We start from the raw sequence: 72,089 nt of genomic DNA, 5'->3' as shown, positions 1-72,089 counted from the left end.
TAAGAGATTAAGCCAAGGGTTGCAGGTTGCCCACCCTCACTCTAAATAATTTAATTAATTAATTAATTAATTAACACCAATATTTTGTAAGCCTCACCTTGGCTTTCTCTACAAAGTCAACTTTTGGCTGTTTTGCTATTAAAATAGCATGTATAATTTCAGTTGTAACTCTATCTTAAAGGAAATGCAGTTTTCTGATGTGTATATAATTAGAAAGGATATATACACTGATCTTTTGGGTGTGAAATAGTTCACTGTTTCTTAGAAGACAAAGGTAACTTGGATAAGGACCTGTCATTTAAAATGGTGAAATGATGAGAAGGCAAGTTATTCTTCGGTCCAATAGGAGTCAGTGGGTGTCGGAATTCAGCAGAAGACAAGGTCCATATCTATTGCTGCCATGGTGATCTAGAATGTCTAATAAAACAAAGGCATAGCAAAATACTTGTAGAAATAAGGCAATTAATATCATTTATCTTATCAATGTAACTGAATATGTTTATTGTGATACATTTCACCCTCCACCCCTAATTTGTCATTCTGTTCTCAGGAACTAGCACAACATTCTGATTTTTCCAACCTGGTCTCATTCTGTGGGGGGCAAACTTTATTAAATGCTGGAGCTGTTACAGACTCCGGAACGCTTACACAAAATTTTATTTAATTTCGTTTACTCTCAAAGCAGAGTGATGAAGTTTGATAGGTAGGACTGAATGAGTTGGATATTGGGGCAATCAAAATATCAAAGTATCTGACCAACACCCAAATATGATATAATAGTATTTTATTGCTAGATGAATGATACATACTATATATATAGAAGCATACAAAATATGAAATGTGAGTTAACTATTCCTTCTTATCCCCATTGATTCATACGTCACCATACTTTCAATAATTAGTCCAAAATGAAGGTGAAACAAGTTAGAGAAAACCCTAGCTCTCCATGGTTGCAGGTGGAGTCTTGTCTCTTGTGTTGTATAGCTCTCAAAATGGTTATTTCTATTGTATCTAGCCGTCTCATGTTCTCAGCTGGCTTGTCATCTTCTAAGGTCCATTATCTCAGCTGTCTCATCTATCTTCAGGGATAATGTCAATGTATTTGCATTCTGGGCAAAAAATTCATGTTGTGTCCATGCAGCCTTCTGAGTTCTTACTGGTTCCCTTTTCTATTCAGTAAGCTGGTCAGCAGATTTCCAGAAACCTGGTGCTGATGTTGATGGATTCTTGTTTTGAGAACACTATTTTCTATGTATCAGAATCCATTGACATCTAGGATGAGATTTTGTTATAAGAATCTTGCTAGTTATCTCACAATACTGTATGTCCTTACCAACATTCTGGGTGGCACTAGCTTTTTCACAATAATCTGGGACCTTGTCATGTTGTTGACAGTCCATTAGCTTTCCAGCTATATTGACATTTCTTACTCACCCTGAAAACCTTGTTTTTGTCATTCACAGCTACCATTCACAGTCTTTCCCAAGCTGTGCTCAGTCTTCTTCAGCCATTTCAAAATTTCTACTTGTTCCTTCAGAAAAATAAGTCAAATTATTATTTAGGAAAAACAAAAAACTTTCCTATTGATTAGATCAAACTTTCCACTCAGTTATTGAAGGCTTGTTTTCATTCCTAGCCCAAAACCATGAGACGAGAAAGATTGGAGTGGGGGGAAATTCTATCAACAATGTTCCAGTTGAGGTTTGCAGGGGAAATGACTCAGTGCCTCCTTGCATATGGTTTCATCTAGCCCAGTTCTTGGCCAGGAAAGAAGCACAGGGTTGGCTTAGCTCATGAGAGACTTACGAACTACTGACCTGGCTGCATTGGTCTGTGCTATTTTTTCTGGGGCAGAAGGGTATGTGAATGAGATGGGGTAGATAGAACATTAGACAGGACAAAGAAGAAGCAAGGAGATGTACAACTACAGATCATCCCAAATAGCAGGGAAAAGGACAAGGGAAGCACAAGTGGCAGATGTTAGAGTATCTTACTTCACTCATTCCTAATGCACTGTGTTTGGGAGCCCAGAGGCAAAGCAGCTGGAGACCAGAGTCGCTTTTGGTATGAACATTGTTTTGAAAACAAGGTCTAAAGGTGATCCGAGGATTGGAGCACTAGGTTCCAAAAGTAGGATTTCTGCAAGTCTAGCAACTGAAGAACAGATTTTTGCCCCAGCCATCAATCTGTCCTAGCTGTGGTCATCACCAAGACTTCTTTATGTTACAAAATTCCAACTGATAATTTAACTCAGAAGCCTCCACAACTGAGTCACCAAGCAGCATGCTGTTTAGCTGAGATTTTAATAATGAAAACATCTTTCTAGGCTGCTTTTAAGAGCAGAAACTCTTCCTCTATGGCAGCCCATGTGGAATTCAGTAACTGACCTGCATGGATCCAGAAAAAGAAGAAGGGGTTGACAGGTTTCTGGCAGGTCACAATATTTGGCCTGGTGTGTCCCAAGTTGTGTAGGCCTTTCTTTCCTGGTGTAGCCTAGGGTCCCCTAGTGCATGAAATAATTTTTATTTAATTCATTCAGGACTCATTCAGTGCATATCCCGTAGCCAAATCTCCATTCTGCAAACACAGTAGGTGTGTTTGACTTTTGAAAATATTGTTCTAGTGTTATAGCACCCTGTGCCCAAATTAATAAGTCAAGAGGGAGAAAAATAAAAATAAAATAAGATAAAATATAAACAAAGTAAAAAAAACCCCCGCAGACACAAGTATCTAGAGTTCAGTCAGCTCTGTCAATTGTGTTTTAGAATGCAATTCACAGATCAGGTGATATTTCCTCAGTAGCTAATGGTCAGGGGATGTGAGAGTGGAAGTGAGGCATGGTTGATATTACTTTAGAGAGCCTTAAAATGGAATTGGCTGGCACTTTGGCCAGCCATACTGTGGTTTCCCAACCTCAGACTGTGCTGGTGGGGTGCACTCGCTTTCTCTCCAATAGGTTTCTTTGGCTCAGGCTGGCTCCATTACTGTTTTGCCTTAGGAAGCAGATTGCAGGCTGCTCTTCCAAGTCATCCCCCCAAAGCAGTCCTTAAACAGATTTCTGATTGAAATACTCCCTTTCAATTGTTGTGGAGATTCATCAGAAACAGCACGGGCACCTTGCAGGTGAAGTTGCCTGCACAAAGATGTGCCACTGTTTTCTTCTGCCATCTGCACAGCTTTTGTGTGACGGTGTGCCTTTTCTGGTGACCTCTCCTCTTCCTTCTTCTCTCTTGATCCATGAAAGATAAATGGCAAACATAAGTCTCCTTGTGGAACTACAATTTGCTCATGAAGACAAAGAGTGTTTCTTCCTCTGTCCTGATGCATTTGTGGCCTTTTGCACTTTTGCCTGCAACATGGGGCACAGCTAATTTTCACCATAAGATTGATTTCCCAACATCTGCAGTTTCTACTTACATTTGCATATTTTAGAGCTTCCCCCTGCTTTTTATTGCCTGTAATCTACATGGTTTATGTATTATTTTTGTAGATAAAATACTTTCTCTTTTAAAATGGGAGCTGCTTTACAGCAGAATTCAGCATTAGAAAGATTGGCTTCCCCACTCCAAACAAAAACAACCTGAAAATAAGAAGCGTTTCCCTTCTTTTAGAGCAGCTGCAACATATTCTTCCTTAAGCACGTTGGTTGGAAAAGCAGTCCCTACGGGCTGAAACTTGGTTGCCAGGCTCTATGGAGGCTTGCCTTGAGCAACTAGGGCCAGACTCCAAACCTGTGAATCTGTGTTATTTGTTTAATGACATTGCCTACTTTACTATTACCCCATAGGCCGTTACCAATTCCAAAAGGCTATGAAATAAAACAATTTTAAAATACAAGACAAAGCTTCAAAGCTTATGTAGAGAGGTCTACCGCTTTCCAACTTTGCTGAACAGTATGGAAAAAGGTGAAGTCGATTTTTTGGGAGGCATTTTTCCCAGTGGATCCTGATTTTTGGTAAATCCCCTCCCATTTAGATCAATTATTTGGATCCCAGTCAGAGACATTTTGGAGAAAAAGAAAGCTTTGGAACAGTTTAAATCTCTTCTCATCCCTCCAATGCAGTATTTCTCAAGCTTGGCAACTTTAAACTATGTGGACTTCAACTCCCTGAATTCCTCAGCCAACACATGCTGGCTGGGGAATTCTGGGAGTTGAGGTCCACACAGCTTAAAGTTGCCAAGCTTGAGAAACACTGCTCCAATGTAATGATCCATTTGAAAACTTCTTGTTTCCAGAAACCATGCTGGGATACTGCCTTGTTGGCAGAGCTGCTGTCTGCTGATGAAGTCATGCCCTTCTCATTCTCTCTCCATGGGTCTACAGCAGAGATTAAAGTCATCTGCAGACTGTCTAAAATCAAACTGCACTTTCAGTCTCTAAAACCAATAACATAATGAAAAGCAGCATCTTAATATAAATTATAAAAAGAGCAACAATCTTTGGCTATATGGATGATTTTATGTCTTTGGCAATTCTTCTCCTTTCACCACATTCAAAATTTAAGATTTTTTGATAACTTACATGCTGCAAAAAGAAACCCTGTCTTTTCATACACAGCAGGGCCCAAAGCAAAAGTTGATTTTACCAAGCAGCCAAAAGATTGGCAATAAGAATCTCTGTGGCTAAGAACACTTTTTATTAATGAGAAAAATGTACTGTTATTTTTATCTAGATCATTTATTTGTGTCCAAATAAATCTAGGAATTGAGACCACTATGTCTACATGTGTGACAGCAGTTCATGGGTTATTTTCCCCCAGTAGCTTATAATATCTTCTAACATCATCTGCCATCATTGAAATAATCTTATCTTCATTATTGTTGTATTGGCACAGTGATGGCTGGATAACTCTAGGAGATGTTGTGGGCTCTTCCCCATTTGTCTAAAAGTCACTTTGAGATGGGTATTTTTGTGTCAGATTGTTCCTTTTGAGGCCTTTCCTCACTGCTGAGTTGTAATGTTAATCAACCTTGAACCACAAGTAAAGTATATTGATATGAAATTTGCTGTCTTTATTGCTGATCCCTACCCTGCCTCAAATGCCTGTTTCACCCAGCTTCCTTCTAAAGCAGCTTTTCTCAACCTTTTGACCCTGGAGGAACCCTTGAAATATTTTTCAGGCCTCGGGGAACCCCTGCACAGTCAGGCTCAAATATAGGCCAGAAATTACAAAATTATTATATTCATTTCATGTGTAGGCCTGTATACTGTAGATGCGTTAACAGTGTTCTTAAACTAAAAATAAATAATGAAACATACCTCTTTAATGTGAAGACTGTGCTTATTTTTTGCTGCACAAATACTTAATTCTGGGCTGAACCTGAGATAAGCACACATGGATTTCATCTTCAACTGAAAGAAGATGATTTCTGTCTTTGCTTTTGATGCTTGTTAAAGAAGAAAAAGCTTGCTCACACATGCAAGAAGTTGAAAACTGCAGCGAAAGGTTCAATGCCATCCTATGAATGGCAAGATATTCTTCTTTCACAGAAATCCAGAACTTGTCCATGGGTAGATCAGTGAATCTCATCCTGAGTGTACGATCAGACTGCAGCTCTCAAAAAGGTCTCCCTCCTCCTTCAAAGTGAAGTTCTCAAGCTGAGCAGAAGATGTAGAGAAAGGATCCCTCACCTAGTCACACATTTGTGTTGAAAGGGAGGGAAAGTATTGATCAATTTTGTTCTGCAGTACTTCCAGGTGGTTTTCAATTAGTTCTGAGACTTTCTGGTATCCTTCACTCTCAAGCCCAAGCAACAGTGGAAACATTTTAATATTTCTTTTTGCAACATGATTTTTCCAAACATTCAGTTTTCTTTTAAATCCAAGAATCTTGTCACTCAAAGTCAAAACATTTTCTCTAGTGCCTTGCAGAGACTTGTTCAGCTGGTTCATGTGATGAAAGTTATGCTAGCTTCTGCAACCATTCTCCATCTTCAAAGCGCTCAGCAAAATGCGGAATACTATTTTCTTGAAAATACTCTTGCAATTCTCCCTTCAGCTCAAACACCCTGTCAAGAACTCTTCCTCTGCCGAGCCACCATATTTCTGTGTGTAACAGGACACTTGTGTGCTCTTTGTCCAGGTTTTCACATAGTTTTTTAAACCTTGTGGAGTGAACTGATCTTGGTTTAATAAAGTTAACCATTTTTGTAGCATCTTCCAGAACTTTTTTTCATTTCATCTCCAAGAGTTTTTGATACCAACAGCTCTGTGTGAAGAAAGCAGTGTGTTGTGACAACATCAGGATTTCCTGTTCTTAGAAGAGAAACAAAACCTCTCATGGAGCCAACCACTGAAGGAGCACCATCAATACAGATGCCAACACGGTTCCTCCAAGACAGACTTTTTGTTTCCAGATATGAAGACAAAACATTAAATACATCTTGGCCTTTGCATGTTTCATGTAGATCTCTGCAGCAGAAAAAGTTTTCCTGAATCTCACCATTATTTACAAATCTTACAAATGACATAACATAACATTTATTGGTGAAATCTGTTGACTCATCAACTGGGGTAGAAAAATGGTTGTTCTTCAGTTTATGATGCAAAAGCATGTGACATCAATACGCCGACTGATTGTACTGTTTGACAGTGGAACCTTTTTGATTTCTTGTACTGCATCTGGTCCTAGCATTTTCCCCACTATTATTTCACATGCTGGCATGATTACTTTCTCACCCAAAGTGTGACTTTTCCTTTGCTGTGTAATAAGTAATGATATGCCACCCAGAGTCACTTTTTGTGAGATGGGTGGCCATACAAACGTGAAAATTAAAAAAAAAAAAAAAAAAAGTTCTGTTACTCAATAACTTGCTTCTTGGGCTCTTTTACTGACGTTCTTAGTCTTCTCCTTCCTTTCAACCCATTTATTTCTCCTTCATTTATTTGTTTTGCAATGCAATCCTCATTCCTTCTCTTCGTATGACCAGATCATTTCAATGTTTTTTTTGATATATATATATATATTGGTCACTGACTTTTGTATTCAGTTTGCATTCATTCAACACCTGTTCTTTCTTGGTCCCACCTCTTTTTATTTTACCACAAACACTTTTTAAATACTCCATTCCCGCTGCATTCAACTTTCTTTTATGTTTCTCCTGGCATATCCACCTCTCACTTTCAACTCTGTGCTTCCACAAAGTATTCCACGGTTATATTTATTTATTTATTTTATTTATCATATTTTTATCACCGCCCGTCTCCCCCACACGTAATTCAAGCCTGCTCATTTTATCATATGCGTCCCTTAAAGGTACAAATGTACAATAAAGTTCTCACCTTGATATACTTCTCCACATCCTGTTGAAAGAACAAAAATATGGTTTCTGCCCAGGATTAGCCTCACTGTACTTCCCAAATTGTTGTGACTGACACATCTCTCTTTCAGTCAGATCCGGCAATCACCTCCCCAACAAATACCCCTATCGTTTTTGCATTCACTCTTGCTATGGGCTCTTTGTACAGGAGAACCCTAACAGCATTCTTCCAATAATGTGGCACAGATGCAGCTGTCAAACACACATTAAATAAGTCACACAACCCCACAAGCAAACCACATCCTTATTTCTCCAGTTCTGCCACCTATTAACTGCAGTCTTACCATTTTTCAACATTCTCATAGCATGTATAACTTCCTTTTCATTATTGTTCCTTGGACACTAGCATTTCTAACGTTCTTTTCAATTCTACTCTTTGACATATCGCTATCATTTCCATATAAATCTCTAAAACACACCCCACCCCCCGCCCGAATTCCCTCACTTCAGATTCATCCCAAATAATTTCATCACTTTTATTTTTAATTCTGTTCACTGTGCTGGAGGCACTATGTTTAGCTTTCTTCATTCTCTTTCAAAACAATTTTTATACCCATCAAAATCACCATGCATCTTCTTTGCCTCTTTTAATCTTAACCATTCCTTGCTCGAGCTATATTCTTTACAACTATCTTTTTCCTTCTATATACATTATGCAATAACTTTCTCTCATCCCATTTTTTTGCAGAAATAATTCTTTTATATGCATTTTCATCCACAATATTTCATTTTATTATTCCTCCAAGCATCTTTTTCCATACTTCACATTAGTGAAACACCATACACTTCTGTAGCACTCTGTCACATAATTGTTTTCATGCTGTTTGAAAGAGTTTCCACATCTTCTTTTCTTACATCCACTTTCGATTCATTCTGTTGGGAAATTACTCTATCTTCTAATACTTTATCATACAGAATTCATACTCCTGCAGTCACTTTCATTTCTTTCTTTTTCATGTCTGTTTTTCCTCAAATCCACTTTTGTTATTACCACTTCCAAATGATCTGTCGCACATTCAGAATATCTCATCACCTCTGTATCCTTCATTAGTTATCTTAATCTATCATAAACAACCAATCATGTTTTATATTTATATTAATTTTTGTAATGTGTATGTATGAATACTAGCTTATGTCTAAACAGAACTTTTTATAAGCAGATACTCATCAAACATTTTCCATTCTAATTCATTCTTGAGTTTTGAAATGGTCCAATAACTTTTTCTGTACCCTCTTGTCTCATTTCCACCCAACCATTTTGTCATCAACAACAACAAAAATTCCCCAGATCACATTTATTTGGATTGTTGCATAATTATTTCCCCAAAACTCATCCCTGGTTCTTCCATTATCATCATTCATTATAGCATGTTATGCAGTTTTCACCAACCTATGGACACCTACAGGATCAAACCATTTTCATTTACATCTATTACACCTTCTTCATTTTTCATAGTTTTATAGACACACACAACTTACCTATTTTTCTTTCTTTCATTTCATTTGTTAATTCATGCTGTGTACCATTTACTTTCCAAGTCACATTTTCTTTATGCTGTGCTTGTCATCAGATGGTCCCATAGATATTAATCTCTGGTTTTGGTCAATTAAGGCTTTCATATAATGCCTTTTAATAAGTTACAGAATTTGTAGATTAGGTTTGTACCCATGCCACATGCAGCATTCCTTGCTAATGTTAACAAAAGTACTGGATAGTTTTGACATATTTTAGCCAGCATTTCACAAATGCAACCACAGCTGAGTTGGTCCTAAACATATTCACATTATTCTACGCAAGCTAGGAATGTTAATCAAGAGACTATCCTGCAAGTTACCATACTGTTGCCTGCATCTGCCACCTCAGGGATATGTGCAGTCTGGTATGTGCAGTCTACTGACCATACACTCAGAAGGCAATGATTGAATCTAATATTATCCTCTAGTTTAGCCATCATTTTTTATTTTTATGTGTTTTTTATTTTTTAAAATTTATTTTATTTTTACCTGAGTCTAAGCTGTTTAGGGATTTGTAGATTAACATCAGTACTTTAAATCAGGCCAATTGCTCACTGGAAACTGCTTTCAGGACTGGTGTTATATAGTTCCCATTTAGTTGCCCCACTTAATTGGGCAATTGTGTTCTATTCACATTAAAGCGTCTGGACAATATTCAAGGGTAGCCACTGAGTGTATTGTAGTAATCCAATCAAAGAGCTTATGAGGACATAGATCACTGAGACTAGGCTGTCATGATCCAGGTAGGCTCAAAATTGGTGCAGCAGCCAAAACTGTACACAGCTCCCGTTTGCCCTTAAAACAGCCTGTGTCACTAGACATATTGGAATCAAGGAGAGCCCCCAAGCTACTCATCTGCTCTTTCAACTTGTTTCCCAGGCCTGAGAACTGCCTATCCATAGTTTCTCCATATTATATGGATTTAACTTTAGTTTGTTAGCCCCCATCAAGTCCATTACAGCCTTAAGGCAACAATCTCCCTTGATTCAGATAGAAAGGAGAGACAGAGCTGAGTCTCATCCACATGCTGATGAAATCTTTAGCCCTTGGTTCCAGTTAGGGTTCAGGACTAATTAATATAGTTAAAAGGGATTATAACTAGGAGATTGCTGCTATTATTCTTGAGATGGGGCAGAGCAAACAGGAGGAAAGAGATTCAAAGAAGAGATAGATTGTTTATTGCAGAGAGACTAGCAATATGAGTTAAGAATTAGGGACTATGAACGCTAGCTAGAGAAACAGCATTAAAATGGAGAAATGAAAGTTAAGAATGTAAAATAATGAGAGGAAGGAAGGGATATAAAAGTAGAGAGCCAGTGAGGAGGGGAGGGCATGGAACAGAAGTTTATCCAGAAAGACAAAATTGGTGACAAGGCAAAGAAGAAATAAGAAAAAAGGGAGTACAAGAAAAGAATAATAGGGACAACAAGTGGGACTTATTTCTATTTCTGCAAGATGAGAGGAATAAAGGTGACTCAAGAGTAAGCAAAGAGGAAGAAGGGAGAAGATGTGATGAGCCAGAGTTTAGCCATTTTGTACTTTTCAGTCATTTTAATACTTTGTATGACCTTCCCCACCCCTTGCTGCAAATCACCTACCCAGCTAAAGTGTTGCTCTGGCATCTGAATGAAGTAACCCTGCCTTGACCGGCTGACTGATTTACAGACTTGATGGATCTTGAGGGTACAGGTGGAAAATTATTGTTTAATGCTTGCTTGCTAACAAGGCAATAATAGATGCATGTGGTTAAGTTTCAAGAGGATGTAGGCTGAACAGGTGACTGACAGCAGAAAGAAGGTTTGCTGTACTTGGCAATGTGTTTGGGTGGAGGGCTTCCTGTGAAGATTGATTTCAAGGTATTCAGAAACCACAGAACGACCTAGTTACAAGACCACCAGCTGACCCACCTGTGACCTAAGGGCTAATTAGTATAGTAAAACACCCCCCCCCCTAAGGCGGGGGTCTTAGAAAACATAGAACATGCTAAGGGATATAATGGGATACATGAAGCATGTAGAGGTACTGTGCAGGTGCTAAAAGGAATAGCCAATAAATTGTGTTGCCTTTCTTTCCTTGCTAGAAAATGTATAAAAGGGAAGCCAGGTGTGGCGTTTGGGTGTCAGATCCCCCCGATCAAAGGATTCACACAACCCCTTATCGGAGGATCTGCCATCATTTCCTTGTAAATGGTGTAGACTCTGTGCCGCCAGATGGGAGGGTGTGTGTAGTTGGACTGTGAAGTGGACTATTATGGCTATGGAAGACATCAAGGACAATGGGTTGAGATACACCAGGAACACCACCTGGATGGGAAGAGGGGTGACATGCTTTTGTGGGAAAGGGAACAAACTAAGGGAATGTAGTTTTAAATCTAGGTTTGAGCAGGAACTCTCCATTCGCAGCTTTACTTCTGTACCATTCATTTTGCTTCATTAAACGGTTAAAGAAATCCCAGCCTCTTGACTGTGATTGTGTGAATGCTTGAATGACCATGTGCTGAATCTCGTTTTATTCGAAAACTCTTCCTGAGAAAGTAACTCAGCTGAGAGTTAACGAATCATGCCTAAACACAGAAAATCCCGAGCCAAGCAGCCATCGCCTCTACCGTCATCGGAGAGGACAGTGCTGTACACCAAGGTGGAAGAGGAAAAAGTTGAGTCGGAGGAGAGCTCCGGGAGCGGGGACAGCGAGTGCGAGATGGAACCCCGGCTCAACACCATGGAATTGGAAAGTGCTCTTCTCTCCCTCAATTTCAAGAGGGAGCCTCAGAAACCAAGCATGATCATAGAAGAACCAAAGATGGGTCCTTCGCAATCCGGTGCCAGGGAGGGGGAAGGAAGAGCCCGTCCACCTGTGGAGGCACAAGTAAAGGTGTGGGGCCTGGGGTCCCATGGGACTATATCAGACCACAACAGGACCCCACAAGAAATGCGGGGTTAGGAGGCGAGGATGTCTGCTATGGAAGTGCTGCTGCAAAAAGTGTTGAAAACCCTTGAAACCATGGCGTACCCCTTGGCAGAGATTTCGACTCAGCTATCCAGAGTGGCATCACTGGACTCACGAGGAAGGCAACGCACCCTAACCCCAACCCAGGTTTTCAAATCCCCAGTGAGGCGCCAGCAGAGTGGAGGCCACCCGGAGAGCCAAGGCAAGTGGGGGAGAGCTGCACCCAGCAAAGCGACACTGGCTGGGACCCCAAAAGGGATACAAGTTAAATTCAATGGCAATCCACAACAGCTGGCATTCTTCTTAACCAACATGTCCATCTACATGAAGGAATATGGGTTTTGCTTTCCCACCAAGTACAAGAAAGTGAGCCAGGTAGGTGCCAGGCTTCGGGGACCAGCAGAGGAGTGGTTTGTGCAACTGCACGATGCCATGGCCCTGGAGCTGAACAGCCTACAAGACTTCATGAGGGCACTGAGAGAGCAGTTCAAGGACCCACTTGACAAGATGAAGGCAAAGGTGGGCATCCAGAAACTTAGGCAGCGGGGGAGAACCATGGCGGAGTATGCCATGTAGTTCAAAGCTCTTGCCAGGAAAGTTATGGACTGGTCGGAGACCACTAAGATTGACTATTTCAAAGGGGGCTTGCAGCTAGAGATCCTGAGATGGGCGCTCTGCCGCGGAGACCATCCTACCTTAAAAGAATGGATTTGCCTAGCAGGGGAGGTAGAGAATACTCAATACCAATTCCATAGGCAACTCCGAGCGCAAGTGACAGGGAAGAATACCAGAGCACCAGGGCAGTTTCCCTCCACCCAGCGAAAGCTATTCTGTGATAGAGAGGACCCAAAAGACTGCACATGGAAAAGAGACAGCTGTTTCAAGTGCGGGAAAGACACCCACCGAGCAGTAGAATGCCCACGTGGGGAGTCCGATGCACCTAAGGGAGGAACAAAGCTGACTAAGACCCCACCGACCAGATGCAAAGCGACAGCTGTGACAGCGCGAGCACAAAAGGATCCAGACGTGAAGTCCCTGATCAAGCAAAGACTCTGAACAGGAGGAACAGAAACTGGTGGGAAATGACTTTCACCTGTTCTAGATCGTGCCCGCGAGCAGGTGGAAACTCCTGGGTGCAACGTGCCTACTTCTGAGGAATATGACAAAGAAGACCCTTTGGTGAGTGATGATTGCCCCACCTTGTCGGTGAGAGTAGAACTAAAAAACTTAAGAATCTGACACAAAGCCAATTTGACAGTGACGTTAGACTCGGGGTGCACAAAATGCTTAATACACCATGCCTTAATTGACACACTGAGCCTCAAAACTAAAAGACTTAAGCATCCAATTATTTTCACCCAGACTGATGGTTCCATTGCCCACGGGGATCCCGTTGAATTCTCAACTGAGATTGTAGCCATGAGGTTCGGGGGGCATAAGGAAACCTTGCAGTTCATTGTGGCCCCTATCGCCAACTATTCTATCATCCTGGGACTCCCGTGGCTAAAGAGTAGAAAACCACAAATTGACTGGGAGTCTGGTGCTTTATTGTTTAATGATGGTGCTGGCAACCTCTCGACTGTGCCATGAAATGGGCGGAATGTAGCTGGGATACTCCTCAACCAAATTCCAACGGGAAAACCTGATGCACAATCAGGCATTCCACCCAAGTATTCTGACTTCCTTGACGTGTTTGATGAAAGAGAATGTGACCAATTACCTCCTCACAGGAAAACTGATTGTGCCATCTAAATTGACCCAAAGGCTAAATTACCCAAACCCAAAATGTATGCTATGACAGAAACTGAGAAAAAGGTCCTCAGGGAATTCATAGATAAAAACTTGGAGAGAGGTTTCATTGAGCCTGCTAATTCACCTCTAGCAGCCTCGGTGCTTTTCTGGGCAAAAAAGGATGACTCTCTTAGACTCTGTACTGATTACCATGGAATAAATGCAATCTCAATAAGCAATTAATATCCTCTCCCCTTAATGAAAGACATGATATCACACCTATCAAAAGGAAAGGTGTTCACCAAACTTGATCTCACGGAAGCCTACTTTAGAATTTGAATTCAGGAGGGGGATGAATGGAAAACTGCTTTTAACTGCCCTTTGGGTTCTTACCAATACAAGGTGCTCCCATTTGGATTATCAGGGGCCCCTGGAGTATTTATGCAATACATTAATGAGGTCCTCCATGAGCATTTGTGCAAGGGGATTTTAGTTTATTTGGATGACATTTTAATCTATTCTGACAACTTCAAAGACCACGGTCCGCTTGTTAAGAAGGTCTTGCGAAAACTGAGGGATGCCAAACTGTATGCCAAGCTCTCTAAATGTGAGTTTCACAAGTCCCAGCTGGACTATTTGGGTTATCGTATTTCTGCAAATGGCATCGAGATGGATCCTGCCAAAGTGCAAGATATAATGGGGTGGGAACCCCCTTGTACCAGAAGGCAACTTCAAAGTTTCTTGGGTTTCGCCAACTTTTACAGAAATTTTATTCCCCAATTTGCACAAATTGCTTTGCCCTTACAGACTTACTGAAAACTAGGGGGAGGGGGGAGACACAAAAAGTTACCTCCCCGGGGGCTAAGCTTGCTTGGAAGTCTGATTGTCAAACTGCTTTTGACTGTTTAAAGCTTCTTTTCATGAGGGAACTCATTCTAGCCCACCCAGACCCAAGTCGCCCCTTTATTGTACAGGAGGATGCCTCTGACTCAGCTGTTGGGCCGTCTTGGTTCAAAAAGATGAAACCCGCTTGCCCCACCCGTGCGCATACCTCTCCTGCAAGTTCTCAGATTCTGAGCACAACTAGCCTATTTGGGAGAAAAAGGCTTTTGCTGTTAAAACAGCCCTCACACATTGGAGGCATTTGCTAGAGGGTGCTAAAAATCCCTTTGAGATTTGTACTGATCACAAAAACCTCCAAGTGTTACAAATTCCCAGAAAGTTGAATGGCAAACAAATTAGCTGAGCTCAATTTTTTAGCCATTTTAATTGCACCCTCAACTTCCTCCCTGGGAAAAGGAACTTTCTGGCTGATGCACTTTCTCGCCTTTGCAATATAACACTGCCCAAACCGAAATAGTAGACATGGTTTTCTCTCAGAAACAGTTGGAATGGCTTGTGTAATGTGCAAACAAGCAGTAGCCAGGAAAGTGAAAGTGCAGACAGACCTACAAGAGGAACTGCTTCAGGTGCTCCCTAATGATCCCTGGCTACAATGTAACAAAGCCCAATTGACTGAAATTGACAATGCCTGGTATTGTAATGGCAAAATCTACGTGCCTGAGTCTCTTCGCCAGACAATTTTACACCATTCCCATGATATTAAATCTGCAGGTCATTTTGCCTTCACAAAAACTCTCCACTTGGTGAGGTGCCAATTTTGGTGGCCCTCCCTTTGTGCTGATGTACAGTCCTATGTCACCTCATGCCATGTCTGTGCCCAGGCAAAGAGGAAGGGGGGAAAACCACAAGGACTTTTACAACCTGTGACTTCCCCCAAAACTCCATGGAAAGAAATTGTCATGGATTTCATAGTGGATTTACCTGAGAGTAAAAACAAAACTGTTATTTGGACCGTTATTGATGTATTCTCCAAGCAGGCTCATTTTATACCTTGCGCCAAAATCCCAACCTCTCAACAATTAGCAAAGCTATTTCTCACTCACATCTACAAAATCCAAGGCTGTCCCAGGCATGTGATTTCCAATAGAGGCATCCAATTTAATTCCAAATTTTGGTAGGCATTTTTAAAATTAATTGGGGTCCAGAAATCCCTCAGCTCGTCGAGCCATCTGCAAATGGACGGAGCGACTGAACGAGCTCAGTCTACTCTAGAACAATTCTTATGTTGTTACATCAGCTTTCAACAAGATGATTGGGTGGACCTCCTCCCTTTCGCTGAGGTTGCTTATAATAATGCAGTACACCAGAGCTTTTCCCCTTTTCACATTGTTTATGGCCAGGATTTTGTTCCCATACCAGAACTTCAATTGCAGTCTTTGCCTGATTCCTCAGTAGCTGACTGGGCTACCCAGATTGCCACAAATTGGCCTGTCATCCACCAGGCATTGGATCATACACATGAAAATCACAAAAAATTTGCTGATCTTCACAGGCGCCCAGAATGGAACTTTAAAGTTGGGGACTTGGTTTATTTATCCACTAAATTTTTACGCTCCCAACAACCTTCTAAGAAGCTTGCCCCTAAATTGTTTGGTCCTTTTCCAATCACCAAAATCATTAACCCTGTCATTGCACAATTATAATTACCTCCCACTCTTAAGCAACTTCATCCTGTTTTTCATTGCAGCTTGCTTTAACCTGCCCTGGAACGTTCTAACTGGCACCAGCCTGCAGCAACCCCTCCACCCATCATGATCGATGGCCATCAATACTTCAAAGATAAAGACATTCTGGACTCTTGTTTTTTTTCACAAATCTCTACAGTATTTAATTCAATGGAAACATTTTCCAGATCCTGAGTGAGTTGATGCATGTCATGTTAATGCACCTGTTTTAACTAAAAAAATTCATTCCAAATATCCTGCAAAGCCCTCACCTTATTGAACCTGTTCTTATTTTGCCTACAGTTATTCCTGTTTTATTACTTTCTATTGTTTATCTTTCTTGGGGGGATGGTATGTCAGATCCCCCCAATCAAAGGTTTCACACAACCCCTTATCGGAGGATCTGCCATCATTTCCTTGTGAATGGTGTAGACTCTGTGTTGCCAGATGGGAGGGGGTGTGAGGTTGGAGTGTGAAGTGGATTATTATGGCTATGGAAGACATCAAGGACAATGGGTTGAGACACACCAGGAACACCACCTAGATGGGAGGGGGGGGTGACATGCTTTTGTGGGAAAGGGAACGAACTAAGGGAATGTAGTTTTAAATCTAGGTTTGAGCAGGAACTCTCCATTCGCAGCTTTACTTCTGTACCATTCATTTTGCTTCATTAAACAGTTAAAGGAATCCCAGCCTCTTGACTGTGATTGTGTGAATGCTCGAATGACCAGGTGCTGACATTGGGGCCCTTGCATTTGAGCAGGAGACCTCTCTTGTCACTGTGCACAGAAATAAAGGACCTTCCCGCCTCAGTGTGGTTTATTGGGTGACAGCTTGCGCCGAGTCACAGGCCTTCTTGGTCAACAATCTAAGTTTGCTTTTTGCTGCCTGTTGTGATATATATCAAAACTGAGAAATGCTTGTTTTACTGATAAGAAAGGGAGTTATCTGCTTGTTGTGCCAATCTCTAAGATCACATGATGATTACTTGGTATTTGGGACCCGTGTATTTAGGGTCGCTTGCTTTGGGAGTGATCCCCAAGTGACCCTATTCTGCACAGAATAAAGTTGTTTTTATCTCCACCCTTGGTGTGTGATTCATTGGGCTATGAATGTAGCTTAACAGTAAAGTAGAATTAGCTCATCTGGTTGTGTTTCCTATCTGGTTTGCCCTGCAAGGCTGACACTGTATTAGGGGTTTTCTGTTCAACTATTTTAAGCTGTTTTGACAATATTAGCAGTAAATTTATCTGTTTACAACCAAAAGGTGGTTTCCTTTATTTTATTTGGGTTTCCCCGAAGGGGTTATTTATTTATTTATTTTCTATTCTGCCTTTATTATTTTTATAAATAACTCAAGGTGGCGAACATACCTAATACTCCTGCCTCCTCCTATTTTCCCCACAACAACAACCCTGTGAGGTGAGTTGGGCTGAGAGAGCGGGACTGGCCCAAGGTCACCCAGCCAGCTTTCACGCCTAAGGCAGAACTAGAACTCACAGCCTCCTGGTTTCTAGCCTGGAGCCTTAACCACTAGACAAACTGGCTCTCTGGTTAGAAATTTACTTTTTTAGGGGTCCACACTGGGTAGATGTGCACAGTTTGTCTTAAGTTTGAGGATGATAACTAGTCCAAGCAGATGAGTTGAGGTGACAAGTTCTGCCAATCAGGCAGCTTATTGGCAATTTGGTTATAGAATGATAGCATAATTCCCTTTCTGAGATGTTTTCTAAGGGCTAGGTCTACTGTATGCTGTCTTCTCCTCCTGCCCTGTTTATCCATAAGGGTCCCTCTATCACCCCCTAGAGATTAGATTGAACTGGCTGAATGCCTTCTGAAGCTAACTGTGCTACAGGCCTAGTATGGGCTCTTCCCCAGGGTTTCTTCTCACTGGGAGCAACTGCCTCCCACCACCCTCTGCCAGGAAGCTACCCCAGCCGATCTCAGCCTGTTTAGCAGTTGGCAAACACAGCGGACTTCTTCAGTGGATGATCCCTCCTGCTGGATCTTTTTGCATTGACCCATTGAAAGGCCACAAATTCCTGACATGGTCTGCTGCAGAGTCTTTTTGGTGGCATTGTTTGCTACCCCAGTTACAGCACTTCCTAGGCCTTGCCCACCAAATCCATCAATGAGTATCTTTAAAAGCCTACAGTACTGCAGCTGGATTGTCCCTGGCCTGCTGCTTCACTTGTTAAAGCTTCAGGCTTGCCTAACTGGCTACTGTTTTCCTTCTGGCTTTAGCTGCTTAGCTTCCAGCTCTATAGCTCAAAGAGAAAAGGGCTCTTGATACAAGACCTCAGCCAGCTCCAAAAACACTTCCCTTGTACCTCTGTCTTGCATCACTACCCCTTCCCCCCCACCCCCCAAAAAAGCTGGGTTGTAAATTCCTGCTTTTATCCTTACAGCTTTATCAGTGTAAATAGGAAGAGTTATGTAAACTCAAAAAGAAAATAAGGGTTGCAAAGCTTTCCTTTCCATCCTGAGCCAGACCATTTCCTTCCAGACAGATTTTGTTTAATGGAAAAGTATGTAGAAACTGGAAGGAGTATAGTCAGGTTCTTGCAGAAATTAGTTTCCAAACTGAGGATAGGTCCAGTTTAAAATGGGGGTACACACCAAACTCCAAATCTCTGGATGACACCACCTCCCAACTTTCATGAAAATCCTGAACAGCTGGAGAGAAAAAATAAAACCCTCTGTGATCCCACAATTCAACTACCATGAGGCTACACAGAAATTTCCCACTGCTACTCTCTGGTGACATTCCTGCAACTAGGAATGAAAATAGCACATCATAGTGCCCTTCATTTCCAACCTGCTTAGTTGCTCTACCACTATCTCATGATCAGTGGCTATTGAGAAATCCAGGAAAGTCAATACAGCAGCACCCCCCAGGTCTCTCCCAGTGAATCATCAATCAGAGCAACTAAGGCTGTTTGTGTGTATAACCAGGTCTGAATCCAGCCTGCAGAAGATCTCAATGGGGTGTATGTGTGTCTCGCACTTGTGGCCCATGGACTGCATGCAGCCTTCCAAGTCATTTTCTATGGCTCACCATAATATTTTGTAAGCATTGAGTATGCTATCCAGCAAACTAGCTCGCCAATCATTATGTAGACTGGTGGGTTGCTAGAACCTGATTGGCTGGGCTGCTCAGTCAATGCACCAAGACCCCTCATGCTGAGCAGCACCACTCTCTAGGAACCTCTCCCATGCTCATGCTCCATGCCTTCTGTGGTGGTGCTGAGCTCCCGCTGGGCAGAGCAGTTGGAAGGCAAGGCTCAGCCAAGGAAGATGAGCTGGGAAGCTGGGTTGCCTAAGGGAAGGAGGGAGATGGCAGACAAAGAGGAAGGCTGGGTCTGGCTGTCCTGCTGGGAAGCTCCCTCTGCCAGGCAAAGAATGGGAAACAGCAAGCCAGCAAGATATTCCTGCTGGGCAAAGATGGAAGGGAGGACTCTGCTTTGCAAGGAGAGAGAAGAGGAATGGAGCGAATGAGAAAGGAAAGAACGCTCTCTCTGCTCAACAAGGACAGAGAAGAAAAACAGGATTTGAGCAGCTCTTTGTGGGATGGGTTTGCTAGATTATCATCCTATATATGATCTTGAAAAAAATTTACATTTACAATATATTACATTTATTACAACCCACTAATGAAACCAAATATTGGTTTTTAATGGATATCACTGCCAGCTAAGTGGCCAAAGTGAAATGACAGTTTCATAGCTTGGTTTTTTAAGTACCTCTGTTTCCCACTAACATTTTTAAAATGTAATGCACACCACAATACTCTTTCTTCATTTGTGACTTACTGGGGACTTCTATATTCATCTATGAAAAGGCTTCAGCACTGCTGCACTCATTCAGGCTAATTAACTAGTCCTTATGCAGCACTTGTGATGATTTGAATTTGAGACCCCTGATCTAGATAATCAGCCTCTTCTGAGCCTATACATAGCTGGATGCCCTCCTGTCCAACACTTGTCTGGGAAAGAAATACAGTTACATACAAATCTTTCGGTGCTCCTAGCCAAGGGGTATGTTTCAATGAATCCCTCAGTGAACAAAAGCTGACCCAACATGTATGCGGTGCAGACTTAAACTTGGAATATTTCTGCAAATTTGAATGTAAACTTACTATTTATGTGAAGTTGTTTGCAGATTCAAAATAAGCAAACAGTGAATACAGCAGGTACATGCATATGTATTTGCAATGCTTTTGGGCACGGAGAAAGCCTATCCAGGAGAGACCACACTACTGCTATCTTTATGATGGTGAGTGCAACTCCCTCATACAAAGAGGCATTCACTATTCCCTGCCAGACATTAACAACCATGTCAATATAACATAGCTTTACCTAGCTATAAATGAGAAATACATTCTACTTCCAAGGGAGGAAAGCCCATGGTGGCCTTCAGTTCCTGTCACAAAATCCTTCCAAGCTAGCCTGATTGCTGTTTGTGAATAATGCAGCTGAACCTAACCCAACTAGTTTAATGATTTGTACTTAGGAAAGGCTCCATCTTGAGCATACTAAGTTGTAGAACTGGCTTTTAAATTATTGAAAGCTATCTTTTTCATGGTAGAGACAGTTATAGCTCTTAAGTAGATGCCAGAATCATGAACAGCAGAGACACAAATGTGCTGTTAAGAACATTGTGCAGACTGGCAGCAGAATGAGCTTGGAATAGCTGCCCAGTGAAAACATGCAAGACTCCTTATATCTGGAGACATTTTGATTTCTTGAGTTCCTTTCTCACCTTGTCTTAGATAAGCCGAGAAGTCTTGGCATGAACTAAATCCTTCTTCTATGGCTGATTTCCCAGGTGCAATTTTGTTTCTACACATATCAATTAACTGGGGGTCAGAATGGGAGATGTTGGCCTTCAGGGCATCTCTCTTACAAACATCCTTGGCATTTAATGAATCAGAGAGCTCTTGTCAGGTAAAGCCCATTAACTTTCTAGCCTGAGATCTAGGGTTTTCTGGTAGGTGCCAGAAGACCTGTTAAAATGTTCTACTCTGGAAAAAAATCTTAATCGTTTTTAATATTGTGCCACACGAAACTCTCTATGGGCTATTTCATGCACCTCTTAAAACACTGAAGTGAACCAAATTAATATTTTTCAGGTATATTGGTGGAGAGTATTGGTTTTTTGAAAGTTTGAAAGTATGTATTGTCTTTACTGCATTTTTCTAATATAGTTCTGGCATGTGGCATGTCATGTGTGGTCACTGTTAAGTTTTTTTTTATTATCATACATTGCTTATTGATTCAACTCCCATTTCAAGAATGGGAAAGGTCTCTTTGAGAATTTGTAAAAGTCTTCCTCAACCTGATACCTTCTCAATGTCTTACATGATCATACTCATCATTAACAATGTTGGTTGAGGTAATAGAACTTGGACCCTCACACATCTAGGGAGTTATAGGCTAGACTATCTCAACTTAAAATATACTCCAAATACACACACACACACACACACACGCTCACTCCATCCCTGAATATTGAATGTTAATTGCTGCAAGTTGGATTTTCTCTCATTTGCTATTAAAACATACTTTGTTTTTTAATTTCAATATTCTGTTAAGGAGCCCAACATCGTATAACACTGAACTGGATACCCAAATAATACATTCATATGTGCAGAAGAACATGCAGATGGTACTAAAATCTCCAAATGTGCAGGATTACAATGCCTGTTACTGTCAGGCAGCATGAACAATGGTCTGAGGGCATGGAACTTCAGTATAGCTGGAGGGCATCAGATTTGGGAAGGGTGATGTGCATCATGCTTTAACAAATCTTCTTTAACAACGGTCAAATTAAACCAGTCCATTACAAAGAGCATCCTCTACATTAATCCCCTGCAGTGGGAAAACAGTGAAACTCCATTAGTGACTCTGTTGTACCCATTTCTCTCTAGGGAATCACTCTCTTCCATTGCATTCGAATTAGATCCAGGCTTTCTCATTCTCCTGTTCCCCAGAGGAGTTGTCTTTTTTTGAAAACAGTAATTATTTTTATAAACTTCAAACATGCTACACAACAGTAGACAAAGCTTTTTTTAAAAAAACAAAAACAAACCCACCTGCTTTATGTTCCTAAGGTACTAAATTCATGAACACATTGATTGCTGCTAGGGGTCAGAAATGTTCCTTTCCAAAGACCTATACAATTACCAACTCTTTTTATTTGCACAATGCTGTAGAAATGAATGGATTTCTCTGTCAAAACCTGAGGAAGCTCCATTTTGCAGAGAGGGAAACTGAGGTAGAAGAAGAGGGTTGTTTTTGGTGGGGGGCTGACTTGCTGATGTGGGAGCTGAGCTGAGTAGCAGGCATAGCACCCCATTCAAGAGGTTAGCCAGTGTTTCCCAACCTTGACAACTTTAAGATGGGCGGACATCAACTCCCAGAATTTTGGGAGTTGAAATACACCCATCTTAAAGTTGACAAGGTTGAGAAACACTGGGTTAGATTGTGGAGGACAAATCCAGGAATATCAGAGCATTAATATAAAAGCAAAGATGCCAAGAATAAAGTATGTAGAGAAATAAAGTAGCTAAAAAATAATTGCCATGCATATCCAACTTGCACAATAGCCTTTGATATTAAAGCAATCATCTTTGCCCTTCCCTCCCTCCCTTTTCAGAGTAGGGTTTGCTTTTGAAGCACGCTATTTTCCTGCTCACATATGCCAACATTTTTACACAAGTTTTTAGTTCTCTGTTCTTTGCCTACCTTTTCTCTTCCATTACTTAATCTCTTATGTATCACCAGCTCTCCTTTTCTTTCATTTGGGTTGAAAGTAGCATTGCAAGTATCAAATATTAAACTGTTAATTCATTTGGCCTCATATCTCAGCTGTAAATTAATCTTAAAGGTATATGAAAAAACCCAAGGCCCTATTTATTCATTTATTCATACTGTTTGAGAACCAACTTTAGGTATTTTCTAAGCTCTGGTAACATTTCAAGAGTTAAATGTTTAGATTAAAACAAAGGAAAGGGGAGGGGTACATAGCTTTAACACAGCCCTTTAACACATCCCACAGCTGTACATAGCCTGGCCCTCTAGGGAAGGTGTGGATCTTTGGCACATCAGCTATTTGTCTCAGATAAGTTAACAACAAATAACTTTTCTGCATACTGATTGTCATTTTGTAGATGTGGAGGAATATTATGGCTGAGAAAGAGATCTGGGAATTGAGAAGTGTCTGGATCAATCAGCACTTCTGCCAGGAACTTATTAGCTGGTTTTAGGTGAAACACTCTTAGCCCTATCTGCAATATGAGTATAATATCTGGCTGCTTTTGAGCCTGCTCTAATGAGAACCATGGCTCTGAGGAAGCCTGCTGAGCAAAGCAGGTCAGTTTCTTCTTCTCCCCTTCAGACAATTTGAATTTTCCTGCTTGTCTTCTCAGACATCTGGGATACTTGTACAGGTCGGTCTCAATTAGTGCAGTTCATGAATCCCACGAAATGGTTGCATTATTAGAATTCACACTATTTGAAGTGATATTTTTATGGAAAATAAAGGTAGTCCTCCCTTAACGACTGTTTGTTTAGTGACTGTCCAAAGTTATGATGGCGTTGGAAAAAGAATAACTTACAATGTTCCTTGCACTTATGACTGTCACAGGGTCCCCGTAGTCACATGATCACTATTCAGGTGCTTGGCAACTGTTGTGCATTTACGATGGTTGCAGTGTCCTGCAGTCACATGATCACTATTTTTGATCTTCCCAGCTGGCTTCTGGTAGGAAAATCAATAGGGAACCCCATGATTCACTTAATGACTGCCGCAAAATGGTCATAAAATCAGGTCTGGATTTGCTTAATGATTGCATTGCTTAGCGACCTAAATTCCAGTCCCAATTGTGGTCCTTAAGTGAGGACTACCTGTAGGTAATTGGTTTCAGCTTGTTGGAAATAGGCAATGAAAATTTTCAAACATAAATTTTTATATGTATATTAATGAAATATTACAGTAAAGGATAAAAATAATATAATTTAAATTTATGGTTAACAAAGTCACAGAGTAGTTATAGAAAGCAAAATAAAAATAAAAAAAATTAAATATTATTCCTGAAGGTAAGCTTACACTGACAAAAACATCTTTATCATCTCTCAAAGTATTTTAGCAGAGTAGATGGAACTGTTTTTTCTTTCTTTAAATCTTCATACATTTACTGGTAGACACAGAGTGCTTTATTCACATCTTGGAGAATCTGCATGCTTTGATGAAGGTTAGGGTCAGCATCCATAATTTCTTGCTTCACGACTTCTACAGCTCGAAAGACATCTTCAAATTCCCTGAGAGTGAACTCCTTCACTCGCACATTACTGTTTTCTTCTGGCAGAATCTTCCTTTTCTCCATTTTGCACACATGAAGATTAGCAATGTCTAAAACCCCAACCGCAAGTGCTCATATGCTAGCCTCAACTGCGCATGCGCTAGCCTCTCATTAATTGAATTTTGGGTTGCATTAAATGCAACCTGGTATCAATTTACAATTTGCACTAAATTGTATATTGCTTTATTTGAACTTGCACTAATTGCAACCTACCTGTATTGGCCGCCTGATTGCAGGCTTGCCTGCCTGGCCTATGTGCAGCCTAGAATACAGAAGTCTGAGTGAATGTGGGGAAGGGGAGGGGGGGAGGGGAGGGGAGGAGAAGGCCTGAGTGAATGGGGTATGCACTTTTGTTGCATAGTTCTGGCCTTAAGTGCATTTAAACATGCACACACATATACACTCACATGGCTGCCATGCCACACTCTTTCCCCATCTAGATCAGCAAGAAGGCATTTTACCTTTTATCCTCCCCTGTTACATTATCACTAATCTGGGCACTGTTATATATTGACTGTAACTTTATGCAACCTGATGGGAATATTGGACTATAGATCTCATCTGCAGCCAACACTGACTGTTTTGGCTGGAAGGGGTGGGAACTGTATCAGCATTAGAGCAAAATTCCAAAGAACAGTGGGCTATACTCCTGGATTGTCAAGGCCACGTTTATACCGTTAAAATGTTTTCCAACACTTTGTGTCATGGGAAAAGTGCTGATTTATTTCATATTACTATGCATTATTATACCGTGTTATTAGATTTTATAATGCTGTGACATCAAAGCACATGGAATTTTGTAAAATCATTATGTGTCTTGCCCAAACACACTTACAGATCAAATTTTGACAGTGGAAGGAAGAAAAGAAAGGAAAAGGAGAAGCAAGAGGGAGGAACAACAGAGAATGCAGAGAGCTTTGAAAAGCAGTGGGAGTAAAGCAGGAACTTTCAAAATGTGGGTCAAGACTGTCCCCCTGAGATTCACAAGGTATCAGGAGGGGGGACTTTTAAAGAAGCCAGTGAGGTTTATATAGGCAGAGTGAATGTGCTGTCAAACCTTACTCTGGGCTTTACTTTTTGCTTTGCTTGCACAAGCCTGCATAGGGTAAGGTGTAGTGAAAAACAGTCAAGATGGCTATACACGTAAAAAATGGGCGGAGCTTCAATCACACTGTCAAGGCCACCATCTTGTCTTTTTTGACCACAGCCTGCAGATGTCCCTGCTGCAGTTGGCAGTTGTGATACTACAATGTTTGAGAATTGCTATAATCTATCGATCAAGATTTGATGATAAAAAGTAAGTGGTAGTTTTATTTCTAAAAGTAAGGGGTGGTTTTATTTCTTGCTTATCCCTATCCTAAATAAAACCATTATTTTTATTCATGAGGGTAGGGCATCAGGCAAATTCCTTTCATTATTTGAAAAGATTGTGGAATTGCACAGTATGAGAACCTCTGTGGTAAGAAATAAATGTAAGTTAATGTCACTATGCAATTTATTTCATCTGTTAGAATTATATCCTGCCTTAAGGAGCTCCAGGCAGCTTAAATGGGGATTCACCCTTCATTTTATCACTGTGACAACAAACTTGTTAAGTAGGCTGTGATGAAAGAAAGTGACTGGACAAAAGTCTCCCATTGGATTTGCATGGCTGACTGTTGATAATCCAGAGTTTACCTCATCCTACTTCAATACCTTAACCACTTCACCACACTGGCTCTTCAGTATTTTGTATCAATTTTAAGCAATACAGACTCTAAGGAAAAAAATAGCCTAAAAGATAAATTTGAAAAGAGGGACATCTCTAAACATCACCTGTACATTGGTGCTAGGTGTTCAAATAGCATCTGATTGTGAGAATGCAGGCTTGTAGATTGTTTAGCGTTATCTGTAAACGATGCTGAGGGTGGTTTCAAACATTGTATTTGACACATTTAATGTTTTGCACTTTCCATTTTCCTGAGTGGTTAGCTGTTTCAGGAGTAGACATGCAGGTCAATTTCTTTGCAATGAAAGAATAATAGAGATCTATAGCGTCCTGCAATAAAACTGTTCATTTAAAAACCTACCTACTTTGAGAAGACAGGAAGCACTCTGGAAGAAATATCTAGTGCACCCAAGTTCTAAAGGCTGCTTCTGCCAGTCAGAAGGGTGTTTTCAGTCGTCTATGCTTAGTGACAAACTAAAAGCCAAGTCTTAAAAACCTAGTTGCCCACCAGCCAGATGAATTCTCACCATTGTTCCAATGGGTAAAATTGGCTATTAGCCACCAAAGGCTCTTATGGCTAGGCATAAGTTCTTCCAACTGAGTGATATAAACACCAGGTCCTTATGAAGATCAAATGCCATCCTATATAGCACTATATCGAGAGAGTCAGTTGCCTCAGCAAAGAGCATGTAAGCTCTGTCTAATAGCTGAGTATATTTTCAAACATATAACAGTTCTTTTTTCCCAAGGACCACAGCAAACAGAGTAAAACAATCTCCATTTTGCCAATACTGCTTTCATCCTTGGATCAAAAGGCAGGGTTAAACATTTAATCAGTTAATTTGTGGTGTAATAATTAGTTCGCAACCATCCTAACAGAAGAACAGAGCAAACCATTTTGTGGCTAATGCTTTAATTATATTAAAAGCTTTCATGGACTGCATGAAATGTTATGCTAAGTTACAGGTATGGATACATGGTTTAGATGTGTGATCTCATTGCTCAGAATTGTTTATATATACCTGTAACTTAGCACAACACTTCTTAAATCTGAGGAAGTGGTTTCTATACCATGGAATCTTATATTCCACCATAAATGTCTTGCAACAAAGAATACTTTTTTTTTTTTGCTTCAGCTATTCCTCTGGAGTTCAAGACAAAGATTTATAATTATAGAAGTTGCTGTAGTTGTGAGTAGTAGCGAATTCCCCCTTTTTTAGGAAACAAAAGTGCAAGGAAACTTGGATTCATTTAAAACTTTCTCACAGATTCCCAGTATGGAATGGTACAAGGGCTTGGAATGAAACAGGAGAAGAAGAAACCAGGGATCATCTCCTTCCCCAGTTTCCCCTCTACTAAAGAGTGTTAATTACAGTAAGTTTGAGAGATGATGGGGCTTGTACCCACCACAGATGAGCTGTATTGTAATTAACAATAGCAATATATGATGAGATGTTCAGAGAGAAGGTGCTTCATGGAGTGCAAAATGCTATCAAAATGTATCATTTAGCTTATGGCTTTAAAATTAGATGGCACCAATGAATTTAAGTCTGCATCTTGTAACATTCCTGTAACCTTGACCTAAACGGACAAAATAATGATATACATACTAATGAGGAACGAATGTGAATTATATTGGGCAGAGCTTTTTAAAGTCAATGTTCTACTAAACTGAAACAAGAAAGAAGTTAACAGGGGACAGCTATGACTCCTGGAGTTGTTACATTAGTAGTATTGAATCTAACTATACAGCTCACAGGTTCATTATCTTGCCAAATCTCCCCCCCCCCACCTGATATTGAATGTAGTCTAACAACCATCTACACTGTGGTCATGGTAAACAAAAACATGATCCTTGCTTGAAAGACCATGTATTTTAGTGCAGGATAAGAATCAGTGGATGGGTATAGGAGCACAAAGGAATTCTGAGCCATTTTTGATGCATACAGTAGAAAATGGTACTGTGTATCTTCTGGGTGGGGTTGTTAGTCTGAGGATCCCTGGTGCATCCACAGCTGGCAGATAGTGGGACATCCTGCAAATATGTAGGTTAGCTGCAATATAAGTGGGATATATCCTCATGAATAAGCAGTTGCAGACCATAAGCAGTAGCATCAGCAGCATGTGGTGAACCATGGGGAAAAATGCAGTTCTACAAAATGCCACAGAAAGCTAAGGATAGTACTATGTCAGGGTGAATATGGACCACAGTCAGTATTGGAGTAGGGCCAAGATGAAATACCTTGGCTGGATGTATAACCAAGCAGCCATAGGTAGGGTTGCAGCAATATCAGCAGTGGAACTGTGAGGAAGGAAACAATGGCAAGCTAGTTCTTTACATGTGGCAAGAATATTTATGGAAAGAGGCTCAACGAGAAAGAATGTCATATTGCTGAGAAATGAGACCCAGGTTTGGAGGTAACTCTGGCCACTGGAGAAAAGCAAAGAACTTTATCAAGTATGTTTGAGCAGTATGATGTGACTGGACCAAAGCCTTCCGGATGTCTGGTTGCTGATGTAGTCAGAACCCAAAAAACAGTTCGGAGCATATTGAAAACAGTGTGGGAATATGGAACATCCACAGCATGAACCAGGGAAAGCTGGATATTGCAAAGTGGAAATACTGCAGACTAGGGCTGAAATTCTTGGAATAGGTGGACAAAAATGGGCATTTCCAGTCAGATGAATTCAAAATATTCTATTCTGGAAATGAAACTCACAGAACAGAGTGGCAATGATTGTTTCAAAACATATCACTACATGTATAATGGGATACAACCTCCATTAAGATTCAGTCATGTATACATTTCATGATTATTAGGGCATGTACCAACAACAGATGCAGAAAAAGAGGTTGATGAATTCTACAGAAGATTATAACAAGTGATGAATCAAACACCAAAGAAGAATGTTCTAATAATTATTGGCAACTTTAATGCAGAAGTTGGAGAGGAACCTGTACTGAAAACTTAGAAAATATGGACCAGGAACTTATAGACAGTGACTGATAACCTGTGCAGAAAATGGTCTTTTTCTTGCTAACACATTTTTTCAGTAATCCAAATGATGGCTCTTAACATGGCAGTGTTTTTCAGGTCAGCAGAGAACTTTTCCATTTGTTGCTACATAAGATGTAATCTATTTGATTACAGTGTTGACCTAAGAATGATCATTCTAAAAGAAAATCAGGAGAGTGAAAAGGCTGGATTTTCTTTGAACATGAAGAAAACAAAGATCATGTCTACTGGAAAACTAGAGGAATTTAAGATAAACAGTGAGATGACAGAAGTGGTTGACAGTTTCAATTTTCTATGCTTCAGAATTGATAAAGATAGTGGAAGTGCAATAGAGATTCAGAGAAGAATATTGATGGGCAAAAAGGTATTTGTGGCCTATATAAACTCAAAAGATTGTGACATTTCAATTAGGACAAAAGTTAGATTGGTCTACTCACTGGTTTCTCTCACTGGTTTCTCTCTGTTATGATGTATGGATATGAGGGATGGACTCTGGGCAAGAGTGAGAGGGAAAAGACTGACTCATTGGAACTATGGTGCTGGAAGACACTGCTTGCTTTCTGTAGGCAGTCAAAAGGACCAGCTGTTCAGGACTAGAGGAAATCAAGCCTAAGTGCTCTTGGAAGGAAGGATTATCAGATAAAAACAATCATACTTTGAACACATCATGCAGGCTGATACATCTGTAGAAAAGATGATAGTGCTGGGGAAGGTGAGTGGAAGGAAAAGAGGCTGATAGTGCATGAAATAACTAGATGGAGGACAGAAAGCTATAGCAATGCATCTGCAAGGACTGTGTAATGCAGCAAGAGATAGGATACTTTGGGGAGCTTTTATTCATAGAGTACCAGGAGCTGGCTATAACTTGTCAAAATATAACATAACACACGTCTACTTTATATGCAAGTGATCCCAGGTTCAATTCTGGCATTGTGAAGACTTGTGGCCAGGATCCTTGTTCATGTATTAACCTGAATTCTCTATATATTTGTGTACAAGAATACATGTGCATTCATTTTCACATGTTGGATGGATAAACAGTCTGTTTTGATATATGTGGCTTTCCACATTCTGTTTCTATTTTAGTTGATAATATTTATTGAAATTCAATATTGCAGGAGCATTTGTCACAATCATTATGCCATTCTTTTATGATCAACCTCTGAATCTTTTTGCTTTTGTTTTGATTTTTGCAGCTGACCACTCTATTGTGTTAATCAGATAATTACAGAGTTGACTTCAGCACTAGAGAATTGGGATTTATTTTTAAAAATGCACAGTAACATCAAAGAAGATAGACAGTGACATTGCTGCCTTACCCAGTCTTCTATGAAATAGTAGCTGGCAGTAATGAGAACATGCATACACTGTTGTTTTTGATGTGCCGTTTGGAAACTGATCAATTGTTTCCTTCTAATTTGGGTTTAACAGCTCAGCCTCTGAGAATGCTTCATCTTTATTGCCTGTAATGAACAGATCTGAATATGGCATTTGTTTTCTTCCAAAGCATTCACTGTGCTGTAGTTGTGTGAAAAATTAGGGCTGATTAATATGGGATAATTGGCCACATATAAGAGCTCATAGAAGGGGAGCTTGTAAGAGCTCATAAGCAGCGGAATGTGGAAAAAGAGAACATGGCCAGTGCCAGCGGGAAACAGGGACTTGTCTTCTACATTTTTAAGTGCCATGTGGATAGAAATTTCTTCTACCCCATTGGGTTGCTTCTGTGATCACCTGTATGAGTCATAAAATAAACAACAGTATACCAGTATAGTTTACTGATTAATCAATTGACCATATCAAAGCACATAAAATAGATAAATGTGTGAACATTCTAGTCTTTATTCATCCCTTGTCTTTGTTCTCTAACAGTGATGCCACAAATTATACATCTGTTTCTTGTTTTATACCTTTCCAGATATCTATAGGCCACTGGGTAGGTTTTTCATAGTCCTTCCTTCAGGTTGTTCAGGGCTCCTGGTTTATCTTCTTCCTCCTTTTATCTGCCCAAGTTATCTATCATCTACTAAACTTCCTGACTGAGTTGTGATTTGAATCCAGTTCTTCTTAGTCCAGTGCTCTAAACCTGACTTCCTAACTTGGTGCCCTCAAGTTATGTTGCTATTGCAGTTTTAAAAATCCCCAGCTGGCAGCTGGCTGTGAATATCGGGACTAGCAGTCCTAACAGTTTTGGAGGGCAGCAGGTTGAAGATGGCAGAGGTATATCATGCAAGAGATGCCTTAGAAGAGCAAAAATATTGGGATAAAAATATTACCTATTTGCCCCTCTGGCCAGGCTGACTCCACATTTGTAAAGCCCCTTTGCCCTCTGGTGGACTTCTCACATGGCAGCCCAAGCAAATTTAATGCTCTTTGTCTTATGGTAGGCAGCAGCGCCACCACTTTAATAACTCATGCAAATAGCTATGAGCTGTCTATCATATTGGTGCATAATAATCTTCTGACCTGAACTGCCCACCATAGATATGTTTGTGTTCTGCCTTTTGATAGCATCACTCTAAGGCACATCCCAATGGTGTTGGAAAATTTGAACTCAGGACCACAGGGTAGTTAAAGAAGGCCCATAAAAGCACAATGGGCCTTCTCCAATGGCCAGTGGTTCTCCCCACTGGAACTGCTGTAAACCACAATCAATACACCTTCTCCCATCTAGGATTGTACTCATTAAAATAATGACGATCAGAGCTACTGTAACTCTAACAAATACCTAGCAAGAAAGCATAAATGTGATCATAGATCTCCATGGGAAATTGTCTGCATCTCCCCAGAGAAGCTGTGCAGGTTCCTGTTCTAGAGAACTGTGAATGACCCTCTGAGTAAGAAGTTAAAAGACATACCTGAATTTCACCTCACCTCCTGCTCTTGCCAAGTATTCTTCAGCAGTTTTGCTGATTTATCCATGTAAGAATGACTTTTAAGGGCAATTTGTTCTCATTTGGTGCATGACAATTGATAACCTGTATCTGCAGGCTGTTTAATCCTGCAGGTCTAATGCATGGTTCTTTATCATCAGTTAGAAGGCTCTATATAAGTGAGATGATACATCTCTGTTCATTAAAATGGCGACTCCCCTTGCCCGTGATGAGTATGAATGTAAAACATTTTAGCAACCCATTTACTTTCCATTTCCTCATGCTCACCATCTGTCAAATGAAGTTTTAACCTTTTAGCACTGAATCTTCCTGTGTGTGCTTTTTAATAACTTTCTTGATTCTCGCAACCTTCCAACCGACAAATGCAACACCACCATTGACTGACCACCTCCATTCAAGAGCCCTTGCCCTAATAAAAATGTTAACTATATCCAGTGATATTGCGTGCAGAGGATTATTCGGGAAGGGACTAAATGAAACACAACACTTGCAGGCTTGGATGGAACTCCTGCCTTTGGATGGCCCAGTCTAATAGATATGGTCACCCTACCTTGAAAATGGATTAATAGAGTTGCAGAAAAAAGCACTTAAAATTATCAAGGAGTGGGACCATCTTCTCCACAACAAAAAATTAAACCACTTAAGACTTTTTTTTTGGTTTACACAATATATAACTAATGAAGGTGCATGATTAAGTTTTATAAAATGATTCAGTGATATGGAGAAAGTAGACAGATTTTCCCCCCTCTTTTTTCCCTGTAAAGGTCACCCACTGAAAAGCTGCTACTGCTAAGCCATAATGTAGTTGATTTAGTTTTGGCTTAGTGGGATGTGTGATCCATGGCTGGCTGGGGAATTCTGGGAGTTGAAGTCCACACATCTTAAAGTTGCCAAGGTTGAGAAACACTGAACTATAGTATGTTAAGGCTACCATATCTGGACTACAAAAAATCCAGGAAGTTATGGCAATACAAGGTTTGAGGTTTCAGAATCTCTTGCTGCCATCTATTGGGAATCTGGGTTTTTGTATTCTGGATATGGGAGTCTAAGTATGTAAGCCACCGTTTATGATTTAGCTTAACCATTAGTGGTTAATGCACCAGGCTAGAACCCAGGAGACCCTGAATTCTAGTCCTGTCTTAGGCACAAAGCCAGCCTGGTGACTTGGGCCACTCACTCTCTCTTAGCCCTGGGAAGGAGGCAATTGCAAACCACTTGTGAAATCTTGCCTAGAAAACTGCAGGGACTTGTCCAGGCAGTCGCCAGGAGTCAACACTGACTTGAAGGCACTAAAAAAAATTATGATTAAAAAATGCACCAGGCAACTAACTTCATGCTAAGCTGTAGTTTAGTTGTTTGTAACTTAGTACAGTGTGTGAATCCAGTCACTGTAGTTATGCATCGTATCAAGCTCATGTGAACACAACCAATTATGGGTTAGTTAACAAAATAATGGCTTAGTAAGGTGTGAATCCTGCTGATGGCTTGTTCCTCAAATCATGATTAAAACAAATGGTGGCTTAGCAAGATGTGTGAGCCTAGTTATAACATCAAAGGTCTCAGTTCTCTGGAGACAATCCTCTCCATCTTTTAACTAAAAAAGCCAAAAACTGTACCTTTGCCTGCAAAATACTAGCTCTGTACCCAAGCTATCATTTCATATATTCTTTTTACACACAAATGTGATGTGCTGCAATATAATAACATACAAACATTTCTTTTGTATGTGAGGACTGATGAGTGGGTGACTGAACTGCAGGCCAGCATATTTTGAACAAGCCACAGGGCTACTATATATAGTCTGCAAAAATCCAGATGATCACTAGATTGCAGGAGAGTTGGAATATTTTATTTCTCTTTGTTGCCATCTTGTGGTCATCCAGATTTTTGCTGTCTGGGTATGGTAACCTACTAAAGATTAAAGAAAAAATAGATTTGTAAAGATATTTTTCAAAGGAACGGTTAAAAAGGGATTTTAACTTTCAACGGTTTACTTTGACCACTTTTTCTTCTCTTCCACCGTTTATTCAGTGATATACTAAAAAGATTCATAATGATCAAGGGGCAGCTCCTTTCCACTGTCTTGAATAACCTGCAATTGTGCTGCTATAGTTGACCAAGATAGAACAGATAGTCCTGGCAAACAAGTATTTTTTTCTTCTACATGTGTACAATCTAGCTTCTCTCTCTATTTTTCAACACTAATTCTGGATTTTGAGATGCAGGGAAAAGATGCATCAAACAACACAGTCTTTTAAAAGATGCTTGTTGCAAACCAGAAGGGATAATTCAAAACTTCCCTGGCAGACCCAGGGAAGGACAATTATGATAGGCTACTATCATTCAGGCTGAACTTCCTGACATACCCTGGTCTGGCTAACAGGGGAGTTCTTAGCCCTTCTATCCAAAACGTTTTATCTCAGCTTTAAGAAAATAGAAAGGAAATTACTTTGGATCATCCCAAGCAAAGCCAGTAATACAGAACTTAACCCTGAAACACAAGAAGTAGCTTTGTAGCCATGCAGTCTTGCACACGGGGAAGGTTTTAATGAGAAACTCGCTAAATTAGTTACTTATTACTTCTTTGAATAAATGCTTGGGGTTTTTTTTTTAGCACATATTCATTGCAGAGAGGATAATTAAAGAGAGAAATCTGGGCTTCCTATTTGGATGTTTATAGGCAGGCCCTGTCTGATCTTTCTCCTTTCTTCTTTCTGCCTTAATGAACACTTATCCTCAATTTTGTAGCATGTGAACGATAAGTGGAAGCCAGACCCTATGGGGAGACTGAGTGTTGCTTTGTCCAGTTGAGGACAATGCTCTATCTATGATATCCTGAGTTTTCTACCTAGCAAACTGAAACATCTAGGAACCAGACCCACCTTCCTAATGACCCTTGGTGGAGCTATAAGGGCTCAGTTTATTTTTCATCAGCTCAGTTTTTGTATAAATGGGATGACATGAGAGAAGCTGCCCTGGAAAACAAAATCAGAATTCTACTTATTTAGCCTTCTCAGCATTGGGTCAATTTATCAGCTACCTTAGGGGCAGTGGGGAACTGACTTGAAATCTTTGGTCTATATGTGGACCAACTCCCAGAATTCCCCAGGCAGTGTGGGGGTGGGGAATTCTGGGAGTTGAAGTCCACATGTCTTAAAGTTGACAAGGTTGAGAAACACTGGTCTATATGGAAGTTTCCTTAGATATTGTCAGCCCTTTGAGGTAAGCTAGATCGGGAAACAGATGACGCTAGGATTATAGGAATGCTTATTGTAGGGTATAATAGAATCTTGGAAGCCTGCCAGAGTTCCTCTCTGCCCTTCTTATACCAAACAGAATCAAGACGGGGTCATTCTGAGTTGCTTTCTTATGCATTCTCCCTTCCCCTGAGTTGCTTCTTACTTTGCCTCATCTGTTCCTGCACACCTTTTTAAAGGTTATTTCTGCATTCCTCTAGCAGGTATTACTCTGCATCAGTCAATTTCACAAAACTTTCATTATTACAAGTTTATTTGCTAGTAACAGCTTCTTTCTTTGTCATAAAACAAAATAATCCCAATATTAGACCATCAAGACTTGTGTTGTACTTGAAACATTTTGAAATTTCAGCATTCTGATTTGATTTTTTTAAAAAGAAGTGACTGAACCACCTTTGCCTGTGCTCCCAATGATCACTGTGTTGAGGAAGCTGGAAAGGCTCTGATGAGACTCTGTGTGGTGTAGGAAAGCACGTAGAAATCTGACTGCCTCCCATCCTGAGTTGTCCAGTGGTGTGCACAGTAAATGGGGCTGTCTTTGCAATAAAATACTGCTATACTGAAGTTCTGCAGCGACAAAAATCAGAAATACAATGACACTATGCAACAGCAGAGTCCTATTGGGACTCATTAAGGATCAGGTCACGTAACCTGCTTTGTTCAATCTTTCTTATTCCCTTGCATTATAACCTTATTTCTGTTTTTGTATATCAAGAAGCAAAATGGCTTCCTGTACACAATTCACAAAATAAAACAAGCATCACATTTTGCAGCCCAAAACCTTTGAAAATTTTGTTCCAAACAGGGAGGCTATACACATTTGCATAATTATATTCAACATAGTGTACAATAAATGGCCACCATGGGAACGTTGGAGGCACTTGTACTGAAAGAGGTGTATTTCTTCTGTTCAGAAGAGAGTCTTTTTTCAAGCTAGTTTTATGGTTGGTATATCTATATATCTATTTCTATCTACCTATCTAGGAATAGATAGGAATGGAATTATCTGCAGAGACCAACTAATTTGCTTGTATCCATGATTCTATGAACCAGCATCTCCCAGAGCAAATCTGCAGCTCCTAATGTTTGTAATTCCTTTAAAGAAGAAGAAAGATAGATGTACGGATGAGTGAATATAAATATGGTACCTTAAGTTTTTAAAATATTCTTGAAAGATGGAGGCATCCCATTTGGAATATGAGAGAGAAGTAGGATTATTATGCAGATAGTATTCAGGTGGTTGATCTGTCCTGGAAACTATGGTATGCAGTGAAAGTGGCTTCACATCTTGGATAAAGAAGCGCTGTGACATTTCCATTATGTCTATGGTCACCTCAGTGCCTGTTGTCATCCTCATATTGAATTATTTCATCCAAAATTCTTTGCAAGCACAATACCAAATGGGACATGAGTAACAGATGCAATGCATTTTAGGACCTAAGAGCAGGAAGGATTAGAAGCAATCTTCTACTATTAGAAAAGAGATTGAAAGTCGTAAAAGGGTTCATATTTTGCAGATTAAGGTCACAGAGGGATCAGTGTATCTGACTTCACAACTGTCTATAGAATTTTATGACAAGTTACTTTGATAGTGTTTTGCTAACCCTATCTAAATCTGGAACCTATGTGGTTTTCTTGGTATTAGATAGCATCAAGGGCCTTTTTTCTTTCATTTCATTTCATTTTCTTTTAGTTTTTTTTTTTGCTTCAAAAATCCACATCACAACATCTCTTCCCATTGTTTTTCTAAGCTATAAACTGGAAAAAGTTCAGCCCTGGCAGAGTTGCAATTCAATTGTCTCTGCTTCTATAAGCTGCAGTAACTCCCATTTCTAGGAAATTAAAAATGTCACTATAATTGATCTTGTCTGTATTGAAGGTGATGCCAACTTGCTGCTGGGTATTTGGGATAAATGCATCTCCAAATGTTAGAAAGTTATCTATTTTCACAATGTGAAGGGTGATATTTAATTATGCTTTCTCAGAAAACACATTGATTCAGGCTGTTCACAGCATCCATATGCAGAGGCGACTCTAGAATAATTCTTGTAGCAGGGCAGAGGAGTTTAAATTGGGGATGCAAACATGGTTTTACATCAAATACTTATACAATATTTTTCTCATTATTTTAGACATAGTTCCTTGAAGAGGGAGTTTTGCCTCTTACAATGAAGATTTAGATCTGGTCATGATAAATGGAACTTGGCTCCTTTTGCTCATCAAATGTTCTGGAACTCTTGGAGATACCGTGCCCAATCATTTCAAAACATTTATTCTAGCATTTGCATTTAGAAGTGTAGGTGTTGGTATTACCCACTTTTTATGGACTAAAAGCTGATGTACAACATGCAGCAAAATGAAATGGTAGAACCCTGAGAAACTGGAATAGCCTGTACCACTGCAGGATGCAGATGGAAGAGACCAAAACTGAATCACAGAACAGTTTTTGCATATAAAAAATAATGATTAAGAAGGAAATGATTAGTAGCAAGCAGAAAGTATTTGAAATATCAATTGCTTGGAGAAGGAAGTAGGTGCTATTATCCTCATGTACTTGGGGGATCCTATAAGCATCCAGCTGGCCACTCTGGGAATAGAATTTTGAGTTTAGGTAGGACTTTGGTTTGACTCAGCTCTTCATACATTCACAAGTCTCTTCCTCCTGTGCTACTTTTCTACTTCCCAGGAATTGTTTACTTATGAGATAAAACAATGAAAGAAAAGCCATGCTCCATCAGGGGGGAAAAAAACCCACCCCTAAATCCCCAGATAAGTAATGCTTTTATTAGGATCAATTAAAGGAGTCAAAAGGGTATACAAGCTTTCAAATTCTCTATGAAAACTTTGTCATCCAGCAAAATGTTACAAAAATCAGGGAACTGGGAAGAAACAAAACAAATCAACCATTTCTTCGAACATTAGGTGAGACAGGGCCTGTAGACTGAATGCATTTCTCAGCATTAGGTGTAAATGGTGTCAGGTTTCGCAAACCTATATGTTAATCTCCTTGCTTGTTTTATTGACTCCTGCTCCCTGGATTGGAAATTCAGAAAGAAATGGTGGATGGCATTCATTTTTATTTAAATCAATTATCAGGCTGCTTTTTAATTCCAACTTTAGAATTCATCTATTATACAGTAATTGTTTGACAGCAATATGTTATAATGCATTGTGCTCTTTTGATCAGATATGTAGGGCAGCAAATATTTGTGAGGAAACCGCTCCATGGGAGGAAATATTTGGGGAAAAGCATCTGATCTCCCTTTGTTTCCTTTCATTAGGAACCATACCTGGAATTCACCTACGCAGCGTATTTTTCAATGTTATCGTACAGATATAGGAACATGCATTTTCCCAGGGAAAATTCTTTTTATGACCCTAACATTTCAACTCTAAGATGGGACTTCAACTTTGAGATGGCACTGAGGTTGGGTGTGTTTGCGGAGTGGATGCCAATGGTAGTGGATGTTTAGTATGTTGCAGCAGGTTGGTGGTGAGGAGATCTGACTAAGAGGTGAGGGAATGTCTGCAGATTTGGGTTTTCCCTCTACTGAACCTGGTTGATGCTGCTTCTTGCCGAGCCTGCGCGATTCGTATCCCTTGTTAGGCCGTGTAGTGGCTTGGGACAGAACCACACGTGGTGCCTGGAACTTACCTTCCTGTTTGGATTGTTGCTGGCTGGGTTGTTGGCCAGACCATCATCTCCCCGGGACCTGCAGTCAGATGCACTGGGCGTGTGGAGCAGCTGCAGCACATGGATCAGCTGTTGGTGCTGGCGGCGTTTGGCTGCATGGCAACAGAGAGGAGTGAAGGTGGCGACGGAAAAGGCCTTTAGCTAGCTGGCACAGAGGTGGTGAGCTCCAGAATGGTGGCAATGGAGGTAATTTGGGAGTTGACATCAAGGGGCATTTGGGGCAGGGAATGGGCTGCAGCAGAGGCAAGGGTCAGGCTGAGGCGTAGCTTTCAGCTTGATCCTTGCAGCTGCGGCTCCCCTCCCCCTGTTTCCCTGGGTGCCATTTTGCTTTCTTCCCAGGCTGGAGGACAGAGGGATTCTGCAAATTCACAGGCTCCACTGACAGATGGACTAGGGTTTGTGGTGGGAGAGGGTGCTTCTCCACCTGAATAGGGGTTTGTTTTCCTTCCTACAGGTGAGAGCCAGGGGAGGGGGGTTGATTCACTCTCAGGGTTGTCTGGTGTTGGATGTGTGGGCTCCCTGCCAATCTAGTGAAAGGGGACTGGTGGGAGGAGAATGAGAGTATAGGGTTGAGTAGACTTGTTTATCTAGAGGTGTGGAGTGCTATGCAGGAGCACCCTGGGTTTGGTGTACCTGGAGGTGGTTGTGGCTGGATATATGGTGGGGGGCTATACGCTTGGGCATGGACCATTATAGACAGGGGAGGGGGGAAGGCTCTGGAGGAGTAGGGGCGGGCTATAACTTCCCAGTAGTGATGGGTAAAGGGAGATATTTATTTATTTATTTATTTATTAAATTTATATCACCACCCATCTCCCGCAATGGGGGACTCTGGGCGTTTGATGGGAGACTGGGGGCAAACCACTCTTGGGGACCATGGCATAGGTATATTGTTCCTGTGGCATGTTGCAGCCCTTCAAGCTTGTTCTCAGGCCCCAGATGGCAGACCTTCAAGGCCCTGGGTTGTTGCTGCTGGTGCTGAATGCTAGGTCACTAGCAATAAGGCCAGCCTTGTTCATGACTTGATCGTTGATGAGAAGGCTGACCTGGCATGTATTACTGAGACCTGGCTGGGACAGGAGGGTGGGGTTCCCCTTTCTGAGATGTGCCTAGCTGGGTTTTGGATGTGGCACCAACCAAGACTAAAAGGTCAGCTGGGACTGTTGCTATTGTACCAGCCTCCCTGCTGTGTAGCAACCTCCCTGCCTGAGCTTCTTGACTCCGTGACTGGGTTGGCAGTGGAGTTCCCTGGGCTTATGGTCTTGGGGGACTTCAACTTGCCTTCTTTGGGGGTGGGGTCTGAGGGAGCTTGAGAGTTCATGGCCACCATGAGAGCCATGGGCTTGTCCCAAGTCATCCAGGGCCAGATGCATAATAGTGGCCATATGCTTGACCTGGTTTTTCTGTCAGAGCAGTGGCAGGATGTTCTGGATTTGGGGGAGATATTGGTTTCTCCCCTGTCATGGTCAGATCACTCTCTGGTGAGCCTCCAGTTCTCTGGTGCCACCCCCCTCTGCAGGGAGGCTGGACCTATTGGATCAGCCCATCCCAGACAACAGATGGACCTGATTGGGTTCCAGAGGGAGTTTGGGGTTGTTCCAGAACGTCTGCTATGTGGTCTGGACAAAGCCTTGGTGGCCACCTGGAATGGGAGACCGGCTGCGGCTTTGAATCAAATCATGCCTAAGCAGCCTCTCTGTGCGCAAGGATCTTAGAATTCTCTGTGGTAGACAGAGGAGTTAAAGGAGATGAAGAGGGCAAAGAGATGCCTAGAGTGCTGCTGGCAAACAACAAAGAGTGAAGACGATCAAACATGAACTAGAGCCGCTATAAGAGACTACCTTAGGGCAGTGAGGGTGTCAAAATGTAATTATTTCTATGTCCTTATTACATCCTCAGATAGCCCTCCAGTGGCCCTGTTTTGAGTGACCTGGACCCTCCTTGGAGGGAATAATTCTGGGATTCACCTATAGGGTCTCTGTGAGGGATATGCTGCACATCTCGTAGATAAAGTCACTCAGATTTGCTCTGAATTGGACTCCAGCCTTGGTGCAGAGCCAGTGGAGGTTATGAGGGCTGAATCTTGCACGGTTATCTAGGAGAAGTTTGATCTTGTTGAACTTGAGGAAGTGGACAAGGTTCTTGTAACTGTTAGTTCAGCTGCTTTGGTGTTAGATTTGTGCTCCTCCTGGCTGGTCAAGGCTGCCCAGAAGAGGATGAATGATTGGGTCTGGGTGGTGGTTAATTCTTTCTTGAGGGAGGGGGTGTTCCCACTGGCTCTTAAGGAGGCAGTGGTGCATCCTCTCCTCGAGGGGCCATCATTCAACTCAACTAATCTGGACAGCTTTCATCTAGTCTCCAACCTTCCCTTTCTAGGGAAGGTTGTGGGTGGTCACATGGCAGCTTCAAAGGACTCTGGATGAAGTGGATTATCTGGACCCTTTCAGTCAGGATTCAGGCCGGGGTATGGACTGAGATAGCATTGATCATGCTCTTTGATGATCTCTGGTGAGAGCAGGATGAGTGTAGTGCATCCATCATCGCTCTTGACCTCTCAGCATCCTTCGATACCATCGATCATGGAATCCTTCTGGACTGGCTTCAGGAGTTGGGGGTGGATGGCACTGTTGTGCTGGTTCTCCTCCTTCCTCCAGGTTGGTTCCAGTCAGTATTGATGGGGGGAGAGGTCCTGTCTGTGGCCCCTACTCTGTCCTCTCTCTCCTCTTATTTAACATGTACATGAGGCTGTTGGGTGAGGTGATCCAATGGTTTGAGATGAGGTATCATCAGTATGCTGATGATACTCAGCTTTATATCTTCACCCTGGGCTACCTGAGTGATGCCATGGATGTCTGCCCCAGTGCCTGGAGGCTGTAGGGGCCTGGATGGGGCTCAGTGGGCTTTGGCTTAGCCCAAGCAAGACTTGAATGGCTTTGGGTGCTTGGGCCTTCGGGTGTCAAGGTTTTTCTACCTTGGTTGTGGATGGGGTGGCACTGCCTCAGATGGACCCGGTGTGCAATCTGGGGGGCCTCTTGGACTCACAGCTCCTGCGGGAAGAGCAGGAGGTAGTTGTGGCTAAGAGGGCCTTTGTATACCTTCAGGTTGTATACCAGTTGCGTCCATTCCTGAACTGGAGCTGAACCTCCTGTCTGGATTACTGCAATGTGCTCTACCTGGGGCTGCCTTTGAAGAGCATTCGGAAACTTCAGCTGTACAGAATGCAGCTACATGAGTAGTAAATGGTGTTGGTTACTTGGCACATATAACACCATTGCTTCATGAGCTGCATTGGTTGCCAGTGTGTTTCTGGGTACAATTTGAGGTGCTGGTTGTCACTTTTAAAGCCCTCCATGGCTTGGGACTGGGTTACCTTCTCCCAGTTGTTTCTACCCATCTAATCTGATCCAGCAGGATGGTCATGCTCCAGGTCCCATTGGCAAAGAATGTTGGCTGGCAGGGACCAGGAGGCAGGGCTTTTCTGCCCTCTGGAACATCCTCCTTCCTGAGATTAGGATGGCTCCAACCCTGTTGGCCTTTTGGTAGGCCTTGAAGACCTGGTTATGTACCCAGGCCCTGGGGCCCCGAGTATGTGAAGAGCCCCATTTCCTGGTTATGTTAACATCTATGGATTGTAATATTTTCTTGTATACATTTTGCTGTATGTATTTAATTTTTTTTATATTGTGATTATAATTTGGTTTTTAATTGATTTTATGATTGTTTGCTGCCCAGAGTCACTTGTTTGAGATAGGTAGCCATACAAAATAAACAAATAAATAATTCTTAAGAACTATTTCCTTTCCTTTTACTTTTTGGTCATTTGTAACAGAAAACAGCCTGAAATTAAGAAAAAAAACTGATTGAGAGAGAGCGAGAGGGAGCCTCCAATTGTATATTTTACATTTGTTTTTGTCTGCATCAAATTTCAGGTTATTCAGCCATACTGAAATATTAATTGAATTTAATAAAATAAAATTTAAAACAAAACTGAATTTGCTTTATTTATTTATTTATTTATTTTTCAAATATATTATCACCTCCCATCTCCCTGGAAAAGGGGACCCTGGGCGGTTTAAAATAAAATTGACATTAAAACCATGAACATATAAAAATACAAATATAAATAATCAATATAAATAGAAGATAAAAATAGATATAAAATTCAAGTGGCGATAAGATCTGACTCAGTGAGGAGGGATCTACGGCACCAGCCACCCCCAGGAGGAACTATTCACCTTCCCACCCAAGGCGAGGCGGCAGAGCCAGGTCTTCAAGTTCTTCCAGAAGGCCGGGAGCAAAGGGGCCTGCCTCACCTCCAGGGGCAGAATGTTCCAGAGGGTGGGTGACACTTCAGAGAAGGCCCACTTCCTGGACCCCGCCAAATGGAATTCCCTTACCGACAGGGTCCGTAGCATGCCCTCTCTGCGTGACTGGGTGGGACGGATCGATTTCATGGGGATGAGACGGTCCCTCAGGTAGCCTAGACCCATGCCATGAAGGGCTTCAAAGGTCATAACCAACACCTTGAATTGGACCCGGAAGCAAACTGGCACCCAGTGCAGTTCACACAGCAGTGGTGTCACACATGCCGATCTTGGGGCACCAGTAACTGCCTGCACAGCCGTATTCTGGACCAGCTATTCATGAGCTAGTTGAATTATTATTTGCTTCCATAATACAGCACACTACTGCTGTTGAGGAATTGCTTTTCTGCAATTAGTTGAAAATGAAAGTGCCTTCTGCTTGTTTGTAACTTCTGTTTTAAGATTATGGAGCAAGACTATGAGATGTTCCCAGGGAATTTTAAAATGTATTAGAAATGCAACCCCTTCATCCTATTCCCACCAGAAGCTAGCTTCTGAGTTGGAGGAGACAAAGCATTGGAAACAAACTGCCTTTCCAAAAGAGGAAAAGAAGGAAATAAAGTGCCAGATATGTAGCACCACCATACCAACAGCTGCTCTAACTGCAAATCCCAATGCATTTTAAAACCAACCCAAATTTCTTGCACTTTGTTCTTATCTGTAGATCCCAAAATATATTCAGCATGTTGTTGTCCATATGTTTCCAACTCTGGAGCTCAAAGAGGCCACCTTCAACCAAATATTGTTCAACAATGAACCAGCCAATATCTGTATGCAGAGAATTATAACCAACCAGTCCTCACTCACACTGCTTCAACCTTGCCAATTGTTGAATCTGTCTGTCCTTCCCTGAGTGCTCCATGAGTTAATAAAGAGCCCTTCCTCTTCCTTCACAAAAAGCTGAGCAAATCCATTTCTGGTTCATTTCCCCAACACACAGGTATTTGCAACAATATACATTTGTTGTTTGGTCTGCAAGATATTCAAGCCAGAAGGTACAAGGAAATATATCTCAATCAAGAATGTCAATATGTAGAGGAAAATAACAGCAGCAACAACAAACAACAAAGGATTATGAAGGATGTTTTTAAGTAGGTCAGAGAAATCCCAGGAAAATTTATAGTAAGGTGAGACTGTTTAAGAATAATCAAGGAAAAAATCTGATAGAGGCAATTGAAGTTAATGGAAGATGAAAAGACTACACTGATCCCCTTTACAAATGGGATTATAGCATGATGGAAACATTTGTAAAAAAGAATATATTCTGGAACTGACTTCACTAGAAAAGCACCAGGTGCAGAAGAAATACCCCTTGAATTATTTAAAAAGAAGCTGTTAAAATGCTAACAGCTCTGTGTAAACAAATATGAAATAAGACTGGGCTAGAGACTGGAAAAGATTGGTGTATATATTTATTTATGAAAAGTGGTACAAGAGAATATGCACATTAATAACTACTGCATTACTTCATCATACAAACTGAGTTGGTTTAAATACCTTATAAAGAAAAATAGAGCCATGAATGATGGCAGATGCACCAAATGAACATATTTCAGAAAAGACAGAGGGACCTGAGATGAGATATTAATATAACATGGATAATGGAAAGCGCAAGAGAATACAAGAAGGGTTTTTACCTTTGCTTTATTAATTAGAGCAAAGTCTTTGTGTAGAGTATGCCAGAATGTGGAATGTATTATGACTAATGAGTGTGCAAAATGCCTGATTATTGTTCTGAGAATGTTTCACAATGAGTAAGAAACAATGTGACAAGGATGCACACTATCTTTGTACAGCAAATACATTAGAAGAATAGCAAAACTGGAAAATATGGCAACTGAAATCATAATTGGAGGCTGAAATTTAAGCAGTCTGAGGTATGTAGATGACATCACTTTGTAGCCAAAGTAAGAAGACATAAGAGCTTACTAGGAAAGTAAAAGTAAAAATAAATTGGTTAGTGTTAAATATTAAGAAGACAAAGGTAATGTCTACCAGCATTCTAAATGAATTAATACTTGCCAGTGAAGAAGTGAAGGTGTAGTGCAGGGCCGGTTTTCATCCAGTGTCATGTGAAGGGAGAGGTCACGTAGAGCAGCAGAAGCACAGCCAAATTATGTGGGAGGATTCATAGTTCCATGACTGCAAAAGAGGGACTGATGCCTTTCCTGTACTTCATTCCTTCTAACCTTTCTTGAATGCAGCTTCAGAACCATGGCTGTGAATGATTTGTTATCATTTTCACAAAACTCCATGGCCACAGTTAACTTAGGGGATGACTGGGAATGGATGCATATGGACGAATGCATCTAGCCTTCACTTCCCTTGAATCACCATGGATTCAAAGATATGGAAGTACCAATACATTTCTATCCTTGATACAGTGTGCTCAAAACTCTTCATATGCCTGACCTCATTTTCCAGCCAGACATAAAATAGAATTTCTAGGAAATAAAAAATAGATTCTCAGTGAAAATCGTTGGTTTCTTGGATGCCTGAACTTTAGATCAGCCAGCAGCCCTGGTCATATCATTAGGCTGTGTGAAGCAGTCACCTCAGAAGGCAGCAGAAAGTTGGAAGAGAGGGACATACAGACTAACCTGTGCTCTGTGAGCTGCCCTGCTACCTTTTATGTTAGAGGATATTGTCCCGTCATAAATTTTTGTTGAATGCTCCTATTTGGTTGCTGCCACAGCTGTTGCCATCCAGGTTTTTAAAATATTTCCTATGCATACTTATTAGAACAATGGATACTCTATTGCTTTGCATATCAGTTTTCTTGAATATCTTTACATTTGTCTGATGTGGATGGAGTGGCTTGGTGGAAGCATCTTTACTGCATTCTGGAGCCTCATACATTCTGCAGCACCATTTCAAATTGCTGATTCCCCTCTCCCTTTTCTTCTCAGTTGGTACATTTGCAAATAAACCAGTTTTCACAGACAATATAAGATTTGCCTGTTCTCTCCCATGAAGGACCCTTTAAAGGCTGCCCTGCTTGGAAGGTGGGGTAGGAGGACATGTCAAGTTCAATAAAAGATAACATCTCTCTAATCCCATTGGACCAGCATAGCAATTACATCCTCTATACCTCTGATTGAGAGAGGTACAGCCACACATGTAGGATGCAGCATGATAAGAAAAAAGTATGCCCTTTGCCCCATTATTATGGCACACTACCTGTCCCAAACCCAAATCCAAGAGGCAAATCTTTCCCAATTCTCAGTGTTGTTCTGGGAAAACTAGTACTCAAATGTCATTTATCTGAAAAAAAGGTAAGGTGTTACTTGAATATACTGTCTAGAGGATATGTAAATAGTTATATGCATACCCATGATTTGAAGTACTGTCTGGTAGATCCTGATTTTTCTGCCACTTTAGAGCCATCAGCATTCTTGTTAGTAATATGTTTTCATCAAAAACATCTCAGAAACAACCAACAGACTGTTACAACCACACAGCATCACTATAGCTGTCATGAGCACTGATGGTGAGCAGGAGGGGGCCCCTATCCAGGGGGGAAAACGCATGCGTAGTAGTAAGGAGTTGAGCAGTCATTCAAAGAGACACAGAACAGACCCGCCTTGACTTTTGGGGTTTATCTGTATGGGTTTTCTCACGCTTCTTCAGTTTGTTAGGATTTTCTGTCTAACGTAGCAGTAATAAAACACTAGAGACTTATTCCTCATCTCAGCGTGGTTCCTGACTGTTAGGACAATAGCACACAAACCAACCAAAGCCCTCCAGAACATATTAAGTGAACCAAAAGACTCAGTAGCCCAAGAAGAAAAAACAGGAGTCACCTACAACATACAGTGTAAGGACTGTAACAGCCACTATGTGGGACAGACAGGCAGAAGACTAGCAGAGAGCATCCACGATGAAAACTCCTTAAACTCACAACACATGGACAGAGTCAACCATAGTTTCAACTGGGAATCTGTGAGCAACGTAGACCAAGCTAAATCCAAAAACACTAGGGAATTCCTGGAAGCTTGGCATTCAGACAAATCAGCCATCAATAGACACATGGAAATAAACCACATTGACACACCATTGAAAAGAGACAATAAAAAAGCTAAGAAGGAAACAAAAAGAGCAGAACACATCCTCTCCAGCAACCAACACCCAGATAAGCAAGGATTAACACCAGACAAATAATCAAGCAGAGAACACTACCCTAATCAAGGAATTACCAAGGAGAAAACCATACCTCCACCAACACTGGCAGGACAAGCTATGGTATATGAACAGGGAGAAAACCCCACACTCACTTGCACTGATGATGTTACCTAGTCAGGTAATGAAACGTCTGCAAGCAAACAACCAAGCTCAGAGAGCACCAAGGGCTCCACAGAATGTGTTTTGGTGCCAACTGAAAGAGGAAGAATTATCCTAATGCAATATGTTTCAATAGACTTTAGTGATGTTTAGTTAATAACAGTGTACTTTAAATAAAGCCAAATAATTATTGTGAGGCTAAGATTACTGATGATGTGTAATAACTATCCATGTATTTAATATATAGTGCAGAGAGGAGGAAAGCATAAACCCCAGCTGTTTACCTTAAATATTTCTATTTTGGGCCTTTCAGATGTGACTACAATATTTGTTATCTCACAAAACGTAGCTCTAGTCAAAACACCTGGAGGACATCAGATTGGAGAAAGTTGACCATGGCCTCTTAGAGGCCATTAGATTATTGTCCTTGATTAAATAAACAAGAATACAAACATATATCACAAGCAGACAAATAAAGCAACATGGTCAGTACATATACAACAATGTACTTCACATAATACTGTGACACAGAATAGGGTTAGCCAGCATGGAAATGTCAAAGAGCATGCTCAGTTCCTTGTATCAGACATGTCATTTAAACAATGGTCAGCATTTGCCTAATTCTGGAGGTAGCAATACAGGATTTTGCCACATCAAGAGTAATTAATGGCTTTAGCTCTGCCAAAAATAAATGGAGGAGAATGAGACATACAGCCATTTTACATACAGCTAGAGACCTTGATAGATAGCTTGGCCACAATTATCCATAATCCTTTCCTTCCGGACCTCGCTATTGAATATGTTCTATACTGGTCTACCTTTGAAGGCTTCCCCTGAGATGTTCTGTTAGTCAAGAATAACAGCTGCTCGACAGTTAATTGGAACCAGCATTAAGGAACATATTGTGCCATCCTGAAAAAAGGCTTTTTCTGTGGTCTCATCTGTTTCTCAGCATAAGTCAAAGTGTTGGACTTATCTTTCAAGCCTGCAGAGTTGGAGACTGTCTAAACTTGCCAATATGTGGCTGGGCACAGACATCTTGATCTGATATCCTCCTCTGAATGTCCCATCTTCTTTTTTAATTGAGAGTTTTAATTACAATAGTAAAAGCAAATACAAATTAAACTTAGAGAGGGAAGGAGAAACAAAAAGAAAAATAAAAAGTGCAAAGAAAGAAAAAAGAAAAAGAAGAAAAAGAAGAAAGTAGGATATAGATAAAGAAAAGAAATATATAAAGAAGTGACTTCTGATCTTCACCACAACAAACTTAATAACTCTTCATCTTCTATAAGATTACAAACAAATATCTCTTCTTCCCATAACCTGTCCCTTATCTATATCCAAATCCATAAATGTTCATAAACTATTCAGTCCTAATGTCAGCAAAAAGCCCATAAAGGCTTACCAGAGCTTTATAGAGACATGTCTTATTATAACCTTGATCAAACAAACCAACTTTATATTTCTTCCTTTTACTTCTGACAATCTTGATCTTTAATTCATTCAGATGTTGTTGTAGGATTTGGTCTTTCTACAATTTTTTTCCCCCATCCCAAAGGCTTTTTTGAGGCTTTAGCAAACCTCTTTTTTAAATCCAGTAAAAAGTCATTATCCAGGTTGTTCTCTTGGTTTATCATTAGTATTTCCACTTTGGTTTTCAAAGTTTAACCAACTTCTTTTGTATATCCAGTAGGTAGTCCTTATCTGGGTCATTCTCTTGGCTTGTCATTTGTTTCTACTTTAGCTGCCTTCTCTGTCTTATAAACCAAACTTATCATCATCATCATCATCATCATCATCATCATCATCATCATCCAGTATTTCTGGTTCTAATATTTCTGCATCTGGCAAAATTTGCTTCACATCTGCCATTCCTTCATTAACATCTTTTGGACATAATCTATCCATAGAAGAAAACATCATTGGTGACATTGTAGCTACTAATTGCTGGCTCCATTCTTCAAAAATCTCCTGGAGTATGTAAAATGTCATAACATTTTGTGTCATTTTGTAAATCTTTGTACTAACCAAAAACCAAAGGCAAGTTTAAACTTTTTCCCCTCTTTTCTTTTTCTGCCTGAAGTCTTTAGTCCCCTCTAGTGTTCAATTTCTGAAATCATGAAGTCACAAATCTCTGTTTTGACTTACGATAGACAAAACAATTTGGTTCCCACAAAAAGCTGTTTATTTTATTAAATTATTTCCAAAATCTTATAGTAAGAGTCTCAATATTCCAAATTGGTCTGGACCCTTAATTCATTTATAACTTTCTTAGATCAAAGTCTTATTTAGATTTTTGCCGTTTATTTAATTCTTAAGCTTATGGTTAATTCTTCTTTTGTTCAAGAATTCAGGTAAACTCACCAGGAGGCTTTTCAAATTTGTCATTTCAAAGGTCTCTAGTAGCCTTAAGATAGTTAAATAGTCAACTTCTGAAAGTGATTAGAAAGTGAGGTTAGTGAACCCAGTGTCCTTTAAAAGGCTCTGCCACAGTTGTGAGCATGATGGCTGATCCCTTCATCTCCTGGTGCTCAAAGTCACTGAAGACTGCTGTCCTGTAGTCTCCTCATGAGGAGCAGCCATCTGGAGCACACGTGGGCAATCTCCTATCCTCTCCTTGTCTAGAGAGGTCCTGAAGAACCTGTTCTACTTGCCGGTTCTTCGGTTTTTTGTCGTGGTCATCATCTCTACTCTTTTGGAGATGTGTTTAGTTTGCCACGCTTCCCCCAGAAGTCCTGGATGCCCCATCTTCTAATATGTAGGTTGCAACTAGTGAAGGAGCCTTTTGGGTCATGGTATCCTACTTCTGGAAACCCTTTGCACCCATGGGAAGTGGGTTGTATTCTCAATGAAAATAAAGATATTTTTATTTCCCCAGGCATATGGAAACATCTTCCAGATCTATTTTTTTATCTGTTTCTCTGAAGCTGCATATGCTTTTAATGTTCCTTTGGCTCTTTTAGATCATGTTTCTTTTTAATTATTTAGATGGCTGTTTTATTGCTTTACTGGTTTTCACTGATTTACCAATATAATCTGCCCTGAGAGTACTTTGTTGAGGGTAGAGCATAAAGATACCCATACCAATACAGTTCTAAATGTATTTTACAATACATTTACTGTACCCTCAAGATATTCACACCCTATTCACCTCACATGTGAACTATTGCAATGTGTTCTACATGGGGCAGCCCTTGAAGACTATTGGAAATGGGTTGGTCCAGAATGTGGTGGCATGGACAATGATGCCCATGTAACACCACTTCTCCATGAGCTATACTGATTGCTGACTGGCTTCTGAGTGCAATTCAGATTGCTGGTTACCATCTATAAAGCCTTTCATGGCACAGGGCCTGGCTATCTGAGGGCTTGCCTATCTCATAGTTTCTGCCCATCCTGTTTGATCAGAATTGTCATGCTTTTAGTCACATCAATCACAGAACATCATCTGATGGGACACAGAAAGTAGCTGTTCTCTGCTGCTGTGCTTGCCCACAGGAACAGCATTCCCCAAGATCCGTATGTCCCCCCTGGGCTTTTCCCCCAGGCCTTGGATTAGGATGGGTTGATGAGCCTCTTTTAGAATTTTATACGTCAGTTAAATGTTTTCTTCAAGCTGTAAAATGTTCTTTTTTTACTATTTTGCCTTCTATTTTTAAAAATGTTGTATGTCACCCAGAGACTTAAGGAGTTGGCAGTTCTCTGAATTGAATAAATGAATGAATGAATGAATGAATGAGTGAACTAATAAATAAATATATGGTTCTGTGTTCACTGGTGGAAGACTGATATCCAAATGTAAGAAATAGAATCTCTGTGTAATATAAATTAACACTGGCAAGCTGTATGGCTTTAATTTGGGGGCTAATTGAGAGCCAAAGACTATCTCATTAAAATATGGGTTATCCTCCTGGCTGTTGAGTTTAATGCAGTTTATAATAAATCTGGTAGAGTCGCTATGGAAAACCATTGAAGGCAGAGACTCCCCATGCTTACCTTGATTAAACAAACCAGTTTTTCTACAAAAGGCAATACCTCCATTTAGCCTTCAGATATGTGGGATTGCAATTCTGATCAGCTAGAAAGGGCTAGGTGGGAAGTTGTAGCCCAATTGATTTCAGGCCAGGGGGCACTAGACTGGAGAAGGCTGGCCAACAACTTTTCTTCTTCTTGGATCCAGAAGGCTGAACTGAATATTTTGAAACTCTCCATATGGCAAGATATAAGAAAGCCTGACAACAAAAACACAGGGATCCATAGAATGTGATGGGGGTGGGGGTGGGGAGGCACTCAGCAGCATCACATTTTCTAATTACTACTCTTGACCTTGTGATCTGTCTTGCACATCACTGGCTGCCACAAGAAGCTGGAGATCTGAAAGACTGATGTCTCTTGAAAGGGTGCTGTCTGCCTGTGGGCTGCTGGTATCATCTATGCTCTTTTAAGAAAGCTGTAGTACTCTCTGATGAACAGTAGATGCTGCTGACATGCTGTCACAGGGATCAAGGCCTACACACTTAGCAATGAAAAACTGGTCTTCAATGCCCCCTTCCCCCAATTTCCCTGTCAAAGGATGCAGATTCTGGGGTCTTGGAAGATTTCTTTCTTTTTAAAGTTCTATTTATTATTTGCTTGTTGAGTTTGTGCCTCCTTGTTACATTTAATGGATTGCACATAGAGAGAAAGCTTCTTATGAATGGAGCTTGCCATTCTTTCGTTTTTAGTTGTCACGAATCATGTCTCATAAGTTCTAACTATTTACTATTTAGTAGTAATCTTTCAGGGATGAGGAGTCAAAGATTATGAACCTAGACTGTATTAAATCCATTTGGCCTCAAGCAATATAAGGGCAATCTGCATTTCCATCAGTGCTATTATTTTTGTACGTTGGTGCTAGATTGGGAAATTTCACTTCATATCTAATACTTCGAGTAATAAAAACAGTATAATTAGACCCTCGATTATTCTGTTACAGCAATAAGGCTTTTGATGCCCTGTGCACAGATTGCTAAATATAAAAGGTAACAATTATAATGGAAACAGAATGCAAAAACCCAAAACTGAAAAGAAGTTGGAAAGCAATGAGCAAAGTGCATACTTTACTATCCCAGTTGTATAGTATAGAAATTCATAGCCATAGGAACATACCATGTTGTCATGATCTCAAGAGACAGCAGTGGTCTGGACAGAGTCACAGCCCTGTGGTGCCAATTCACAACTGTACATGAAATTCCTGAGCCTGTGACACCAGAGACCTCCAAGCCCATGAACCTTGAACTTGCACTACCAATGGCAGCTCTGTTGTCGAGCTTCAAAACAGGCAAAGAATGGAGACCATTAATGTGCATGTAAGATGTGGAGTGTAAGAAGGTTCAAGGTTCTGGGTGTCAAAGTATAAGACATACTGTATTAATCCTTTTATAGCAAGTTGCTCATTCAGAGTATTATATGGTACTACAACTACTGCCTTGCCTTGTTACTCTCCCAGTACAATAAGTTATAAATACTAAAGTGCATATGAAACTGCCTTATATCAAGTTAATCCATTGTGCTATCCAGCTCAAGATTGTCTATAACAGGCTGATTTGCAATGACTTTCCATCATTGCAGAACTATCTTTCCAGCCTTATATGGATATGTCAGGTATTGAACTTGGAGCTTTTGCAGGCAAAATGCATGCTTTATCACTGAACACCAGCTTTCCCATAATCATTAGCAACATCTACATTTTTTCTGACAGAGCAACAGCATGCTATGACATGGTATAATTGATTGAAAACTCTGAAATTATTTTGGGCTAACTGAAAGTAGTCCTGTTCAAGTGCAAGGCAGAAATACATACATAAGTACATACATACACATATATAAATATAAATAATATAATATAATATAATATAATAATACCATATATATTTAATATACTTATTATAATGTGTGTGTATGTATGTATATGTGTATATATATAAAATATTATAATTATATACATATTTAAACCCAACTTTCTAAAATACGCAACTTGTTGACCTCTGCTCTATTGTTTCTGTTATTTTTATATACTTCCCTTGTCTAATGTATTCTAAGTCTTAATCAGCTGGTCTTCAGCTAACTTTTTTTTCCCGGGGATCTGAAAAATGAAGAAAAACAAAATAGAGTTTCCCAGGTGTAGCATACTGTAGTGACAAATAATTTAGCAGGCAATGTTTGCTTAGTTTGAGAGGGATGGCCAATGATAATGTAAGATTTGTGCAACTTTAGGCTTTTGTTTCAGTCAGTTGCCTTGGAAAGCCCACACACTGCTATGAGTACAATTACCACCACTAACTCACATTCTCCAACAATACAGACATCAGGACTAAATAGCCAATGAGATTTTTATTATATCCATTACATTATTATTTCCTGTAAAGTCATCTAGGTTTGTGGCCATCCCTACTTCTTGTGGTAGTGAATTTTGTAGCTTTAACTATTATTGAAGGATTGATTTCTCAAGCTTACTTTGCCTCCAGTTACTGCTGCCTCTCTGTGGTTCACAATAAAAAGATTGCAGAGTTAAAACAAACAACATTAAAATAAAATGTTAAATGATTGACCAGTAAAATCCTGTTCATTAACTATGTACTGTACTGTATGAAAACGTTTCTCCTTTTATTGCTCCTGAATCTCCTATCATAAAGCTTCATTGCCTGGTATCAGTACTATTGGAATACTTATCACTGCCAGATAGTAGTTTTATTACTGGGTTCCAATAATATGAGTTTTTGGATATGAAAAGCGACTTCATATCCAATTTCTGCACACTATGCATAATCAGGTCCTTTCTAACTCATTTTTTCTCTAAGCTAAAAAGCCCCAAACTTTTCCCCATAGGGGAGTTTGCTCTTTTTTGCACCTTTTCCAGCGTTACAATATCCTTCTGCTTGAAAGATATTGAAATCACAGCTTGTATCTTTGATTGCAATGGCTGAAAATTGTCAGATGGTCACAAAGATGTCCCTTGAATACTTCACTGGTATGCTTAAAATAATGATCTCAGAAAGAAGAAATTGTGCTAAAGTGTACAAATAACTATAATTAACTGCATTCGCTCTTGAAAGTGCTTTTAAAAAAGATACATGAAGTTATCTGAACATTGTGAAGAAACAAGTTTTGGGCATACTTCTGTTCTCAGGGATACCAGTATCTTTAGATCATGTGATTACAGTTCAAATATAAATACAAATGGGTCAATAATCTGAAATATACAACATATTTTCTTTTTATAGCATTCAGATTCTATAACTCAGAATCTGTGTTGTGAAAAGACCTGTTATGGTGATTTGCATAATTATTAATATTGTCCATATAGGACTAAGTTGTATAATTATCTATTTTTTGGTTTTAGAGAAGCTACATAGAGTATAAGTTATAATTACTATAAAAACTACTGAACTATTGTTTAGAATTAAAGATTTTATGCAAGAAATGCCCAACACATTCAGACTTACAGTTATAACTAGAAACATGTTCTTTTAAAAATAAAATGGGAGAATTTTAAGAATTCTATGTGAATGCTGAACTTTGTATTTCGTACTTGCTCCTGTTCTTTTCCTGTATCTAGAATAGATTGTACAGAATTTGAATGATGTTTGCATTCAATTGATAAGCCATAACTAGAGGAAGTCAGTGTTAATAACTGAAGGCTAATGCTCTCTGTGGTGTTGCTATTACCTGTGTGACTTCACATCTTATTCACATGATATTTATTATGTGAATTGTCACACATCCAATTGTTGTTGAAGCTTGGATGTGACTCTTTCTGATCAAATTACACATGCTTTTCAAGGGAATTGCCCAAACAGAAAACGAAAGCTATCAAAAGGGCACATTAAACAGTGCAGGATGAATGCACAGCAGATGTCTTGTCTGTCCCTCAAACTTAAAAAAAGAAGATGCATCAAATCAGTTTCTCAGAAAACTGGATTTAAGAAAAGGGAGATGTTGCAGAAAAATAGATAGTATAGTCAGATCAATAAATACTGACAGCAGGATGAGAAAGACCAGAAGGGAGAGTGAGAACTAGATAGATGGATAGGTGAATAAAACGAGATGCTGCAGATGCCTTATATGCCTGTTGTATCTGTAAGAGAACACATATGGCAATCTCTTTAGGAAGGCAAATGTTTCTTCTGTTTCTTTCTTCACATGTTGCTTTGTTTTTGCTGGAAATAGGTGTTGTGATCTCATTTGAAATGCCTATTGTGCTGGAAATAATAATACCCTGCCAACTTTAGACTATCAACAGTGGAAATTTAAGTGCTTTCTCTTCCCTCAAGTTCAGCCCCAAAGGCTTATCTGCTTGGGGCATAGATTGCATCCTTCTCCTGTCCAACTCATAGAAGGCAGCTGGACTCTAATAGAGTCTTACTCCAGTACTGGCAATTGTGGAGTATCCTACATCACAGCTGAGGATATAGGTTAGCTAAAGGGCCTGTGCAAATATTTGCTGCTCCAAATCAATTCAGACTGATTTAGAGCATCACACTGATTTGACAAATCAAACTGACAGATCAATTCAATTAACTGAATTAGATCAAATGCATCCAAATAGATCTGAACTAATTCAGAAGCTTTCCACGACTGCACACACGTTTGAATGGTTTGAATTAGTCTGAATCAAAAGGTGTCCAATTTAAGGATTTGGTCATCCAGATCAAATCATTTTCTGAATTGTTTTGAATATTCAAAAGGCAGCTTAGTCCTTTACTGATTCAGCACAACTACCTGTTCCTCAGCACTTGATGCCTAGATGGCCCTCTCCCTCTTTCCAAATGCAGGGCACCCCTTCCACCTTCTTCTTTCCACTGTTGTTCAAATGGTTCATCTTGCCATGCTCTAGTGCAAACAGAAGAAAGAACTGAATTGGTTCTAATAATATTTTGTAGATTTTCCCTCCATCTCTCTTGAATGCTGTTTCATCATGAATAAAACGACACAAGTAAAGCACTATGTTTCTGTTGTACTTACCTGGAGGTTGCAACCCACAAAAAACAATGAATATTTCACACATATACCATAAAGGAAATTATGGGAAGAGCACAAAGAGAGGAATAATTGCACAAGCATGTTTCTTTGCTAACAATATTTCTATAACACCCAATAGCTAAAGTTTTCTAGGTGGTATAGTATAGTGTTTCTCAACTTCAGCAATGTTAAGATGTGTGGACTTCAACTCCCAGAATTCCCTAGCCAGCATGTTGGCTGCAGAATTCTGGGAGTTGAAGTCCACACATCTTAATGTTGCTGAGGTTGAGAAACACTGCTGCAGTATGCATAAACATGGTTTTTCAGAGAGCTGGTGGTTTACCCAATATTTCATTCTTCCAGACAGCCTAAAACCCATTGTGCATCTGGCCCACGTAATGAAGTTCTGGGGCCTGCTGGCAATCGCACAGGAACATTTTATGAGGCAGAAGGAACATGACTGGTAACAACTGAAATCTGCCTTTTCTGGTAATGCATTTCTGAGCCAACAGTCTTCTGCCTCACTAAAAGTTTGTCTCTGTGACTAATGACAAAATTGGATTAAGGGCCACCTTCTAAACCATGTTTTTCTTCCTGCAAGGGAAGTACAGACCCATCCTCATTAACTGAATGCCCATTTCTCAGATTTGGAAATCACCTCTCCACTGTGTTTTCATTTAGTTGGAATTATGGTTCAGAATTCTGGCCTTCATCACAGTGAAGAGACTGGTGAGGTGGGAGACAAAGTATGATTAGGATAATAATGGACAAGCTGAAGCAAAAGAAAGGATAGTGCTGAATTGCACACTTTACTGTTTTTCCCCCTAACTAATTAAGTATTCAAGGAGCTGTTACATTTTTCTCCTGGACAAACTTAATTGTTGGGTTAAATGAAATCCTTGTCTAGGACCTTCTAGTTCCTAAGTTCAGGGCTGTAAGTTGGAAGTTTAATATACAATTTGAAGGTGCACATTTATTTATAGGCAGAACTTAATGAAAGAGAGGCTAATTAAAAATACTGTTGAATCTGAGCAGCTATGGTGGCTTAACCTGAATAGCTATATGACTGGGCACTAAAGTCAGCCAAGACTTGCTTGCTAAAGCTTGGATTTCAATCACTTAGCACCTCTCATTTATTGATTTATTTTATTTATAATCTGTCTCTTCCAAAGAGCTCAGTATAAATAAAAACACCATGCAGGAGTTCCAAGTCTTTTTCTCTTTCTCTTAATAAAAAACAGCCTTGGAAAACTGGAATTAAATATAACAAGTAGTGGTAAGAAGGTGCTGCTTACCTCTTCTTTCTCTGCTGTGCAAATGCCAAGTCAGAGCAGTCTGAGGTAGGAGATTATAGCCCTGTTTGCATTTCTGGTTTTGGGAGAGAGGGGAAGGGTTACTGTGTTACACAGGGGTTTAGAAATGTCAAGATGGTAGCCCTGACCATGTGATCAAATCTGCCATCTTGACTTTTTTGACACCTTCTCCCCAGCCCTCAGAAACTCCTGGGCATGTGTTTGACCTTGCCTATTTGTATCTCATATTAAAAGATCCGGCCTCAGAGACATTTTGTGATCATGTGCTCAGAAAGCGGCATTTGATAGAACTGGCATGAGCTGCACCGTGATGGCAAGGGGACACAGTTGCTGCCAGTCTTAAAATGGTGGTTGGGGACAATGGTGGGCCTTCCAGAAGGGAAGGAGAGGAGCAGTCTCCCACTCATCCCCATCTGCCTCCTGAGGTAAGGTCTATGCTTGGGTGGATCCTTTGAGAAGACAAAGCAAAGCGGCTTTGTTTGGTTTCTGGGTTGTATTGCCTAATTCCAATGTGGAAATTCCACTCAGTTTAAACTGAACAGAAATAGTTGAGTTTTTATTAGCTGCCAGTAACTATTGCAATGTAATGAATAAAGGATAAAAGTGATTCCTAGGTGTTAGTGGTTTTTTTCCCTTAAAACAACAAAAGGTAAGGTACTGTTGAGCATTCATAACTTGTACCTAGGCCCATTAAATTTTTTATAGCAGTGGTCACAGTGTCCCAGATCAGTCAACATCAATGCTCCTGAAGGATTAGCATAGATTTTGGAGTTGAGTGTGAAGAATACATAACTTTGGTACAAATAAAACATAGGCATTTTATTTTTTATAGTGGGGAAGAGGGACGACAGCCTTTTAACAAATGCAAGGCTTTATGCCCAGATGAAAATGTGTTTGCACTACAAGCCACATCCTGATTCTTGAGTTTCTCAATTCCATCTCCAATGCCTGCTCCTGTTCTTTGAGAGGCATCTAGAGAAAATGTACAGACATCAGACTTCAATGCTCTGCTTGGCTTTGCCTGCTCACATTTACCAACACACCCGTAGCTGGTGTCACAATCTGGAAATGATGGTGACCAAAGAACTGATAGGATGATCAGGCTGTATATGCAGATAATAGCTAAGCAGAGGCTGAATATCCAGATACCACAGGATGTTCCCTGTTAAAACGATGAGCTTGTGATAAGCCTGTTCACCTCAGAACTGTAGTGTCTCATGTTCCAAGGGCAGACAACATGTCTTTTTGACAGAGCGGAGGTGCCATCTGAAATACTGCAGGTGGGAGAAGAGAAACTTGCATCTTATTTACAGGCTGTGGCTTCTGACATTGCTGATGGCTCTTGCTGATAGGAGATCTGTTTTGCTTATCTCCCCTCAGAGCTGTCCTTTCAGAGGCTGCCCTCCATACAAAGGGAGTCTGCCTCTGCTTGCCTCCTGGAACTGGCCTGGCCTTTCAGCAACACAATCAGCTCTTTCACTCATTTCAACTCTTTTCTGTCATACAATGCTAAGAATTGCTGATAGGGGACATTCTAAGAGTGGCCTGTCTTTGTGGCAACTTTGGTTTCAAAAGTCATAGAGAGAAGGGGAGTGGGAAGAAGTGAGGCATCAGAAGGCTCTAAAAATGAAAGCCTATGTTTCTTTGAAAACACAAAGCAATGCTGAGGTCTTTGCTTAAAGGCCTTCAAAGGAACTGGGATTTTTTTCCTTCTGGGGGATAAAACAATGAGGGAGGAAGCATCTCTCTCTTCTAAGCAAAACAGGCCATATGTGTCTTTGTTTCTACATGCAAATAAGCAAGACTATCAGTGGAAAGCTGTGTAGTAGACCATGGTATAAGCATTCAAAATAGACTATATCAGGCAATGACACTATCATGGGCATCTTCCAGTAACTTTATGTCATTAGTTTAGCAGTATAATATTTATTTATATTTTTTTATCCGTTCAGTCATGTCCGATTCTTGGAGATTGTGTGGACAAGTCCCTGCAGTTTTCTTAGCAAGGCTTTTCAGAAGTGGTTTGCCGTTGCCTCCTTCCTAGGGCTGAGAGAGGGTGACTGGCCCAAGGTCACCTAGCTGGCTTTGTGCCCAAGGTGGGACTAGAATTCACAGTCTCTCAGTTTCTATCCTGATGCCTTAACCACTACACCAAACTAGCTGTTAATAAAGGTTAAATCAGATTTCTCACCAGCTATGTTTAGCAATCAAAGTGCTGTCTGAAAAGCTATGGCCTTGCAACTCTAAACCAGTACTGTGACTATAGAGCTGTATCCTGCTGAGGCTAGAGAGAAGCATTTTCTCCTGCCTAAATTGCAGAGCTCATGGGCATCCTAAAATGAAAGTTTGTTCTTGGAGACAATTTATATAGCCTGGATGTTTCCAGTGATAAAGATTATTTATAGAAATGCATGAAAATGCTTGTCCTAGATTTGGACCAGAAGCAAGAAATCCTTTTGTTGTTGTTGAGTCCCCAACTTCTTCAGGAGCAATCTACTGGGGGCTGTATCATATGCTAGCAGAGGGTGAGATTAATGCAAGTGTAGCACTGTGGGCAGGAGAGTATGATAGCAATACTGGCAAAACCCTCTTTCTGGCATTTCCCCCTTTGTTTTGACATACTTTCTCTCTTGTGCTGTATCTATTTGACAGCCCCCTTTCTCTCTCCTTTCTTAAGCAGTGGTTTGCTGGGGAAGAGGCAGACTTCTGTTACCAGATCTGAAGAGTTCACTTGCAAGGGCTGAGAATTGCATAAAACTGAGAGTTGCATATGTCACAGAGCCACTGCCAGAGCTACTAGATTGCATTCTGACCCTTTGCTGTCATCTAGTAGTCATCCAGGTTTTTGCAGCCCAGGTATGTTACTCTAGCCAGTTTCTTTAGCTCAGGGTGTTACCTTAACTAGACCCCTATCTGAGAATCTCAACTTCTGACTCAAATATGCTTCCATTTGTTTGAAAGGTAAAACGAACACATCTAGGTTAAGTATTCTGTCATTTGCATTCAGATCACATTCCTATATCTATATTTGAAGGGGATTTTTAAAAATCTTCAAGCACCTTGCAAATTATAAAGCTGAGGCTAGAGTTAAATCTCTTTTGTTCTGCTCTGTTAGTTTCTCTTAATTGACTTGGAAATAAACCTTTGCTTGCCTTCCCTAATTATGAACTCATGAAGGAATTCTCAGAAGAAGCTGGATTTGATTTAATATTTTAGTTCTTTCCAAATATTCTTCTTAGTTAACATGTGCAGGAGCTGAAGTCTTGTAAAATGTTTTTCTAGTTGGACTGGGTCAGCTATCTCTCTTCCTTGTATAGGTAGGTAGAGAAGAAGCAAAACCCAAATAACCTCAATGGAGCCAGAGAGCAGATCTAATACAAAGGGCTGACATGAAGCAGGAAAAGCAGTATTTACTGTTTTGAATTGGGCCAAAGCCCAGGTGAGAGCTATTGCATCTGAAGCTTCATAGAATCTAGTGAGCATTCCTGTTGGAAGATCTGAAAGTAAGATCAACAACAAAATAACAAAGTGCCCTCTTTTGGGTTGTTTTACTGGTTTTTTTATATAATAATTCCAAAACACTACATTTCTACATACTTAGAGGTATATGCTTATGTCAGTGGCCAGTTTTTTTACGTTGCCAGCTGCATGAAATAAATTCTGGAACAGGTAAAAGTTATTTATGGTTCTGCAATCTTGCTGGGCTTGTGTTATCAAAACCACTGCATTAACACTCAAGGCTGGCAGTTCAGGACCAAACCTACCTGTACTTGATAGTGCTATGAATTGCCTACATGGAGGTGCTAGACCAGATTCAGCTGCTTTTTAAAAGCTGATGGGATCCCTTTTGTGCAGTGGTGGGCCAAATTGTATGGGGTACACTTTGGGATTTTTTACTAGGACCCAGAAGTTCAATAATTGGAGCCTGGGAGAAAAGACCCACACTTTAGAATTAAAAGAATTCTGAACCTAGGAATTTCTCTTAATATACTGGTGGCGCTATTTGATATATACTTACATCTAAGTTAAAGAATAGAGAGCCAGTCTGGTATAGTGGTTAAGGCACCAGGCTAGAAACCAGGAGTCTGTGAGTTCTAGTCCTGCCTTAGGCACAAAGGCAGCTGGGTGACCTTGGACCAGTCACTCTCTCTCAGCCCTAGGAAGGAGGCAATGGCAAACCACTTCTAAAAAACCTTGCCAAGAAAACTGTAGGGATTAGTCCAGGCAGTTGCCAGAAGTCAACACTGACCTGAAGACATACACAAAAGTAAAACAATAAAATCACAATACAGTAAGAACCAATCTCAACATTATAACAGTATGATAATCCATTTAAAAACATTATCTAATCCCAACACTACCATAATTTAAAATGATATTGAGTCATGCCACTAAAAGAAAAGGTTCTTCCTCTTTATCAAGGTCCTGAAAAAAAGTGTTTTAAGTGCCTTTTTAAACCTCAAGAGATCAAACTTGTAAAGTTGTTCAAAGAAGAGTCAATTCTAAAGAGTAAGAGGTAGCTGGGAGAAAGCTCAAAAACATTTGGACAGGAAGGAAAACAAAGTGACCCTGATTGCATGACAGAGCTCAGCACACAGAGACATGAATTGCAATCAAGTTATTCAAATAATGGGGTATTCTTGAATGCATGGCCTGGAAGGTCACCACCAGCAGTATGAACTAGTAATGTTCTTAAATTAAATTAAATTATTACATTAAATTAAGGCACCACCTGACTCCATGTGGCTCACAATGTAACAAAAAACAAACGCACTATTAAAAAATGAAACCAACAAAACCAGGTAAGGTAAAAAACAAAATGAAGAACAAGATGGTGAGTCTGGCCAACAACAACAGAACTCACAAGGGGCTCCAGCCATCCAACCCAAGGCCTGGGAGAATAGCCAGGTCTTCAAGAATGCTATCAGGGTTAGAGCCACCCAGATTTCTGGGGGAAGACCCAGCCAATGTAAGGATTGGCAGAAAGAACAAATGATACCTAATTCTTAGTTGCGTAACACTAGCAGCATGAAATTAGATGTCTTTGCTGATTCAATGCAAGTTATATAGAGATTTATATACTTATCTAGATCTACCTTTTGCCCACATCTGTCCAATTGACACCTGATTGCTCCTTAGCTGCAGTAACACCTCCTTTTCTGTGCTGAAAGCAAGCTAGATGCCTGCCAAGTCCAGTGACAGGCAAAATTCAGGCAGAACTTTTAGAAGAAAAGAGTTCTTTTTACCAGTGTCTTAAGACAGCAACTGTAGACATAGTCTATAGGCTTGGTGGAAGTCAACACCAGGAATCCAATAAACAAGTTCTGAATCCAAGGGAAAAGGCAGCAGATAGGTGAAATCCAGAGTTCTAAGCAAAATAGAGCAAAATAAACATGACAGAGCTGAGGCTTGAAAAGTTGTTCTCAGATTTGCTCCTAAGGAATTAGGACAATAAATCAGCCATGCTGAGCCTCCACCCAATATACAGCTGTGGTAGTTTATTTCTCATCATTGGCTCTTCTGTTGGCTTGTTTCTTGGTAAGTCTCTCAGATCTGTGGAGTTCTGCTTCCTATTGTTGAATCTTTATCACACACCTCTGCTTAGGACTGGGTGGCTGAATGTCAGAGTTTGAGAGGCAGTCAATGGGTACAGGCAAGGAGTCCTGGGGGCTGGGTGAATCTGCCTCAACCAGAATAGTCATTTGCTCCATGGCTGCTGGAATCACTTATGCCAGGACTATTTGTCCTTAGATGCCCTGACTCCACTTCCTCCCCATCCTTCTTATCTGTGGCCATGACCAGCAAGGCTATAACACCCACCCTTTCTCTATGTGGCATAGGCATCTTGCAATGAAGCAGAAAGTAGGGACTCTGGAACCCCTTTCTCTCCAAAAATCTGCCAAAAACAGATAGTAAGGAGAAAGAAAGAAAGTTAACACTCCAGGTTTGAGGTCTTTGGCCCTTTTAGAATAGTTAATCCAATTCTCTACAACCTGGACCAGGAAAGCCTTTTCCAGCCTGGTGCCCTCTAGATTACAATGCCTGGAATTCCTAGTCAGGCTATTGTGGCTCAGAATTCTTTGAGTGAGTGTTGAGACTACATCAGGGAGGTTGGTGAAAACTAGACTACATGAATCAGTCCTGGCTGCAGATGATAAGATACATCAAACTAGTGTACTATTCACCTCTGTAATGAAAGAAAGAAAGAAAGACAGACAGACAGACAGACAGACAGACAGACAGAAAGACAGAAAAGAAAGTTTCATGTTTTTTACATAAATAAAGCAAATGTCTAAATCCCTGTCTTCTTTCAGGGACATAAAGGAGAAGTCTACCGTAATGCTGAACTCTTTTGTATTTAGGCAAGAATGTCTCAGACTACATTTTAAAGCTGTCAGTGTATCTGGTCTAAGATTTCATCCCAGCTTCTTCTAAAGAATTGCCAAAATGGTAGCTGAGCAGAGCTTGGCTGACTGTACAAAATATTATCAACTGTAGTTTGGGTGAAATAGTTTATGTTTTCAGTGAGGACTTTCTTGGTTGCCTTCTGCTCTGTTTATAGGTAACTGGATGCTCTCACCCTATTATGGATAAGTGAGTGGAAAGCTAGGCATAACTCTCTTTTGTTCTGCTCTGATAGTTCTCTTAATTGGCTTGGAAATAACCTTTATTTGCTTATCTTAATTATTAATTCAGAAAGAAATTATTGGAAACAGCTCAGGTTTCTTTGATCTAATGTCTCACTTCTTTCAGCAGAGGGTTAACAGGTCAGAAGCAGTGAGAGGTTTGAGAATATCCCAGCCTATTTTATAATCCACAGAGAAATATGGGGCAAGTCTTAGATACTGCAGGCAATAATGCAGTATTCCTAACTTTCTAGATGCCCTGTATCACACTTCCCACAATATCCTGCTAGCATAGCCAATGTCTATGCTGGCTGAGGTGGTGTTGGCTAAGGATGATAAGAACTGAAGTCCAATAATCAGGATAAAACCAAGTTTCATAATACATGATCTAACCCTTCTTGATCTTTTATTTTTAGGATGAAAACAAAGATTTTCTTCAAAAGAAATACAAGTAGTCCTTACTTAAAGGGGACTGGAATTTTGGTTGCTAAGTGAAGTGGTCATTAAGTGAATTCTACTTGATTTTACTTTTTTGCAGTAGTCATTAAGCGAATCATGTGGTCGTTAAGGAAATCACTCAGTTCCCCATTGATTTTGCTTGCTGGAAGCCAGCTGGGAAGGTAGAAAATGGTGATCATGTGACTGTGGGACGCTGCAATAGTCATAAATGTGAACCAGTTGCCAAGCACCCACATTGTGATCAAGTGATTGCGGGGATGCTGCAATGGTTGTTAAGTGTGAGGACTGGTCATAAAATCATTTTTTTCAGCACCATCATAAGTCCGAACTGTTGCTAAACAAATGGCTGCTAAGTGAGGACTACCTGTAGTATAATTATAATGCAATTATAACCAAACAATTAACAACTCAAAATCAAAATTTTATTTGACTTGGATGTGTATAAATAAACAATAACCCTACTTTTGACTCAGAAGAGTTGCTTGGCATTTTTTTCAGGCCAACCCAGGTGGAGAAATTTGTTTAGTTTACATTTGCAAAGGATCTTCAGGATACCATGCTGTTCTGTACGTCTATATCCTGGCCCAGTGATTTACTAAGCAACGAGTTATATGTTCACTTCTTTCAGTCCTGAGGTTTCATCTTAACTATTCACTTTAACAATGTTACCATTCATGTAGAATTAGGAATCTATCCCCTAAGCAACATTTCTCAACATTTCTTCAGGATGGAACCACTAATACAAAGTGCAAAGGTGAACTCCTACAGTCATTATACTACAGCTGGTATCATCTGTGACCACTGGGCACATTGGCTGGCCAGAAGCATCTGAAGGGCCATGGGTTTTCTGCTCCTGTATTGCTGCTGTACAGCTGAGTACATAGGAAATGTAGATATGAATATGCTCTTGGAATGCAGGAGATAGATGCTCCAGATGCAGTTGCAGAATGGATCCCTGGCACAGAAAGTAGCAACATGCAAGCGGATTTCAAGGACAAGGTGGCACTGTAATATAGGCGGTAGGGACAGATACTAGCACAGACTGAAAGTAGAAAGTAAAATAGCCATGCCAACTGAGGGCTTCCTAGACATTGTAAACTGCAGAATTGTATCTATAAACTCTATTCAAGGTAATTGGGTAGATCAAAACATATTATGCTATATTTGGGAGTGCTAAGAAGAAAAAAGAAAATTTCCTATGTAGTTCTATTTGGGAAAAAATGTTTGGAACATACAAACAGAAATACAGAAATAAATTCACAATAGAAATCAGTTATGAAGGCATGGTATATTACAAAGCAAGGGCTTCTAGCTGTTGTTGTAGCTTAGAGGTATTGGGAGTTTTCTGATATTTGCATTCCATCTCTGGGCAGTGGGATTGAATACTATCTGAATGTCTGTTTGGGCTGGAAACTCCCAAGTTCTTTTGCTCTTGTCCCATGGTATTAGGGTTTTATTTCTGCTTCTATCAGTTTCTAGTATTATGAGGCTGGGAGAGAAACACCTGTCAGCTTTTTCTTCATTATACATAATTTTATACAATTCTATCAAGTCCCCACTTACTACTTTTTTTAAGCTAACATGCCCCAAATGTAATCTTTCTAGCTACAGGAGTTGCTTCAGTCCCTTTATCTCAATCCAATCCAATTTTATTGCACTTTTGCAGCTGTAAAATATCCCTTCTGAGATTTAGTGACCTGAACGGTATACCACTGATTTATATAAAGACATTGTGATGTTGGCACATTGATTTTTGATTCTTTTTATAATTATCCCCAACATGGAACTTGATCATTTCATAGAGGTTGTACACAGATCGGTCTACCACAACTTCAGCTCCTGTTTGTGATCAGTTAGACCCAGTCACATGCTATTAGTCTACGTAAGCTTTTTGATTGCAGCAGAGTAGAAAAGAGTTTAATATATAAAATAAGGAAATAAATATGTAAATCTGTACACTCAAAGTAAAATGTATTTGTCATTTTAATCCCATTTATGCAGTTTGGAAAGATTCTGTTAGAGCTGTTTGTCATACATTTCTTTCTTAGCCATTCTAAACACCTCAGTCCTATCAAAAACATGGCCAATTAACTGCATACCTTTAACTCTCAATCATTTATGAATTTATTAAAAGCACTGATCCTAGTACAGGTTCTTAGAACTCCGTTCTTTACTTTCAGCCACAGAGAAAACTGTCCATTTATTCCCACCCTCGGATTTTGATTCTTTAGTTACAGATCAATAAGAGGCCCTCTCTTCTTATCTCATGACTACTAAATTTCTTCAGCTGTTTTTAGTGAGATCACAAATCATTTGTGTCCAGGTAAACAATATCTACCAGATTGCCATTGTCTACATGCTTGTTACCATTCTCAAAAAACTCTAAATGATTAGTAAGATAAGACTTATCTTTGCAGAAATTATATTGACTCTCCCGCAATAAGCTATCTCCTGTTAATATGCGTTATAATTCTATCTTTAATAATGCTTGCCATTAATCTATCCCAAACAGCTAAACCAATTTATCAATTTTCTAGATTCTAGTAGGATATTTTTCTAAATATGGGCATAACATCAGCCGTTTCCCAATTCTCTGGGATACAGGGAGAGGGAGAAAAAAAAATCAGAAATTTTATATTCAAATTTTTTTAGATACCATCTGAACTCTGAGATTTATCTAGTTTTGATTTTTTAATTAGATAATCTTTTGACATCATTATATGCTGCAATTCTTCAGATCAATTCTTCCCATCATTTTAGGCAGTGAAATTTGCCATCTATCTTTCACAGTATTTATTTACTTAAATTTTTACACTGCCCGACTCTAGGAAGTTCACAGATAAAAACAGACAGAACAATGAAATAATCCAGCAATAAAAACAAAGAGCAAAAGATGGCACAAACCAGGCAACAAACCTACATTACCCACAAGGGAATTTCAATCACCTCCCCCAAAGACCTGTGTGAAGAGCCATGTCTTCAAGGCCTTCTGAAATACCAGCAGTAAAGATAGATGCACAGATTTCTTTTAGCTTTCCAATTTCCTTATACTCCTTTGGGACTCCTCAAATTCCTTTATACTTCCTAGATGGTTTCCTGCTTTTGTTGTATATAAATATTTTATTTTTACTATAGGATTTAATGTTATTATCTACAGGTTCCTTGGAACCCTTTTTAGCGTCCCTTATTATCTTTTTGTTTCATTATCTTGTGCAAGATCATGAACCTTTTTGTATTCTTCAGTTAGGCAAAATTTTCATTTTCTGAAATAAGTCTTTTTTAAAAGAGCTTTCTTGATGCTGCTCATTAATTATGCTATGATTTTTGCAACTTTGTGGTCTGTTCCTGCTGATAGGAACAGCCCAGTCTGAAAAGCAAAGGTGAATGGAACAGCTCTGTAGCCTTCATCAGCTGGGCACTTTCCATCTTTGTTGGAGAACACATTCCCATACTGGTTGAAGGTTATGGGAGATGTAGTCTAATGCACATGAAGGTCCTTGAGTTGGAGACAATGTGTCTAAATGTTCAGTCCATTCATGAACAAGCATTTTTGGTTGTCCTTCTGTTCATTCTGTAAGTGTCAAAAACATACTACTTTCTTGGCAAAGTGTTCTGATTCAACTTCACTTTTATGCAAATTTTAAGCCTTGTTGTTTCCTTTAGAAATAAGCTCCAGAGTGCTAAAAGCATTCTGCTGAGGTTAAGACATCCTTAGTTTATGCCTGTTAATCTCATGTCAGAAAAGGAACGTCTTACAGGATTTAATAAACTGCAAATGAAATTGCATAAAATATTTTCCCAGGTGGTTTAGTTTTCAGTGATTAAGAAAATACAATTACCTGTAATTAAATCTTAACAAGAAACATTATTAAAAACACTCTGTCCCAGCTTCAGCAATAATTGTCCATTCCCTCAGAACAGTAAACAGGATTATATTTTGCAACATAGTCTTTAATCCCTGTATCATTTTGATCAAATTTACTTTAATAATTTTATCTTGAGATAAAAGTTGAATCTAGAAGTCTGAAACAAGAGACCACTATCCTAAGCCTAAGGGCGACTTGTTTCTCAGAAACAAATAGGATTTATGAGGATACATTACGTAGCTGCTTTTTCAGGACCACTGACAAACAACCAAATTTTATTTATTCCTTTAAAGCAAGTTCTGGTGCATTAAAATCCCTTCGGTCCTTTTTTGGCCTGCAGAGAAAAAAGGGTGGGGAGGCAGACAAAAAGGAGAATAAAAATAACTAATCAGCATCTATACCCCATTCCTACACCAGTGAGAAAATACTTTGTCCATTGTTGCTGTTTTCAATTTTCCTGTGTTGTTGCCTTTTGTACAGTTGCTGCTGCACCTTCAGTCAGACCTTTCAAGACCAATGGAAAAATGTTCTTTTACTGTTGAGAATTATCTTCGTCACCCATTCTTCATAATCCACTCTGTCTATGCCGGTGCTTCCCAAACCTTTTCCTTCATTACCCAAAACCGCTTATCAGAAAGTCCTTTCTACCCAATGTAGATAAAACCCTTTAAGTCAATTTAATGGGTTTGTGTGTCACTACCCAAAGAAAAACCACTTTTACCCAATTTTGGGTAATTTACCCAGGTTTGGAAGGCTCTGCTCTATACCAACAAAGAAGTAATAGGTAGGAGAAAAACAAGGGGCAGAGGCATAGAAAGGTGACATATATTTTTATCTTAGAAGAAGAAATACTTATTTCATTTTGTTTATTTCAAGAGAAAGCTCACAAGCACTTTAGGCAGAGTATTGTGTCCCGTGTCTCTGGAAAGCTCTGTGTCCTTTTGATATATAGACTCAAAAGTCAAGATGGCAAAGTTAAAGCATCTCACTATTGGCACTCTAGTATTTTTTTAAACTTTCATTTTATCATTTATTTTGTGTTAATTTACCAGATCTTGAAATCAACTGTATATGGCTAATCCTTAATTGTTACTTTAAATGGGTAACAACTTTTCCCTCACAAAATATTACATGGTAAAGTATACAATATTGGAACATACACAGTTACTTCTAGGATAAAAGACGAAGTAACTCTAGAAAAATACATTATATATAACATTTCCTGTTCTAACAAAGCCATCTCTGCTTTCTCAGCCTAGGGACCAGGGTTTGCTGCTTGCCTCTCCTTCTCTGTTTAAAGCTCTTTGAAGCCACAGTCACTCCTAATGCCTCTCATTGTACTTTTGATGGATGTGGCCTTTGTAGGCATTCTTTATAAGCCATTCTATTCCATCTGTTTGGCTTATCAGTACATGTGCCAACTTATTTCCTCTCAGCCATAGTATCATGAGTACTGATGGGGAGCAGAAGGGCCTCTATCCAGGGGGGAAAACGCATGCGTAATACTGAGGAATTAAGCAGCCATTCAAAGAGACACAGATCAGACCCGCCTTAACTTTTGGGGTTTATCTTTCTGAGTTTTCTCACGCTTCTTCAGTTTGTTAGGATTCTGTCTTATGTAGCAGTAATAAACACTAGAGACCTACTCCTCATCTCAGCGTGATTCCTGACTGTTAGGACATCAATCCTAACAAACTCCTACTCCCATTGAAAGAGGGAGGAACAAAGAAAAATAAAGGAGAGACATTTGGAAAATGTCTTCGGAAAACCAGGAAATTCGGCAAGCCATCCAACAATTGGCAGCAGCCCTGCAACAACACCACCAACAAGTAGATCTCCAGATCAACACATTACAAGCAGCCATGCTACAGCAGTTATAACAACCAGCTCCTATTAACCTACAACCAGTGCCAGCAGCAGCAGCAGCTCCACCAGTAGTCTTGAGATCCCAGGGCAGTCTACCAGAGAAGTTTGGAGGAGAAGCAGGACAGTTGAGAACCTTTCTCACACAGTGCACAATGTTTTTCGACAGCAGACCGGCAGAGTTTCCCACAGACAGAACCAGAGTCACCTTCATTCTAAGTCTGCTAAAGGGACCAGCAGCCAAATGGGCTATTCCCATGGTGGAGAACAACGACCCAATTCTCAACGACTACCAGAATTTTCTGGCAGGGTTCCGAGCACACTTTGACGACCCGATCAGAGAGGCCACTGCCAGCCGGGAAATTCGGAAGCTCAAGCAAGGCAACAAGAGAGTGGGAATCTACATTGCTGATTTCAAGCTGTTAGCAGGAGATCTGGACTGAAATGAGAGTGCCTTGAAAGACCAATTCAAACAGGGGCTGGATGAAGAACTTAAGAATGAATTAGTGTGCCAGAGAACACCAGCTACCCTAGAAGCTTTATATCAGTTGTCTGTGGTCATAGATGCCAGGCTAGAAGAGCTCAGACAGATGAAGCCGGGGAGAGGCAGGGGCCTCAGGATGCTTCCAGGATTTCCAGCTCTCTCCGCAGCATCTCCTTACTCAGGACCAGAGGAGCCGATGCAGATCGGGGCGAGCAGGAGGCTTATTTCTGAGGCTGAGAGACAGAGAAGGAGAGAGAGAGCCCTCTGTTTCTACTGTGGAGTCCAGGGGCACATGGTGAGAGCTTGCCCAGCGAGAAGCCAAGCAAATTCCGTAAGAGCCCCAGGGCAAGCAGCTGAAACAAGAGCCACCTCTGCCTCTACTTCCAACCAGGGAAACTCCGTCGGTCTCCCTCCACAGAGCTCAGCAGGGAGACCATCAATCAATTAAGAAGGGCTCATTCCAAGGATTCCAGGCAATCCTTTTACTACTTACCAGTAATAATGCACGTAAACCCAGAGCACCAGGTCAAGCTAGAGGACCTCATGGATTCTGGAGCTTCCACCAATTTTATTGATGTACAGACTGTACAAGACTTCAACATCCCAACCATAGAATTGCCATGTCCCATAGAAGTGGAGACCATTGACGGCCAGCCCCTCAAGGCAGGGCCGATTAGAAGGTTCACAGAACCTTTGCAACTAACAACAGGAGACCACACTGAGTGGATCCAACTTTATGTTATGGCATCACTTAATGTGCCTATAGTCCTGGGCACACCTTGGCTGAAGATCCACAACCCATTGTTGAACTGGACTACGGGA

This window comes from Candoia aspera, chromosome 1 (genome assembly GCF_035149785.1).
Source record: "Candoia aspera isolate rCanAsp1 chromosome 1, rCanAsp1.hap2, whole genome shotgun sequence".
Lineage (NCBI taxonomy): Eukaryota > Metazoa > Chordata > Lepidosauria > Squamata > Boidae > Candoia > Candoia aspera.
This window is presented reverse-complemented; position numbering follows the sequence as displayed.